The sequence below is a fragment of the Oncorhynchus nerka genome, linkage group LG23 (assembly GCF_034236695.1).
Source record: "Oncorhynchus nerka isolate Pitt River linkage group LG23, Oner_Uvic_2.0, whole genome shotgun sequence".
Lineage (NCBI taxonomy): Eukaryota > Metazoa > Chordata > Actinopteri > Salmoniformes > Salmonidae > Oncorhynchus > Oncorhynchus nerka.
In genome coordinates, this window is record NC_088418.1 from 36,294,769 (window position 1) to 36,354,315 (window position 59,547).

Below are 59,547 nucleotides of genomic sequence, written 5' to 3' on the forward strand. Positions count from 1 at the left end.
CAGTGTGCAGTGTGGTTGAGATTGCATCGTCTGTGGACCTATTTGGGCGGTAAGCAAATTGGAGTGGGTCTAGGGTGTCAGGTAGGGTGGAGGTGATATGGTCCTTGACTAGTCTCTCAAAGCACTTCATGATGACGGAAGTGAGTGCTACCGGGCAGTAGTCGTTTAGCTCAGTTAGCTTAGCTTTCTTGGGAACAGGAACAATGGTGGCCCTCTTGAAGCATGTGGGAACAACAGACTGGGATAGGGATTGATTGAATATGTCCGTAAACACACCAGCCAGCTGGTCTGCGCATGCTCTGAAGGCGCGGCTGGGGATGCCGTCTGGGCCTGCAGCCTTGCGAGGGTTGACACGTTTAAATGTTTTCCTCACGTCGGCTGCAGTGAAGGAGAGTCCGCATGTTTTAGTTGTCAGTGGCACTGTATTGTCCTCAAAGCGTGCAAAAAAGTTATTTAGTCTGCCTGGGAGCAAGACATCCTGGTCCGTGACGGGGCTGGTTTTCTTTTTGTAATCCGTGATTGACTGTAGACCCTGCCACATACCTCTTGTGCCTGAGCCGTTGAATTGAGATTCTGCTTTGTCTCTATACTGACGCTTAGCTTGTTTGATTGCCTTGCGGAGGGAATAGTTACACTGTTTGTATTCAGTCATGTTTCCGGTCACCTTGCCCTGATTAAAAGCAGTGGTTCGCGCTTTCAGTTTCACGCGAATGCTGCCATCAATCCACGCTTTCTGGTTTGGGAATGTTTTAATCGTTGCTATGGGAACGACATCTTCAATGCACGTTCTAATGAACAAATCAGCGTTTTCGTCAATGTTGTTGTCTGACGCAATACGAAACATATCCCAGTCCACGTGATGGAAGCAGTCTTGGAGTGTGGAATCAGATTGGTCGGACCAGCGTTGAACAGACCTCAGCGCGGGAGCTTCTTGTTTTAGTTTCTGTCTGTAGGCAGGGATCAACAAAATGGAGTCGTGGTCAGCTTTTCCGAAAGGAGAGCGGGGCAGGGCCTTATATGCGTCGCGGAAGTTAGAATAGCAATGATCCAAGGTTTTTCCAGCCCTGGTTGCGCAATCGATATGCTGATAAACGTCTTGTTTTCAGATTAGCCTTGTTAAAATCCCCAGCTACAATGAATGCAGCCTCCGGATATATGGATTCCAGTTTGCAAAGAGTCAAATAAAGTTAGTTCAGAGCCATCGATGTGTCTGCTTGGGGGGGAATATATACGGCTGTGATTATAATCGAAGAGAATTCCCTTGGTAGATAATGCGGTCGAAATTTGATTGTGAGGAATTCTAAATCAGGTGAACAGAAGGACTTGAGTTCCTGTATGTTGTTGTGGCCACACCACGTCACGATAACCATGAAGCATACGCCCCCGCCCCTCTTCTTACCAGAAAGGTGTTTGTTTCTGTCGGCGCGATGCGTGGAGAAACCAGCTGGCTGCACCGACTCCGATAGCGTCTCTCCAGTGAGCCATGTTTCCGTGAAGCAAAGAACGTTACAGTCTCTGATGTCCCTCTGGAATGATACCCTTGCTCGGATTTCATCAACCTTGTTGTCAAGAGACTGGACATTGGCGAGAAGAATGCTAGGGAGTGGTGCACGATGTGCCCGTCTCTAGAGTCTGACCAGAAGACCGCTTCGTTTCCCCCTTTTACGAAGGCGTTTTTTTGGGTCGCCGGCTGGGATCCATTCCGTTGTCCTGGGTGAAAGGCAGAACACAGGATCCGCTTCGCGAAAGTCATATTCTTGGTCGTACTGATGGTGAGTTGACGCTGCTCTTATGTTCAGTAGTTCTTCTCGACTGTATGTAATGAAACCTAAGATGACCTGGGGTACCAATGTAAGAAATAACACGTAAAAAAAACAAAAAACTGCATAGTTTCCTAGGAACGCGAAGTGAGGCGGCCATCTCTGTCGGCGCCGGTCCCAGTTCATGTCCAAAACCCGGTACCCAACATCATAATTTAAGTGACCGTCAACCGTCCAATTTACTAGTCTCTGTGAGCACCCAGCTCGAGTTTCATTTCTCTTTCCCTACTTCCCTCAAACTTTTCCCATCTTCTGCTGACAATCCAGTGCTTACAGTAAAAAGCAAAACCCCCTTCGTAGAGTTCATTCTCTGCCCCCAATCACATATCATTGGGAGGGCATGGGTCTCAAACACTGCAATGTAGGCAGCCTTATTTGATCTTTCAGTTGGCTTTATCCCTGCTCTGAAATGCGTTTGTTCCCGGCCTGGCTCCCCTATCAAGTACAGAGTCACCACCCGAAGTACTAGAAACAGCATGCCCATGCTCCCGTGGAAACAGTATTTACACTTTGGTGGATGACCCCACTTTAGGAGAGATTCGTTGTCTGAGAATGGGAGTCTAAAGAAGAACAAACACTTCGTGGAAGGCTCCCCAGCATGCCCAGCTCTTCCTCCTTCTCCATCCTCATTACTCATCCTTTTCACAGGTTCTTTGCTTGAGTCCTTTTGTTTACCCTTACTACCGCTTACTTTAGGTGATTTCAGTTTCGTCTTTCTGACACAGCAAATCCTGGTGCTATCTGCATACAGAGTGAAAAAACACCTTTGCATGATACCACCACGCCTTAATAGTTATTTCAAAAATTGTCCGGCTGCCCCCCGTCCTATTCCCTGAGATCATCAAGCGACCCTGAATTGCGTTAGTCCCCCTCCTAGCTCCAATGGTCACCCTTTTTCTCTAGTACTTCCAGCCATTTTCACACTTAAACAGCCGGGCACCATCCCACTTACAGGTACAGTCAGTGGGCATCGTTACTTCATCACCCTCATTTTCCCACTCAACAACTATCTTCAGCCTAGGGAGTAGGTTAACTCAGCAATGGTAACAAAACAATATATCCCCCACTTTAACTGGTCCTGCTGTTATTCAATCTAATCTTATCAGGACATCGTTCCCGCCCGGTATCCTTCTTGGCCTTTCCGTCCCAGGACCCTTCCAGACTACTGGCAATGGTGTCCCAGGTAAGGTGGCACACTCGCCGCCAATAGCTTGGCACCACCTCAGACCTTCAGATATCGTGCTAGTTATGCCGTCCTTCCCTAGCTGTAGTAGTGATTAGGCCCTTCCTGACCATATGTAACTATGTCCCCTTCTTACTAATCCCTTCAAATTCACAACCTCTGCCCCCAGAGGTAATGGTAATTGGGATTTAGGTTTGGTCATAGGGTCTGCCTTGAAGTGCTGATTTAGCCTGCTTTTCCTATTCTAGGTATTTACTTAATCACATAATAAAATGACACTAAAAGGTGCAGTTTTGTCACATAACACAAGAGCACTCTCAAGTTTTGAGGGGGCGTGCAAATGGCATGCTGACTGCAGGAATGTCCACTGGAGCTGTTGCCAGAGAATTGAATGTTAATTTCTCTACCAGAAGCCACCTCCAACCGCAGACCATGTGTAACCACGCCAGTCCAGGACCTCCACATCCGGCTCCTTCACCTGCGGGATCATCTGAGACCAGCCATCCGAAAAGCTGATGAAACTGAAGAGTATTTCTGACTGTAAAAACTGGCTGGGTCTGGTTCCCCAGTGGGTTGGCCTGGCTCCTAACTGTGTGGGCCTATGCCCACCCATGGCTACGCCCCTAACCAGTCATGTCAAATCTATAGATTGGGGTCTAATGAATTTATTCCAATTTACTGATTTCCTTATATGAACTGCAACTCAGTAAAATGGTTGAAATTGTTGCATGTTGTGTTTATAATTTTGTTCAGTATACAGTTGACGTCACACAGTTTTTCAGTTTTGAATACCTTTTACTCTGTATCCCATTGCTTTCAGCTTTTCCCTAGTTCATTTTATCCCTTGGTTTTCTAAACCCATATGAACACCAGAGATCAGCTCTCCCTTAGCCTCCTCAGGGACCTCTCCCTTCAGGAGTTGTTTTCCACCGTTCCCCCTTCCACTATTATACTCCTCATCTAAGGAATAGCATCTACTTCCTCATTACCCTGCCAGTTATCTCCTTCTTTCAAAGTGCTTTCTTGTGTATTATTTAATGTTGCAAATCCATTAGCAACTTAGCTATTTAAGCCTGTACATCTTCATTGGCAATCTTCTTTCCTTTAGCTCCTTCATAACCATTTCATTCACAGATCCCTAAGTCTTACCTAAGTCTCATTTTAAGGCTATATGGCAGTAGCCACTATTGGTTATTATTCTCTGTTTCATGTGTGTATCTTTAGTTTTTAACAGGCCTTCAAGTACCCACAATAATTGGGCCTCCTCAGAGAAGCCATACGTGTCTAGTAAATGTTTAACTCTAGACAGGTAGTTTATATATTTTTCAACTGTCTCTTTTAGGCAACACTTCCTATAATATTTTCAGTTCTTGCAACACATCAGACAGAAGCAAGGTTGTCATGGGTAACGCTTGTGGTTGCGGTAACCCAGCTTCTGTAGCGATTTGCCAGAGCTTTGATCTAAACTGCCAGCACTTCCTGTGGAGGAAGAACTGAGGCCCCGGGTGCTGTTACTATTTAACATGTCAGAGCTAGAGTCATCTCCCTCTGAAATTCTAACTCTGCTCCTTGTTTTAGTGTCTGCTTTCAGCTCCTTTATAATCTTTCTCATAATCTCCTGTAACATGTGCCACTTAAATTATGGACATTTTAAGGGGGAGAGTGAGGCCCTGAGCTGACAATAAATGCTTTGAGGAGGAGTGATTGGCAAAATTCACATAATCCCCATAAGTGAATTGTGTTTCACAAGTTCCCTCATCCATCTTATCCACCCAAGATCTGAGTCTATTCTGTTGTAGGGACATAGTATTCCCTACCATCCGGCCCAATCACCGTCCCCCAATAGGTATTAATTGCATGCTTTCTAGTAGCTCTTTTGGGTTTTTGCTTTTTATACTTGTGTTGCCTTTGTAGCAACCCTAATGATGGAGCAGCAATCACCAACGTACACCCCAGATTTCCTCATCGGTCCTCCTCTCCATCCTCATCATTCTGGTCTCACTGCATGTATCACATATTTCCTAACCTCTCCGGGGGGTGCTTTGGGTCAGGTTGCTCCAGTAATGATTACAATTTTTTAACCTTTACTGGTCCTTTACTGCTACCCGGGCTTGTCCTTCTACCTCTAATCAAGGTACCGCCCAATAGCTATATTCCTGCACTAAACCCCCTGGATGATTCAGGTGACCATTGGCGGCATTGGTAATGGCCTGAGTGTGTGCCCCGCAGATGAGTGATCCTTATTTGGGGTTGTCAGGGAAACACTATGCTTCCCTTTATTTCCAGGGGTACATTGGTGGGATTTTGCTTAGGGGCTGAGCCATCTCTTTTTGCCTCTCTGTCCATTTTGCTATTTTCCCCGCCTGACCCTGGCCCACTCTGGTCTCGACCTCTTGCGGGTGTGCACCCCTTCTCATTTCCATTTCCCCCCTGGGTTCTGTAATCATAGAGGCAAAATATTCAACCATCTTCCTCCAGGTTGCCCCAGATGAGGTTCTAGGCACTACTACTGGCTTGTGTATTCTTGAACACTCCGCGGTTAGAGGTCCCTACTACTTCGCTATCACCAGTACGTTCAATCGGGGACCCATACCATGGCAGGGTCCTCCCCGGACCGGAGTCTAGCTTTTTGTGTGTTTCTTCCCCTTCCGACTCCACATCCACTCATTCACCTATACTCATCTGACCCAGAAACATACTCCACACCCTCGGTGCAAGACCCCCCTTTAATTCCTAAAGGGATCCGTCAAACCTTGGGGTGTTTGTTCCGTAACTCTGGGCGGGTCCACTTTCTTCCTTCCGAGTCCCATGTATCCCTACTTATTTTGGAGGGGGAACCGAAGGGTGTCCGTGAGTAACCGATTTTTGGTAAGAGGGAGGTGAAGGTATATATGGAGGAGCCAACCTTGCCGGGTCTAGGTACTCTGGCCCTGAACCTCTCCATCCAGGTATCTGGTCCTGTCTGTCCCACTTCTCATGCACTTCCACATTGCTCCGCCAGGACCCCTCATTTACCGTTCCTACACTGTATGACCTTCTTAAATTACTATACCCATACAGTGCACTACACACTCCCCTCTCATAGTCTGCTACTGGGGGTGTGACTTCCATTACATTTTCTGGATCCACATACTCAGATGTCTGAACAATCAAGGTGGGGTTGTACTTACCAAGCGCCACCAACCATCTGTCCATTTTTGGGTACTAATTATTCTCTCTCAATTTCCCTCCCTTCTTCTTACATTTTTTTGCCTGGCCACCCAGTTCTCCAATGTTGCTTCTGCCACTACACTCGGAGAGAGGGGCTCCGGTCAGTATCAGCCTATGCTGCCATGTAAACGGATTCCAGGAGAATTTCCCTCCTTTTAACTCCACCATCAACTTAACCCATTTGTCACAGTTCATTTCTCAATTAATTAACTGGCACAATATCCCACACTTCTAGGACCGGTACTGGGTCACTGGTATTGCTGAGCCTTCGTTTGACCCATGTGCCATTTTGATTACTTTACTATATTGTATCTAAGCCTAAGACGCCTTTTCTCACAACTATTTACTTTAACTAGCCTTTTGAAGCAATTCAGGATGACAGAAGTGAGTGCTACGGGGCACTAATAATTTAGTTAAGTTTTCTTTGCTTTCTTGTGCACAGGAACAATAGTGGACTTCTTGAAGCAGGTGGGGACGGCAAATTGGGATCGGGAGAGATTGAATATGTTCGTAAACACTCCAACCAGCTGGTCTGTGCATGCTCTGAGGGTGCAGCTAGGGATGCCGTCAGGGCCGGCAGCCTTACAAAGGTTAACATGCTTAACTTACTCACGTCGGCCACGGAGAAGGAGAGCCCATAGTCCTTGGTAGGTAGCAGGCTCAGTGGCTCTGTGTTATCCTCAAGGCGGGCGAAGAAGCTGTTTAGATCGTCTGGAAGCAAGACGTCGATGTCTGAGACATGGCTGGTTTTCCCTTTTAAGTCCGTGATTGTCTGTAGACCCTGTCACATATGTCTCCTGTCTGAGCCGTTGAATTGCGACTCCACTTTGTCTTTATACTGACATTTTGCCTGTTTGATTGCCTTACGGAGATAATAACTACACTGTTTGTATTCAGTCATATTCCCAGTCACCTTGCCATGGTTAAATTCGGTGGTTCGCGCTTTCAGTCCAAATGCTGCCATCTATCCATGGTTTCTGGTTAGGGTAGGTTTTAATAGTCACAGTATCCGTGTATTCGTTAATGTTATTCTCAGAGGCTATCCGGAACATATCCCAGTCCACGTGATCAGAACAATCTTGAAGCGTGATTTCTGGTTGGTCAGACCAGCAGTGGGTCTTAGCATGGGTACTTTCTGCCTGTATGAAGGGAGGATCAGATTTGCCGAAGGGGGGTGGGGGAGGACCCGGTAGGCATTATGAAAAGTTGAGTAGCAGTGGTCTAAAGTCTTCTCAGAGCGAGTGCCACAGTCAATGTGTTGGTATAACTTCAACTGTATTTTTCTCAAATTTGCTTTGTTAAAATCCCCAGCTACAATAAATGCGGCCTCGGGATATGTGGTTTTCAGTTTGCATAAAGTCCAGTGAAGTTCTTTGAGGGCCATCGTGGTATCGGCTTGCGGGGCAATATATACGGCTGTGACTATAACAGAAGATAATTCTCTTGGGAGGCATTTGATTGTGAGGTATTCTAGGTCGGGTGAACAAAATGACTTGAGTTTCTGTACGTTATCAAACCATTAGTGGTTAATCATGAACCCAGAGAGTTCTTTATTCCTGTCTGCACGATATACTGAGAACCTAGCTGGCTGTATGGACAAAGACAGTATATCCCGAGAAAGCTATGTTTCCGTGAAACAGAGTATGTTACAGTCCCTGATGTCTCTCTGGAAGGAGATTCTCACCCTGAGCTTGTCTACTTTATTATCCATAGACTGAACATTAGCGAGTAATATACTCGGAAGCTGTGGATGGTGTGTGCTCCTCCTGAGTTGGACTAGAAGTCCACTCCGAATACCTCGTCTCCGCCGGCAATGTTTTGGATTAGCCTCTGGAATCAGTGCAATTGTCCCTGGGGGGTATGACCAAAGAATCCTATTCGGGAAAGTCATATTCCCGATCGTAATGCTGGTGAGTTACCTCCGCTCTGATAACCAAAAGTTATTTCCGGCTGTATGTAATAACACAAAAAATGTCCTGGGCTAATAATGTATGAAATAACAAACGAAATACTGCAAAGTTGCTTAGGAGCTAGAAGCAGATCTATCCTATCTGTCGGCGCCATCTTATTCTTGGAAGACTTTGCATTTGTTTTGGTTTTTTTGTTTGTCAATTAGGGTGTGCAGGGTGAATAAGGGGACTGTCGTATGGTAATTTGTTAAAAAGCCAATTTGACATTTGCTCGGAACATTGTTTCACTGAGGAAATATATGAGCCTGCTGTTAATGATAATGCAGGGGATTTTCCCAAAGTTGCTGTTGACGCATATCCCACGTAGTTATTGGGGTCAGATTTGCCTCCACTTTTGTAGATTGTAGATCAGTCCTTGGTTCCAAATATTGGAGAAGATGCCAGAACTAAGGATGATGTTAAAGAGTTTAAGTACAGCTAATTGGAATTTGTGGTCTGTATTAGAGGTCGGCCGATTAATTAGGGCCGATTTCAAGTTTTCATAACAATCGGAAATCGGCATTTTTTGTTTTGTTTGTTTTTTTGTTTTTGTTTATACCTTTATTTAACTAGGCAAGTGAGTTAAGAACACATTCTTATTTTCAATGACGGCCTAGGAACGGTGGGTTAACTGCCTTGTTCAGGGGCAGAAATACAGATTTTCACCTTGTCAGCTCGGGGGATCCAATCTTGCAACCTTACAGTTAACTAGTCCAACGCAATAACGACCTGCCTCTCTCTCATTGCACTCCACAAGTAGACTGCCTGTTACGCGAATGCAGTAAGCCTAGGTAAGTTGCTAGCTAGCATTAAACTTATCTCATAAAAAACAATCAATCATAATCACTAGTTAACTACACATGGTTGATGATATTACTAGATATTATCTAGCGTGTCCTGCATTGCATATAATCTGACTGAGCATACAAGTATCTAAGTATCTGACTGAGCGGTGGTAGGCAGAAGCAGGCACGTAAACATGAATTCAAACAGCACTTTCGTGCATTTTGCCAGCAGCTCTTCGTTGTGCGTCAAGCATTGTGCTGTTTATGACTTCAAGCCTATCAACTCCCAAGATGAGGCTGGTGTAACCGAAGTGAGATGGCTAGCTAGTTAGCGCGCGCTAATAGCGTTTCAAACGTCACTCGCTCTGAGCCTTCTAGTAGTTGTTCCCCTTGCTCTGCATGGGTAACTGCTTCGATGGTGGCTGTTGTCGTTGTGTTGCTGGTTCGAGCCCAGGGAGGAGCGAGGAGAGGGACGGAAACTATACTGTTACGCTGGCAATACTAAAGTGCCTATAAGAACATCCAATAGTCAAAGGTTAATGAAATACAAATGGTATAGAGGGAAATAGTCCTATAATTCCTATAATATCTACAACCTAAAACTTTTTACCTGGGAATATTGAAGACTCATGTTAAAAGGAACCACCAGCTTTCATATGTTCTCATGTACTGAGCAAGGAACTAGCTTTCTTACATGGCACATATTGCACATTTAGTTTCTTCTCAAACTTTGTTTTTGCATTATTTAAACCAAATTGAACATGTTTCATTATTTACTTGAGAATAAATTGAATTTATTGATGTATTATATTAAGTTAAAATAATTGTTCATTCAGTATTGTTGTAATTGTCATTATTACAAATAAATTAAATAAAAAAATCGTCCGATTAATCGGTATCGGCTTTTTTTGGTCCTCAAATAATCGGTATCGGTATCGGCGTTGAAAAAGCATAATCGGTAGAACTCTAGTCTGTATATTTTATCATTTAATTTAGGATACCATCAACACCATAGGCCTTTTTGGGTTGGAGGGTTTGTATTTTGTCCTGAAGTTAATTTAATGTAATTGGAGTACCAGTGGGTTCTGGTAGTCATTAATAGTTAATTCTAAGATTTGTATTTGATCATGTACATGTTTTTGCTGTTTGTTCTTTGTTATATGTGTGAGGACAGATGCTGGAGATGAGAAGCAGGTACAGGGAGTGAGCATTTAATAACCAAAGGACAGGAACAGAATACAGTGTCTGGACAGGGGACACTTAAACAACAATAATGCTGACATGGGGAACCAATGGAGGAACAGACAGATATACAGTGCCTTGCGAAAGTATTCGGCCCCCTTGAACTTTGCGACCTTTTGCCACATTTCAGGCTTCAAACATAAAGATATAAAACTGTATTTTTTTGTGAAGAATCAACAACAAGTGGGACACAATCATGAAGTGGAACGACATTTATTGGATATTTCAAACTTTTTTAACAAATCAAAAACTGAAAAATTGGGCGTGCAAAATTATTCAGCCCCCTTAAGTTAATAATTTGTAACGCCACCTTTTGCTGCGATTTCAGCTGTAAGTCGCTTGGGTATGTCTCTATCAGTTTTGCACATCGAGAGACTGAAATTTTTCCCCATTCCTCCTTGTTGGTCGTTCTGTGACTGTCGCAAATACCTGCAGGAACTATCTCTCTCTCTCCCACTCTGCAGAAATGGAAGTTATAAATCCTTTGTTACAACAGAGAGAGATTTTGCAGTACTGTGACATCCAAGATTGGATAATGTTGTGGAATTTATAGGATTAAATGTTAAAATATTTGTGAGAAGATGAAATATGATGTTAGCCTTCTAAATGAGAATTGTTTTTCATATAAAAGTTATACCCTGTCAGTGACCACACCCATGTGAGCATTATGTTGGCGTCATGGAATGCCCCCTTTTGCCAGAGTGCATAAAACCCCTCCTAACGAAATTTACATTAGACCAAGCAGGCGGACGGGTGTTGAACCGGACGTCACGAATGTTCAGACTCTATGAGACCAGAAAAACGTGGACCATGGCTGCACGTTGAAATGGTTAGAAACTCTGAAACTCTCTCTCTCGAAGAAGAAGAAGAAGACTACACAGGAACATCCAGTCTGCAGCTGTTTAAGTACTTTAGTCTAGTAAACTCAACCGAGAACCACCGGGGTGATACTTTGAAAGATCTAACGAACACTTCCTCTGGAAGATCCGTTCTTACAGACACTCCGAAACCAGGAAGCTACGACTACGAAAGACATTGCGATCTCTGGGGACAAACCAGAGACTTCTGTCGAACTACTCTCCCCAGACGGACCGGCGATTTCAACAGAGAGACAACAAAGACATACAATCCTAAATATGTACATTGCATTTCTAAATCCGAATGAGCGCATGTTGGGGTGCTAAATATAAATTTTTACGATGAGCGTATTATTCAACGGTATGTCTCTTCTTCCACGCCCCTCCATTTTAATTTTTGTAACAAGCCATCATATCAGGTTAGTCCACTAGGGACTTTTCATTGCATTGTGTAGTAATTAATGTGTAAGCTATCCTGTTTGTGTGTTTATGTAATTCTGTGTGATTATTTAGTTAGTTATTAAAAAATAATTAAGCCAATTTGTATATCGCTGATTCATAATTTATGCTAGGATTTGTACAGATTTTCAAGTGTTTTGCGACATTAAGAATGAGACTGAAGGTAAATAAGAATTAATGAATTCACTGTGACTGATGTAAGAGATATCTTTAGAGTTTAGTTGTTTTATAGTAACTCATTAAATACATTTTCCCGTGGTGCCCCAGATTACTACTTAATTAATTGTTATATGATTAATTTAATTGCGTAATAATTGAACGCGGTATGTAATTATTTTATAAAATACATTAACGACATATTGATGCCCCCGTGCGAGGAATCTAAGATAGAATGAGGTCTTCATGTTGAATTCAGCCTATGAAATTGAAAAGCAGATTACATTATGGACCCAGATTATATTATGAGAGTTGTAGACCGGAATTGCTGATTGTTTGTTGAACAATTTTTCCATTTGAACAATACATAGAGGTTGCCTCTGTGTTGTTTCTCTGACATAGTCAGTGTAGTGTCGATTACCGAATGCTATGAGCCAGACCATACATATGGGCCGGTCAGTTTAGCTATTCTGAGAAATAAAGCATTGGGCCAAACGTGCTATTTCTGTCACTTGCGCCTCAGGAGCGAGTAGACTCGGTCAGTATTCATTTCTTGAGCCAGACATAATGGGCTGGCAATTAGAGAAGTTTTAGTAGCTATATTAGCTTAACTTCTCTGGGATATGTGGGACGGTAGCGTGCCACCTCGCTAACAGCCAGTGAAATTGCATGGCGCCAAATAAAAAAAAACAGAAATCCCATAATTAACCTGTTAGGGCTACTAGTTCCCCTTTGGGAACTCACCCCACCCCCCCTGAGCTGTAATGTGGCGCAGGGAACGCAAGAAATAATCCTAAAAATATTTAACCTCCACAGAATCGCTTGAAAAATGGCTCAAATGAAAGATAAAGAAGTTATTTATCTACCCAGCAAGTCAGATTTCTAAAATGTTTTACGGCGAAAACATAGCACATATTTATGTCCAACCACCACTGCATACATACTTCATTAGCTTAGCCAAGTAGGAAAAAATATGCAATCAACAAACGCAGGATTAAAAGAAAAATAATTTCACTAACCTTTTGAAATCTTCATCAGATGACAGTAATATAACATGTTACACAGTACATTCATTTTTTTTCAATAATATGCAATATATATCCATAAATCTCTGTTTACAATTATGCATCGTTCAAAAAATGCTACTCCAATGTCAGGAGAAATAAATAGCTCCGGCAGATAACGTCAGCAAACAAGGAATACACATCATAAACTTTGACTAAATATGCATGTTTTACATATGTATGGCAAGATAAACTTCTTCTAAATGCAATTGCTATGTTACAATTATTTTTAACGTTACATTTGGCGTTTACTAGGCTATAATAGAGAGTCGGCGCTCTCAGTTAGCATGCTGACTCCTCTATCATGGAGTCGGCAGAAACCCAAAATGAAGACGTAAATATTCCCTTACCATGGCTGTTCTTGCTTCAGAAGACGTGGAAGGGTTAATACTCACCAAGTTAGCGTTCAGTTTGCAAGTCTGTGTCTTTCCGTTCTCAAACTAGACACTTTTCGGTCGAAATGTATGCAAATTTCAAGTGGCTGCGCACCAAAACGTCGAAAGTATACATTATATTTCGAGTAAACTTATCAAACTATGTTTATAATTAAGCCTTAGCATGTTATAAAGGTCTACAGCAATCGTGAGGGCGAACAGATTAGCACACGTTGTTCAGTCTGTCCTGGGAGAAAGAGAGAGAAATCTTCAATCTCCCATTGGTGAATTTTTTTTTGTGCGTCACCGGGACGTTTGGTCACGCTGAACGTCTCGTGAGCACGTGATTCTCGCAGTTATCGAAAGCAGGCTTCACGCTGAAGACATAGAACGTGTTTCCATGGTTATAGCTCTTTGGGAAGTGTGTAAACAATGACGTCAAAGTGAGGGCAACTTTTCCCATTACAAGAGAGACTTTGGGAGAATGCATGCCCTGAGAGTTCTGCTTTAGCTAGAGACAAAATTTAAACGGTTTTATAAGCTTTAGAGTGTTTCCTATTCGATAACAATTTTTAATTGCATATATTAGCAACTTTTGACAAAAATTTATCATGGTTTATATGGGTGCCGAATTCCTCCAGAAGGGGCAGTATTCAGGGCTAGCCCTAACTTCAATTCCTCAAACAAGTATTTTACACCATTTTAAAGATAAACTGGTTGTAAATCCAGCCACAGTGTCCGATTTCAAAAAGGCTTTACTGCGAAAGCACACCAAACGATTATGTTAGGTCACCGCCTAGTCACAGAAAAGCGCAGACATTTTTCCAGCCAAAGAGAGGAGTCACATAAACCAGAAATAGAGATAAAATTAATCACGAACCTTTGATGATCTTCATCAGATGACCCTCATAGGACTTCATGTTACACAATACATGTATGTTTTGTTCGATAAAGTTCATATTTATATCCAAAAATCTCAGTTTACATTGGCAAGTTATTTTCAGTAGTTCCAAAACATCCGGCGATTTTGCAGAGAGCCAAATCAATTTACAGAAATACTCATAATAAACATTGATAAAAGATACAACTATTATGCATGGAATTATAGATACACTTCTCCTTAATGCAACCACTGCGTCAGATTTAAAAAAAACACACCATGCAATAATCTGAGTACAGCACTCAGACACAAAAACAAGCCATACAGATATCCGCCATGTTGTGGAGTCAACAGAATTAAAAAATAGCATTATAAATATTCACTTACCTTTGATGATCTTCATCAGAATGCACTCCCGGGAATCCCAGTTCCACAATAAATGTTTGTTTTGTTCGATAATGTCCATCATTTATTTCCAAATACCTCATTTTTGTTTGCGCGTTTAGTACACAATCCGAACTCACGAGGCGCAGGCAAGTCCAGGCGAAAGTTCAGACGAAAAGTCATATTACAGTTCGTAGAAACATGTCAAACGAAGTATAGAATCAATCTTTAGGATGTTTTAATCGTAAATCTTCAATAATGTTTAAACCGGAGAATTCCTTTGTCTGTAGAATTGCAGTGGAACGCAGGTCACTCTCACGTGAGCGTGCTTGATCAGCTCATGGCACTCTGCCAGAGCCCTGACTCATTCAGCTCCCATTCCCCCCTCCTTCACAGTAAAGACTGTAGACATCAAATGGAAGCCTTAGGAAGGGCAATATGACCCCATAGACACTGTATATTTGATAGGCAATGAGTTGAAAAACTACAAACCTCAGATTTCCCACTTCCTGGTTGGATTTTTTCTCAGGTTTTTGCCTGCCATATGAGTTATGAAGTTCGTGAAAAGGAGGAGCAGCGTATGATGGAGCAGACAGCATGGACATGGGACGAAATACTGGACGGTAAAGGATCCTGGACGTGGGAGGAGATAGTGGCAGGAGAGGATCGCCTACCATGGAGGCATGTGGATATGGAATGGGAGGAACGGCGACGATATGTGGGTACACGACTAGCACGAAAGCCCGAGAGGCAGCCCCAAGATCTTTTGGGGGGCACACGAGGAGATTGGCTGAGTCAGGTAGGAGACCTGAGCCAACTCCTCGTACTTACCGTGGGGAGCGTGTAACTGGTCAGGCACCGTGTTATGCAGAGATGCGCACGATGTCTCCAGTGCACTATTCTAGCCCGGTGCATTCTATACCAGCTCCTCGCATTGGCCGGGCTAGAATGGGCGTCCAGCCAGGAAGGAGGGTGCCGGCTCAGCGCTCCTGGTCTCCAGTATACCTCCTTGGACCAGGATATCCATGCCGGCTCTGCGTACTGTGTCTCCGGTGAGTCTGCACAGCCGTCCTGTGCCAGTGCCCTGCATTTGCAGGGCGAAAATAAACATCCAGCCAGGACGGGTTGTGTCATCTCTACACTCCAGACCTCCAGTACTCCTCCACAGTCCAGTACGTCCTGTGCCTCATCCCCGCACTCTCCCTGAGGTGCGTGTCCCCAGCCCGGTACCACCAGTGCCGGCACCATGCACCAGGCCTACAGTGCACCTCGCCAGTCCAGAGTGTCCGGCAACAGTACCCAGTCCAGAGCGTCCGGCGACAGTACCCAGTCCAGAGCGTCCGGCGACAGTACCCAGTCCAGAGCTTCCGGCGACAGTTCACAGACCGGAACCTCCAACGACGGGCCACAGACCGGAACCTACAACGACGGGCCACAGTCCGGAACCTCAAACGACGGGCCACAGTCCGGAACCTCAAACGACGGGCCACAGTCCGGAATCTCCAGCGACGGTCCCCAGCCCGGGGTCTCCAGCGATGGTCCCCAGCCCGATACCACCAGTTCCTGGCACCACGCACCAGGCCTCCTGTGCACCTCCAGGGTCCAGTACTCCCTGTTCCTGCTCCTCGCACTCGCCCTGAGGTACGTGTACCAGACCGGTACCACCAGTGCCGGGACCACGCACCAGGCCTACAGTGCACCTCACCAGTCCAGAGCGTCCGGCGACAGTACCCAGTCCAGAGCGTCCAGCGACAGTACCCAGTCCAGAGCTTCCGTCGACAGTTCACAGACCGGAACCTCCAACGACAGGCCACAGTCCGCAACCTCAAATGATGGGCCACAGTCCGGAATCTCCAGCGACAGTCCCCAGCCCGGTGTCTCCAGCGACGGTCCCCAGCCCGGGGTCTCCAGCGATGATCCGCAGTAATGAGCCTCCAGCGAAGATCCACAGGTCAGTGCTACAAGGGCGGAGGGTTCAATGTAACGAAGGGGGGCGGCGTCCGGAGCCAGCCCGCCACCAAAGTTAGATGCCCACCCAGACCCTGGTTAGGTCAAGGTGTGACGAGGGTGATATGTGTTTTTGACATGTCTAGGGATTTTGTACGTTTATGGGATATACCATTCTAGGTGTTTATATGTCTATGGTTGCCTAGATTGGTTCTCAATCAGAGGCAGCTGTTTATCGTTGTCTCTGATTGGGGACCATATTTAGGTAGCCATATTCCTTGGGTATTTCGTTGGTTATTGTCTATGTGTAGTTGCCTGTGACAGCATTCGGTTTATATAGCGTCACATTCGTTTTGTTATTTTGTATGTTTGTTTAGTGTTTCTTAGTTTATTAAAGAGTATGTATTCGTATCACGCTGCGCCTTGGTCTCCTCCTTACGACGAATGTGACAACGATTCAGTGTCGGTTCATAACATTCATAACATATTACATACATACATACCGTAGAATGATAAATCATGCAATTGTTATTCTCAAGCTAACCAAAAGCATTCAGCTACGAATGCCTGTTCTCGCTATTTTAAGTTGAATTAATCTAATTTTCTTTCATGGCAACTCATAAGCAGACCATGTCATATTTGTTTCATAGTCGATATATTATCATATTTCATGACAGTGTGATGGTTAGCTTTTTTTTACAGAAGGATGAAAGAACACAATATGTCTGTCACAAATTGTTAGGGAGTCTTTGCAGTGTGTAAATGGTGCAGGTAACGTTATCATTGCATATTTCCCATCACCTAATGAACAACCACAATACCAGTCTGGTGTTAAGCTTTCTGTGCTGTATTGACGCATCCTGAAAATGACATCTGCTGCTTCAGACTGAACAGTCATATCTCAGTTATTGTTTCAATATCTAGAAAAAATAAGCTATTTGCTTTTTCTGTCAGAGAGCGAGCTGATCAAGGGGTCAAATGTTCAGATTTACATCAGTTAAACACAGCCATTTTTACTGGACTATCTGTTGTTGTCAAGTCATGATATCACTGGGGCTCAGCCTTGCAATAACCAAGTAGTGAGACACATAGCCCTCTAAATGCTTTAGCTAGCTAGATTCTTTACATCCATTGTTTCACAAGATGACAGCCTGGTTTGCTGGTTTTCTCAGGAGTCCCTAAAACATAAATAGCGGTTTTCGTAAATGAACTTTATGACAAAAAAATATGCACAAACGTTTGTCTCTACATTAACTAACATATCCTCTCAATTGTATATTTGTTGTATATTTGTTGCTTGACTCGTTATGATGTTATAACTACTTACATTTGGTTCCACCGTAATGTTTTGTCAGCCATCTTCAGCCAGGGACGGGTGACTCGCATCAAATTCGTCATTGGACGTCATTGGTCATATAAAAACCTTGGGACCCAAATGCATAATGAGGGCTCTAACTCCCCTTGTGGTGGTCTGGAGCAATGAAGCCATGACGCTGGGTACCTCTAAGTAACGCGGTGGAAGTACAACCATAACTTAGTGCCACAACGCTGCTCATTTGGGAAGAAATGTAATTATGTATTCTGTGAGTGTGTGTGTGTTGTTGTTAACACCTGCCTAAGTTACTGCCTAGGTCCACCAGCCTGGACGACCAGACGACGTGTCCGTAACAACGATCCCAATCCGGACATCCGCTGCCCATCCTGGTGGTGGACTGCTCCATTGGCAGAAGGCCTACCAGATAAAACCACCAGAGGGGGACCGCAACAGCGATCACCAACCAGGACATCCCTGGCCATTCTTGTGATGGTTTGCAGCTGTAAGAAAGCCTTCCAGGGTAAACCGCCAGGGGGAGTACTGCTATGCTGATCCACAAACCAGGACGGACATCCAAGGTTCATTCTTATGGTGGGTTGCAACTTGCAGGATCCTTCCAAGTTAAATCCACCAGAGTGGGACTGTCATGACTCCTGTGAAGATCTGAAGAATCAGGTTACAGTGGGTCTGCTCTACAGCGCCCTCTCTCTCCCGCAGAAGAGGAGAGGGGTAAAGTTGGCCATTTTAAGATGGTCATAAATACTTGTAGAAACTCTTTCTCCCACTCTGCAGAATTGGTAGTGCTGTGAATTTGTAGTGCTGTGACATCCAATATTGGATAATGAAACAATGAAACAACAGTTGGAATGGTCCATGGGTACTTAAAGGACAATTATGTCAGATCAGTTGTTGTTTTGGGATCTCATTAAGGACGGAATAACAACGTTATTTTATTGACTGAATGTTTATGAATCAATTTAACAATTAGGATTTGTTATCTGTAATGGTTATGATAAATTAGTCATTTTTGCTCACTGTTGGCATAAAGATAAATGTGCACATGTTTTTTTCCACTTTCAGCCACCCTTGCTCTAATCATGCTGTACAGTCAAAAAAGGTAAAATACACATCCCTATCCATGACAGATTGCTCTATACATTAATAGTTTGAGGCAGATCTTCCCCCCATTAAATGCAATGTATTAACTTAGACTCATCTATTGTGAATACATTTTAGTAAAAACCGTAGCAGATTGACTCCTACCTGCTGATACAAGGCTGAAACCGCAACTAAAATTGAGAAATACCCATAGACTGCAGTCACTGCTCAATACAAGAAAAAACGCCTATATTGGAGATTTCGCAACTTGGGTTTTCCGTGGAGGGAGGAGTTGAACTTTACGGTACAAGATTCACTTCCTTCTTCATGGCAATAAGCAGAGCACTAAGAAAAATCTAAAATTATTGAATTATTTATTTCCTTAAATGTAAATATGTTGTCGTAGCACTTAGCCTGTAACTATAAACCAATAACGCAGTTTATGTTGAAATCTATAAGAAAGAATGGTGTCTGAGTTATCCAATAGCTTATTGAAATATTAACTTTGTTTGAGCCTTTATCTATTCCTAAATCCAGCAACAAAAATGCGAGTGTCATTTAAAGTAAATTACAAGTGGCACCTGGGACATCGAACGGGGGCTCACTGAGATTTGCATATCACAGAACCTCTAAGTAGTTTACGACGGCTGGCAGTCATTCGTCATAGGGACAGGTAGGCTACGTTTTATGTGTAATATACTTTAGCCTACTACTGAGCCGCATCTCGAGGGTGCTCGACTGTGTCGCTTTGATTGGAAGGATTCCCAAGACCGTGTGGTTGTCGTTTGTCATATGATTTATGGTCCAGTGGTGAATGGTACTGTAAAACAAACCCGGTACTGGCGCGGCCGCCGTGTTCCTCTCTGATCGTTAGTTAGCCGGCTGCAGCTGAGTCAGACAGTCTCCTCACCCTGCGACAGCCACTCTGCCCTGCCCGGGGTGTCAGCGTTCCCGTTGCCGTCTTCAGCGCTAGAGTGAACCGGTGGACTTGTGGAGATGTAAGTATCACCTCAACCTATTCATTCGTTTATTACGCATTGTGCACTGTTGCAGTACTAGTTGCATGCAGCCTTATAGCTTGCTTTTGATCCACATTTAGCCTATAATCCAAACAATTCAAGCAATAATGATTTTCCCATACACTGCAAGCAGAGAAATCTCTGTACATCTATTGTAATCATTTATGCATTTTCATACAGTTTGTCAGTTTTGACAGAAAGACCGTCCTCTTCTCCATCAGATTCCGATCGGACCTGCTTAAACATTGGCGCATGTCTCGTTGTTTTCCGAGTTTGCCAGAGGACTCAGGAAGAGCGTGATATCGATCATAGCGGATAATGAGATTTTCTTTCAAACACATAATGAGTGCTCTTTTGTGGAAGCAGAATCAATTAATGTATGCAAACTGAATTAGTCTAGAATGTCCCCTTTTAAGTAATTTCGTGACTCATTAGAAAACTTCTCCCTTTCGATTTCATGGTTGAATGATTATGATAAATTCTAGGCCAATTCAGGCAGCATTGGCAATGTTTCCAGAAAATTGGATACTAAAGCAATCATTTGTGACACTCAGATAAGCAGAAGAGAGTGGTTTTGAGTTAAATTAGCCTAAGTAGCCTAGCCTAAAATTAAAATGCTGTTGTGTCCAAAATTGTATTGTACATCAAATGAAGTAACCTAACATTATTTTACACAAGTCAGCATATGTTGCTTTTGAGAATGAACTGAAATGAGTATAAAGGGATAGTTGAAAGTGATGGTTCACCCAAATTTCACAATTAGGCCTATATATTGGTTTCCTTACCTTGTCCATAGACTGCTTACATGGGTAAGAAAACCAATATGTAATCTAGTAATAAGATTAACATCTGTTTTCAGATTACACATCTGTGTGAGTTTAATGTTCTTTAAAAAATAATAATAATGTTACATTCAGTGTATCTGTGTTTATATTTGACCATGTTTTGTGCCATGGTCATAGAGACCTCTCATCTTTATCTGTGTTTCTAAAATTCCTCTTCCACGTGCCACTGTGTCTGTCTGGAATTCAATCAAAACCACCTCCACAGTTTCTTTAACTACAAACTAATGCTCATGCATGCACACGTTTTCTTCTGACAACTGTATCTATACAGTGTGTGGGTAGTCTACCTGGTTGTTGTTGTACAATTTACTGTACTCTTTTAGAAAAAAAAAATGTTGCAAAAGGGTACTTCGGCTGTCCCCAGAGGAGAACCCTTTTTGGTTCCTGGTAGAATCCTTTTGAGTTTCAGGTAGAACCCTCTATGGAAAGAGTTGAACATGGAACCCAAAGGGGTTCTTCCTGGAACCAAAAAGGTTTTTCCTATGGGGACAGTCAACGAACACTTTTAGGTTCTAGATAGGACTTTGTTTTTTAAGAGTATAGAAAAATCTGTGATTTTATGTCACCATGGGAATCAAGAGCTATGCTCTAAATACTGCAAAGTGGGTTTGATTGAATTACGCCCTAAGTGTCTCAATGTCTCAATTTAATTCAGCATCTGTTCAGGGCCAATATATCTGGATAGGCAGACCAAGCCAAGGCCATGTCAATTTCTCTTTAGTGCCTCAGTCCGTGATAGTGTGGCACATAGACTTTGGGCAGAAGGCAGCCTCTTGTTTATCTCCCTCTGTGCTGTTGCAGTAAAAAGCGGTGATCAATGTGGAGGTGGAGGAACCCATATGTGCTTCCGGGGAGCCACCACATGTCATTACCTACCTCAGTCCTTTCATGCGTGGCAGATCACCATCATTTGATATCCCTCTTCTCTCCTTTGTGCCTCTTCTCTCTTTACTCTCTCCTTCCCTCCACTTATTTCTTCCTTTCTCTCTCACAATCCTGATCTAGTCTCCTTCCCTGCATCTCTGTGTCTCTTTCTGTCTCCTTCCATGTCTCTCCTCTCTCTCTCTTTCCCGTCAACTCCTCTCTCTCTCCCTCATCTGCCTTTACTATGACCTTGTCCCATCATTTTGTCTCTTTCCCTCAACCCCCTCCAAAGTTTGACAGAACTGACTGAGTGCAAAATCAATATTTGTATAATTAATAGCTGAGTTATTGGAGAGATCGAGGCAGACATATATGGTAATGATTTCCCTCACCCTCCCCAGGGCTCTCTTCATCACAGCTCTCCTATCTATCTCAGTTGCCATGGTGGGAGTAGGTGGGACTACTGCAGCCACCACTCCATCCAGTGTCCACTCAGGTGAGTGATAGATCCGACAAGGAGGTTTTGATTGGTCAGTATTATGCTACATTCAGAATATGAACCCTAGTACCCTCCGTAGGCAATTCATGTAGATTATAAAATATTGGATATGAATATATGAATAGCTCCACTTTGCTCAATGGAGTTCACACCATATTTATTACACCTATCCAGTCCTTCCCAAACGATCCCACAATTATGGGTGTAGGGGGTAGAGTCCTGCACAGGTCAGTTTTTTGGAGCCGCACCCACCTCATGCCGGCCACATCAGTTCGGAACCCCACCCATCAGGGCAGATTGTTCTCCGCAACCCAACCCACTCGCATAGGATTGTTTTCGAGAGCTGGTCCTTTACCTGCCATATGACATCATTTTAATTAATTGTATTTGTGACTTCACAGTAGTAGGATTTATTATAATGAATACTATTAGGCTATTATTACTATTCCCCTTCCCTGCATGAATTAATGTCTATTCAACATTTGGATAAAAGGAAACCATGCCATGAATTAAGAACTATATATTTTTATTTTCACAATGTGATGCGCCACTGAAATCACAAAAATTGCCTTTTTACCAAGTACGATTCTGAGTATGCAAATGATTCTGATTTTAATTAGCCTTCTTACCTAATGAAAGCCTATAGCCAACCTAACAAAACAATATCTTTACATTCAATATGGTTTAGATTATAAAATAGTTTAGGCCTAATTACAACTTAAACAAACTATTCCCAGACTCAAATATAGGCTGTAAAAATAAGCTACATTTATTTTGTAGGCTACTCAAATTACTACCCGCACCGGTTTACACTTTGTATGGCCTGCAGATGCCTGAATTAATGTAATAATTAACTGAATTATGGAAAACAAATAGGCCTATCTGCTTGCACTTTGTGTAGGCTGTGTATCCATCTTCCTCTTTGTTGACCTTCCAAACTGGGAATTTCACTCGTGCAGCACCTGTTTCCCTTATCATAATATCCTTTTCTTTTTATTTATCCGGTTTTCTACGATAGCCATTTTCGCGTGAGCTAGGCTATCCAGGAAAAGTGAACTTGGCAACGTGTCAGACTCACGGATTGAAATAATGTTTTCATTCCATCCGCCAGCTGATTCACCCCGGGGGAACCATGGGTATCCAACTCGATGCAGGACTAGCTTGAGGTTGACTTGACATTGGGAATTCGAGAATAGGTTCACAGGCCCGTTCTGTTTCTGGTTGAATGAGCACATTCTCTGGCTGAATCTCAAACCGAACACTTGGCCTCTAAGCCCTTTATTGAGTGTCCACTCACTGTTGTGTTCGATAGTGAGCACTTGAGTTTGCAAGTGTTTTGGCCAAAATAATAATTTAGACAATTAAAAAAAAAAAGTTTTAATTTATTTTATTTAACCTTCATTTAAACAGGGACTCACATTGAGATTAAAAATATATTTTAAAAGAGAGCCCTGTACCATTACAATAAAAACAGAATATTAAAACATACACATTGTCGTGTCTTTGGCTATGCCGGATTAAGTGATATGACATGCTATTCTATAAAATCCTTTCTCTGTAATTAATATTACCTGATTGAGCGAATCATGTAAATGTAATTAACTAGAAAGTCGGGGCACCACGAACGAATATTTATTGAGCTTTTATCTTCAGAATAAACTCTTAAAGGCCTAGTAATATTTTACATCAATAGCAGTCAATATTAATCGTCACCTTATTTCAGTCTCATCTGAAAGTTGTAAATTCTTGGTTTATCTTCACGAACCCTGGCTAACAAAATTTGGTTTAATTATTTATTTACTAAATACCTAACTAATCACACAGAATTACATATACACAGAATGAATCATACCTTGATTACAAATTATATCATGAAGGAATACGTCCCTAGCGGGCGGAACAGATATGACAGCTGGTTACACAAAGAAAAGGGTCTGGGTTTGAGTGAAAGAGCGGGAAGACTGAGGAACAAAGGGAGAAGCGATGTCCCTATCGTAAATACAGTATCTGATGCATTCTAAATTACCACTCATTTGGAAAAGGAAAATGCAATAAATATTTACTCTGAGCTGCTCTTCGGTAGGTTGGTGATAGATGGAAGGCCGTGTTGCCCAACCGAGTCCTTTGTCTTTTGAAGAATGTCTCTGGTGGTAAATTGGATACGTTATAGTAACGTCGTTGTGTGGTAGACGGGATACTCTGTCTGTTCTTTCCTAGTCCAAGTTTGCAGCTGCTGTTGCTAACTCAACGGCTAGGAGGTGTCACTTCTGTAGTGAATAAGAGTTCAAAGTTCATACCATTCACAACCAAAGCTCACGCTGAGGTTGGCTTAGTTCTGTAGTTGACATGTTAGTCCTTTTAACGTATGGACCATCGTCCTCACATCCTCGGAACAGGAGGTTACATTTTCGTCAAGGCTTTATATAGTGGAGCGAGAAGGGTGTGTTTGAAAAGTTTTATAACCCATGTCTCTTCACAGGGGCGGGCCACTGATTGAGCAGAGCCCTAACCTTACGAAAACCCAAATCTCTCATTTGGAAGATAAAATTAAATTTAATCTCTTCACCAATAATTTTATATTCAAACATTTAAATTGAACAACAATTCCATGTGAATCCGATAACTACAATGTGCAGACTTTATGTCATCCTATCATTGATGAGAATGTCTCAGATGACAACCGAACTGACATCATATTCATTAAGTACCACCGCATATGTTCAATTGGTCGGATTACCAGAATATAGTTCATTTCCCCCCACCTTCTGATGTTCCCAGAATCTCTATGTTGACCAAAGGATTTTCAAATGTCACATCAGTAGGGTAGAGAGAGGAAAAAGGGGGAGAGGTATTTATGACTGTCATAAACATACCCCCAGGCCAACGTCATGACAGTCCCCCCATGTTGGGTTCAATCTTGCGATAAACCTGCATGTTGCAAACCAACATAAAAATGACCGTGGGTTGTCCTGGTTGTAGACCATCGTTGTGGTCCCCATCTAGTGGTCGACCCGGGTAGGGTTTCTGAGAGTGAAGTCCGCTCCATGGCTGGACAGCAGATGTCCAGTTGGTGATCGCTGTTGCAGTCCCCCCTCTGGTGTGGTCGACCCAGGTAGGGTATCTGCACTTGAAGAAGTCCGTGCGTTTCTGCTTACGCAAGAGCACATGTCAAGGGAAGGAAACCAAGTATCCTGGCAGATTACAACTTTTTCAGAATTAATCTGACGTAGTCAGGTAATTTCCAGGTCAATGCCTGGAGGTCAGTCAGAATTGATGTCGAGGGAGTCTGTAGTGGTTTTACTACCAGTCACTGTATTCCACTATTGTAGTGGCGGTAGGTATGAAGAAGTCTACTTCATAGCTATGTTATCCACGGAGGAGCTAACCTCATGACGGAAGTACTCTTTAAGTATTAGACCAGTCGTACGTGGTGTGATCGTGGTTTATGACTTCTAATAACTTTTCTCCTGAACGGAGGGTTCTATTTATTAGTGGCATGTGTTAACCATTGGAAGAGTCCAATGGAGATTCCCTTCCCCCGTGTTGCACTCTGAGTGACTCCTATGTTGCTATTATCAATAGCAATTTAACTTGTGAGGTTACTAATCCTCTTACTGAGTGTTGCTGGACTGACTGTGGTATTGGTAGGGGCAAAAAAACTAAACATGGACGTTCCATGATCTCGCCATCACGGTTGACAACTCCATTGTGTCCTCCTCCCAGAGCGCTAAGAACCTTGGCGTGATCCTGGACAACACCCTGTCGTTCTCAACTAACATCAAGGCGGTGGCCCGTTCTTGTAGGTTCATGCTCTACAACATCCGCAGAGTACGACCCTGCCTCACACAGGAAGCAGCGCAGGTCCTAATCCAGGCACTTGTCATCTCCCGTCTGGATTACTGCAACTCGCTGTTGGCTGGGCTCCCTGCCTGTGCCATTAAACCCCTACAACTCATCCAGAACACCGCAGCCCATCTGGTGTTCAACCTTCCCAAGTTCTCTCACGTCACCCCGCTCCTCCGCTCTCTCCACTGGCTTCCAGTTGAAGCTCGCATCCGCTACAAGACCATGGTGCTTGCCTACGGAGCTGTGAGGGAACGGCACCTCAGTACCTCCAGGCTCTGATCAGGCCCTACACCCAAACAAGGGCACTGCGTTCATCCACCTCTGGCCTGCTCGCCTCCCTACCACTGAGGAAGTACAGTTCCCGCGCAGCCCAGTCAAAACTGTTCGCTGCTCTGGCCCCCCAATGGTGGAACAAACTCCCTCACGACGCCAGGACAGCGGAGTCAATCACCACCTTCCGGAGACACCTGAAACCCCACCTCTTTCAGGAATACCTAGGATAGGATAAAGTAATCCTTCTCACCCCCTTAAAAGATTTAGATGCACTATTGTAAAGTGGCTGTTCCACTGGATGTCTTAAGGTGAACGCACCAATTTGTAAGTCGCTCTGGATAAGAGCGTCTGCTAAATGACTTAAATGTAAAATGTAAATGTTCCTAAATCTGTGGCGACTAAAGGGATTTCTAGTGTTATCCATTCTTATGAACAGGTTTGGTAACTTATTATTCTTATCTTAATTAAAGAAGTTACATATGGAGGGAGTTTCTGTCAGGTTGCTTTTTAAATAAATAAAAGAGAATGCAGCTCTCTTCTTACAGACAGAGGTCCATCCCACATTTTTATACAGACTACAATGATCAGTCCTAAAATTGTCCCCTGTGATAAAACGTATTGCTGAATGGTAGACTGTGTCCAAGGGTTTTAAAACCGAGGTTGCTGCATGCATGTAAACAATTTCACCAAAATCCAATACAGGGAGAAGTGTTGCTTGAACAATCTTTCTCCTATTTTTAATACTAAGGCATGATTTATTTAGATATAAAAACTATCTTGGATCTTAGCTTCTTAGTCATATTTGTTATATGCGTTACGAAGGATAACTTGTCATCAATCCAGACACCCAGGTACTTATATTGAGAAACAAGCTCCATTTAAAGTGTGTATATGCAGGTCCTCAGGGTCAACACTTCGTGACACTCGATGTCCCAACTGCCACTTATCAATTTTCTAAATCCATTCGCGAACATTGTCTCCTGCGACCTGTCTTCTTGAAGCATGACTCACTTGCTACTGTATGAAACAGGGGCACTGGTGACCAGGGGCAAACACAGACGCATACTCCAATAGACAGTGAGAAAGTAGTAAAAATAAACCCACATCTCTCTCTCTCTCTACTTCTGGCTGAGACCGAGGCTCTCTCTGCCAGACCACTCACTCAGAGCTATTATGAGCCCCTCCTTTATAGTAGAATCCTCAAACCAGTTTCAAAAGACAGTGACATCTAGTGGAAGCCCTAGGAAGTGCATCCTCATTGATATCTCACTAGGATTTCAATAGGCACTGTTTTCGATTTCTCACTTCCTGTTTGGAATCTTTCTCAGGTTTTTGCCTGCAATATGAGTTATGTTATACTCACAGACATCATTCAAACAGTTTTAGAAACTTCAGTGTTTTCTATCCAATACTATATATAATAATATGCATATATTAGCATCTGGGACAGGGTAGGAGGCAGTTCAGCACGCTATTTATCCAAAAGTGAAAATGCTGCCCCCTATCCCAAAAAGGTTAAACAGCTTGGAAAATTCCAGAAACTGATGTCATGGCTTTAGAAGCATCTGGCTAATTGACATAATTTGAGTCAATTGTAGGTGTACCTGTGGATGTATTTCAAGGCCTACCTTCAAACTCAGTGCCTCTTTCCTTGACATCATGGGAAAATCAAAAGAAATCAGCCAAGACCCTCAGCAAAAAAATTGTAGATCTCCACAAGTCTGGTTCATCTGTACAAACAATAGTACGCAAGTATAAACACCATGTGACCACGCAGCCTTCATAGCCCTCAGGAAGGAGGTACAAAAGTATCTATATCCACAGTAAAACGAGTCCCATACTGACATAATCTGAAAGGGCGCACAGCAAGGAAGAAGCCACTGCTCCAAAACCGCCATATAAAAGCCAGTCTACGGTTTGCATCTGCACATGGGGACAAAGATTGTGCTTTTTGGAGAAATGTCCTCTGGTCTGATGAAACAAAAATAGAACTGTTTGGCCATAATGACCATCGTTATGTTTGGTGGAAAAAGGGGGATACTTGCAAGCCAAAGAAAACCATCCCAACCGTGAAGCACGGGGGTGGCAGCATCATGTTGTGGGGGTGCTTTGCTGCAGGAGGGACTGGTGCACTTCACAAAATAGATGGCATCATGAGGGAGGACAACTATGTGGATATATTGAAGCAACATCTCAAGACATCAGTCAGGAAGTTAAAGCTTGGTCGCAAATGGGGCTTCCAAATGGACATTGACCCCAAGCATACTTCCAAAGTTGTGGCAAAATGGCTTAAGGACAAGAAAGTCAAGGCAATCGAGTGGCCATCACAAAGCCCTGACCTCAATCCTACAGAACATTTGTGGGCAGAACTGAAAAAGCGTGTGCGAGCAAGGAGGCCTACAAACCAGACTCAGTTACACCATCTCTGTCAGGAGGAATGGGCCAAAATTCATCCAACTTATTGTGGGAAGCTTGTGGAAGGCTACCTGAAACATTTGACCCAAGTTAAACAATTTAAAGGCAATGCTATCAAATACTAATTGACTGTATGTAAACTTCTGACCCACTGGGAATGTGATGAAAGAAATTAAAGCTGAAAGAAATCATTCTCTCTACTATTATTCTGACATTTCACATTCTTAAAATAAAGTGGCGATCCTAACTGACCTAAAACAGGGAATTTGTCTTGGATTAAATGTCAAGAATTGTGAAAAACTGAGTTTAATGTATTTGGCTAAGGTGTATGTAAACTTCCGACTTCAACTGTTTATAGACCTTTTCTCGCATCTCTGGTAGATAACGTTTTTTTCGAGGCCTTGCTCACAATACATTCTGTGACAGCACAATGATCAAACGATATACTGTATGTGAGGTTCTTGATCATATCTTTGATCATGACACTGGTGAGGAGGAGAGAGTCCTTGTTAAACTTCGACACAAAGTAGTCTGTGACAAATAGTACAATCTGAGTATTTGTTATAGTCAAAATTGTCCATACATTATGATTTTTTTAAACTCAAAAACAAGTTGTATGAGCTCAGGTCAATGAGGCCTACAGGCCATAAATAGCAAATAGAAGTTAAAAACTTGTAATGTTCACACGAAATTAAGTTAATAAAAAGATCTAATACAACATTAGGTGATAGTATATGTATTATTATGGGTTTATAATAAGCTATAATGGGGAGGTCATTTTGGACCGGGAACACAGAATTAATTAAAATGAGATGGACACAAAAGAAGGGTCAATTACTTTTTTCATTGGCAAGATTAACAAACTTAGGATTGACATGCCAGCAACAAATGCTGACACTACACATCCAAGTGTATCTGACAAAATTATGAAAGACGAGAATTGTACTTTTTAATTCCGCAATGTCAGTGTGGAAGGGTTGAACAAATTACTGTTGTCTATCAACAATGACAAGCCACCAGGGTCTGACAATTTGGATGGAAAATTATGAGGACAATAGCGGATTATATTGCTACTCCTATTTGCCATATCTTCAATTTAAGCCTACTAGAAAGTGTGTGCGCTCTGGTCTGGAGGGAAGCTAAAGTATTTCCGCCACCCAAGAATAGTAAAGCCCCGCTTACTGGCTCAAATAGCCAACCAATCAGCCTGTTACCAACCCTTAGTAAACTTCTGGAAAAAATAGTGTTTGACCAGATACAATGCTATTTCACAACACGTTCAGCATGCATATAGGGAAGGACACTCAACAAGCATGGCACTTACACAAATGACTGATGATTGGCTGAGAGAAATAGATGACAAAATTATTATAGGGGCTGTCCTGTTAGACTTCAGTGCAGCTTTTGACATTATCGATCATAGTCTGCTGCTGGGAAAACATATGTGTTATGGCTTTACACCCCCTGCTATAATGTGGATAAAGAGTTACTTGTCTAACAGAACACAGAGGGTGTTCTTTAATGGAAGCCTCTCAAACATAATCCAGTTAGAAGCAGGAATTCCCCAGGGTAGCTGTTTAGGCCCCTTGCTTTTTTCAATTTTTACTAACGACGGCGTTGAGCAAGACCTATGTGTCTATGTATGCGGATGATTCAACACTATACATGTCAGCTACTACAGCAATGGAAATGACTGCAGAACGTTTGTTTCAGAATGGGTAGCAAGGAAGAAATTAGTCCTAAATATTTGTGAAACTTAAAACATTGTATTTGGGACAAATCATTCACTAAACCCTAAACCTCAACTACATCTCATAAAGAATAATGTGGAAATTGAGCAAGTTGAGGTGACTAAACTGCTTTGGGTAACCGTGGATTGTAAAACTGATACAACAATAGCTAGGATAGGGAGAAGTCTATCCATAATAAAGCGCTGCTCTGCCTTCTTAACAACACTATCAACAAGGCAGGTCCTACAGGCCCTGGTTTTGTCACAACTGGACTACTGTTCAGTCGTGTGGTCAGGTGCCAAAAGTGGGACTTGGGAAAATTGCAGTTGGCTGGCCCTTAAAAGTACACGGAGAGCTAACATTAATGACATGCATGTCAATCTCTCATGGCTCACAGTGTAAGAGAAATTGACTTCCTCATTACTTGTTTTTGTAAGAGGTGTTGACAAGATGTAGGTACCGAGCTGTCTGTTTAAAATACTAGCACCCAGCTCGGACACCCATGCACCCCACAAGACATGCCATCAGAGGTCTCTTCACAGTCCCCAAGTCCAGAATATGCAATGGGAGGCGCACAGTACTACATACAGCCATGTCTACGTGGAACTCTATTTCACATCAGGTAATTGAGCTATGGAAGATACCGTTCCAAAAAGAATAGCAAATGATAATGGAATAATTATGATCAAATTAAAGTAAAGACAGGAGGATGTTTGGACACTGACTGACAGAACATTTAAATATTACTCCAATAACTTCCTTCCACCAAAGAGTACACAAGCAGTAAAATTTAGTTAAAAAACTGATAAAAATACACCTTATGGAACAGCGGGGACTGTGAAGCAGCACAAACATAGCCACAGACACACGCATACACACACACGATAACATACGCACTATACACTCACGTACATAGGAATTTTGTACTGTAGATATGTGGTGGAGTAGGGGCCTGAGGGCACATCTGTGAATGTATTGTAATGTTTTTTAAATTTTATAAACTGCCTTAATTTTGCTGGACCCCAGGAAGAGTAGCTGCTGCCTTGGAACAAATACAAATACAGCTGTAATCGCTGCCAAAGGTTATTCTAACATGTATTAACTCAGGGGTTTTTATTTAGTTTTTGAATATTTCTTCCACTTTTGACATTACAAAGTGTTTTGTGTAGATCGCTGACCAAAAAATTACAATTACAGCAGTTTTAATCCCACTTTGTAAGGCAACAAAATGTGGAAAATGTCAAGGGGTGTGAATACTTTCTGAAGGCACTGTATGTGAATTGTGAATAATGTAAAAGCATGATGTCAAAAACCTCACGAGCAGACCATTCTTTTAGAATTGTTTTATGGATAGGCTCCTTGGCTAATTGATGCATAGGATGAGAAATCCACCCGACACATTGCTGTTCAAAACAAATCAAAGTTTATTTGTCACTTGCGCCGAATACAACAGGTGTAGGTAAACCTTACAGTTAAATGCTTTCTTTCAGGCTCTAACCAATAGTGCAAAAAAGGTATTAGGTGAACAATAGGTAGGTAAGGTAATAAAACAACAGTAAAAAGACAGGCTATATACAGTAGCGAGGCTACATACAGACACCAGTTAGTCAGGCTGATTGAGGTAGCATGTACATGTAGATATGGTTAAAGTGACTATGCATATATGATGAACAGAGAGGAGGAGTTGGTGGGTGGGACACAATGCAGATAGCCCGGTTAGCCAACGTGCGGGAGCACTGGTTGGTCGGCCCAATTGAGTTAGTTTGTACATGAATATATAGTTAAAGTGACTGCATATATGATAAACAGAGAGTAGCAGCAGCGTAAAAATAGGGTTAGGGGGACACAATGCAAATAGCCCGGGTAGCCATTTGCTTACCTGTTCAGGAGTCTTATGGCTTGGGGGTAAAACTGTTGAGAAGCCTTTTTGTCCTAGACTTGGCACTCCGGTACCGCTTGCCATGTGGTAGTAGAGAGAAAAGTCTATGACTGGGGTAGCTGGGGTCTTTAACCATTTTTAGGACCTTTCCCTGACACCGCCTGGTGTCAGTGATGTACTGGGCCGTACGCACTACCTTCTGCAGTGCGTTGCGGTCAGAGGCCGAGTAATTGCCGTTCCAGGCAGTGATGCTCTCGATGTTGCAGCTGTAGAACCTTTTGAGGATCTCAGGACCCATGCCAAATCTTTTTAGTTTCTTGAGGGGGAATAGGCTTTGTCGTGCCCTCTTCACGACTGTCTTGGTGTGTTTGGACCATTCTAGTTTGTTGTTGATGTGGACACCAAGGAACTTGAAGCTCTCAACCTGCTTCACTACAGCCTCGTCGATGAGAATGGGTGCGTGCTCGGTCCTCCTTTTCCTGTAGTCCACAATCATCTCCTTTAGTCTTGGTTGAAACAGCTTTTGTTATAGTAGGCCTAGGTTTAGTGTGAGGGTAGCCTACTGAGGGCTTTTTTTTAATCACATGAAACTGAAAACAAGCAACTTCAATGTTTCTAAATAGGGCATAAGCTTATCTCTCGTTTCATGATGGGCATATGGACATATAGCCTATATGAGGGGTTTTATGCTCATCCAAAATAACAACAGGAGCTGGCTAAAATAATGTACAGATAAAAAGGGATTTTTGCTGATCCCAAACATTTATATTTTAATCTAGACTACTTGGTGAATGCCTTGGGCAGGATAAACAAAACAGACTTTATTTAAAGGAGGGGCGGCTATGTTTGTTTTTTAATCAAATTAAACTAAATGGGGAAAAAACATTTGTTTTCTATGTTTCTAAATATGAGGTTTAGGGGCACAAAAAGCACATCTCTCTTGTTCCATGCACAGTGATACTGGTCCAGGTCCATGTTGACTCCATGTGCCAAGTTTGCTGGATGTTCTTTGGTAGGTGGACCATTCTTGATACACACAGGAAACTGTTGAGTGTGAAAATCCCAGCAGCATTGCAGTTCTTGACACACTCAAACCAGTGCATCTACTACCATACCCCGTTCAAAGGCACTTAAATATTTTGTCTTGCCCATTCACCCTCTGAATGGCACACATGCACAGTCCATGTCTCAATTGTCTCAAGGCTTTAAAATCCTCCCCTTCATCTACACAGTGGAATTAACAAGTGACATCAATAAGACCATTGCTTTCACCTGGAATCACCTGGTCAGGCTATGTCATGGAAATAGCAGGTGTTCCTAATGTTTTGTACACTCGGTGTATATTATTTTGTCATTTAAGATGAAACATTTGAATGAAGTATAGGGTTTTTATAATAAGTATTTTACATTTATCAGCCTTACAGTATTCAATGCTCCTGATAAGTCGTTATTTCATTGGGGGCGGGAATAGAGAATCAAGACAACAAACGTTGCCACTGTCAAGTTTCAAGTTTTTTTAGTGGTATGTATGTGATACACATGGTATACACTACTGGTCAAAAGTTTTAGAACACCTACTCATTCAGTTTTTCTTAATTTTTTGACTATTTTCTACATTGTGGAATAATAGTGAAGACATCAAAACTACGAAATATCACATATGGAATCATGTAGTAACCAAAAAAGGGTTTAACAAATCAAAATATATTTTATATTTGAGATTCTTCAAATAGCCACTCTTTGCCTTGATGACAGCTTGTAACAACATTGGCTGAAATGCATTAAGAAGGAAAGAAATTCAACAAATTAACGTTTAACAAAACACCTGTTAATTTAAATGCATTCCAGGTGACTACCTCATGAAGTTGGTGGAGATAATGCCAAGAGTGTTTAAAGCTGTCATCAAGGCAAAGTATAAAATATATTTAGATTTGTTTAACACTTTTTTGTTTACTACATGACTCCATATATGTTATTTCATAGTTTTGATGTCTTCACTACTATTTTACATTGTAGAAAATAGTAACAAAAAATAAACACCCTTGAATGAGTAGGTGTTTTAAAACTTTTGACCTGTATTGTACACCGTCCAATGAAATGCTAACTTGCAGGTTCCTTCTCGACAATGCAACAACAACAAGAAATAATAAAAGATTAGAATACGAACATAAAGTAAATGGCTCAGCAGAATAGTATAATACAGGAAGGCACAATTGATATAGTCCAATATTTACACGTGTTTTGGGGAAGGGGGGATTCGTAGGCAAGAGTTTAAATTGTGCAGTATTTAGCAATAACAGTAAGAGTCTGGTAGCAGCAGTTGTGATATGTTTCTAGCACGAATGTATATGTATGTGTTTGGGGGTGTGTGGATGTGTTTATGTCTGTATGGGTGTTTGGGGCTGTGGCAGTCATGAGATTTTGTCAGCCGGTGATTGTCAAGCAAACAACTGCCGGTCTCACGGTAATTGACCGTTAATTAACATAAACATGTTTCGCATCTCTTGGCTTTCACAAGCCAATGATGCAGACCTTTGGATATCTACATTTTAAAAAGTCTAATACATCAATTTAATATGGCCTACACCATCACACTAAATCCATTATTTACTTTAGACGAGTCTAAAAAAAAACATGATATGAAGAAAATGTAGTCTATTTCAGAATAACAGAATAGCATACTCTGAGTTGTCCTTATGTTAGGCCCTGATATGGCTGTGGGCTAAACTAGTTAATTTAGCAGACAAGATTTGCTTATAATTCCATGACATTATTTTTATTATTTCACAGTTTGAAGAATACAATTGAACATAGCTTAATAAAATAGAAAGGATATTTTCTCCAAACGATTTCAAAGGAAATGCGCACATGCTGCTATTCCGTGTTAAGCGTTTAACAAAGAAACTGGTCCTCCTATATGCTTAATTTATAGTTATTTATTCAACTTCAGTTGTGAAACAAACGTTGGGCTATGTATTTGATTTTTAACACATTCTAAGGCTGAGTGATGGACTCTAATGATGATTTTTTAAAGTCCCAAGCTGCACACACTTCATCAGTCTCTCATTTCCAATTTGACAAGCACTTGATAATATTCTCACCAGGCCTCGAATTTCCCAGCGGAGTCCCCCTTGTGTGGCCATAATGCTCCCTTTAAAAAATCCATCCATTTTGCGGCCAAAGTGGCCGTTGTGCCCTTGGGCTGAATATAATATTTACAATTCCCTTCTTCCAGCTGCCGTGCTCTAAAGCACCTCTCACTCACATGGCTCTCTAAGATGTAGCCAATGCCCTTAGCATTTCAGCTAAGAAATAGGCTACAAGTGAATGAAGACAGACACATCAGGGAAGTAACTGTGTGCGTCCCTCTTAACAAATTCCGAGGTGCATATTGAAGATGTTAGAACTGTCCACATATAGCCTACTTTTCCTCAGCCAACAAGATGACTAGGCCTAACGAACAGCAAAAGCACTAGCCTATGTCTATCTAAACTCAGCAAAAAACATCCTTTCACTGTCAACTGCATTTATTTTCTGCAAACTTAACATGTGTAAATATTTGTATGAACATAACAAGATTCAACAACTGGGACATAAACTGAACAAGTTCCACAGACATGTGACTAACAGAAATGTAATAATGTGTCCCTGAACAAAGGGGGGGGTCAAAATCAAAAGTAACAGTCAGTATCTGGTGTGGCCACCAGTTGCATTAAGTACTGCAGTGCATCTCCACCTCATGGACTGCACCAGATTTGCCATTTCTTGCTGTGAGATGTTACCCCAGTCTTCCACCAAGGCACCTGCAAGTTCCCAGACATTTCTGGAGGAATGGCCCTAGCCCTCCCCCTCCGATTCAACAGGTCCCAGACGTTCTCAATGTGATTGAGATCCGGGCGCTTCACTGGCAATGGCAAAACACGCACAGAACGATCAGTATGGCTGGTGGCATTGTCATACTGGAGGGTCATGTTAGGTTGGGCCTGCAGGAAGAGTAGCACATGAGGGAGAAGGATGTCTTACGTGTAACGCACAGCGTTGAGATTGCCTGCAATGACAACAAGCTCAGTCCGATGATGCTGTGACACACCGCTCCAGACCATGACGGACCCTCCACCTCCAAGTCGATCCCACTCCAGAGTACAGGCCTCGGTGTAACGCTCATTCCTTCGACGATAAACGCAAATCTGACCATCACCCCTGGTAAGACAAAACCGCGACTCGTCAGTGAAGAGCACTTTTTGCCAGTCCTGTCTGGTCCCAGCAATGGTGGGTTTGTGCCCATAGGCGACGTTTTTGCCGGTGATGTCTGGTGAGGACCTACGTTACAACAGTCCTACAAGCCCCAAGTCCAGCCTCTCAGCCTATTGAGGACAGTCTGAGCACTGATGGAGGGATTGTGCATTCCTGGTGTAACTCGGGCAATTGTTGTTGCCATCCTGTACCTGTCCCGCAGGTGTGATGTTCGGATGTACTGATCCTGTGCAGGTGTTGTTACATGTGGTCTGCCACTGCGAGGACGATCAGCCGTCCGTCCTGTCTCCTTGTAGCGCTGTCTTAGGCGTCTCATCGTGCGAACATTGCAATTTATTTCCCTGGCCACATCTGCAGTCCTCATGCTTCCTTGTAGCATGCCTAAGACATTTTCACACAGATGAGCAGGGACCCAGGGCATCTTTCTTTTTCAGAGTCAGTAGAAAGGCCTCTTTAGTGTCCTAAGTTTTCATAACTGTGACCTTAATTGCCTACCATCTGTAAGCTGTTAGTGTCTTAATGACCGTTCCACAGGTGCATGTTCATTAATTGTTTATGGTTCATTGAACAAGCATGGGCAACATTGTTTAAACCCTTTACAATGAAGATCTGTGAAGTTATTTTGATTTCTACGAATGATCTTTGAAAGACAGGGTCCTGAAAAAGGTCTGTTTCATTTTTTGCTGAGTTGACTATCCCCCATAGTACAAAAGTTGACCTATGCTACTGGTCAACTTGTCCTTCCGTGTAAGAAAAAAAACATGTTCCAAAATGCAATCAATTAGCGGGAAAACACTGTTCTCGAAAGTGAAGACAAATGCGATTATGCATGTAATGCTTTATTAAAAATCTGCATTTTATGGTGAAAATGTATCTTCCCCAATTGTGAAACTCACGTGCAGCCTATGTTTGCCTGTTAGGCTCTACACCAGTTATAAAGCGGATTAATGTGCTTAGATTTCAGGAATTATTTGGTCACTTTAGTTGTGATTACAACCCGTATCAAAACATATGAGCTAGGCTACATGAGGTGTGCGACTATGATTTGAAAAAGTCACACAAAAAAGGCTTGCGCTGTTCCTTGCCCTACTGCACAAGCTGGGCATTATTCACGAGGAGCAATCCCGTATCCGGGAGCGTAATCATAGCCTCAAGCTCATTACCATAACGCAACGTTAACTATTCATGAAAATCGCAAATGAAATGAAATAAATATATTCACTCACATGCTTAGCCTTTTATTGACAACACTGTCATCTCAGATTTTCAAAATATGCTTTTCAACCATAGCTACACAAGCATTTGTGTAAGAGTATTGATAGCTAACATAGCATTAAGCCTAGCATTCAGCAGGCAACATTTTCACAAAAACAAGAAAAGCATTCAAATAAAATCATTTACCTTTGAAGAACTTCGGATGTTTTCAATGAGGAGACTCTCAGTTAGATAGCAAATGTTTATTTTTTCCAAAAATATTATTTGTGTAGGAGAAATCACTCCGTTTTGTTCATCACGTTTGGCTAAGAAAACCCCCCGAAAATTCAGTCATTACAACGCCAAACTTTTTACCAAATTAACTCCATAATATCGACAGAAACATGGCAAACGTTGTTTAGAATCAATCCTCAAGGTGTTTTTCACATATCTATTCGATGATAAATCATTCGTGGCAGTTGGGTTTCTCCTCGGAAGCAAACGGAAAAATACACGCAGCTGGAGATTACGCAATAATTGTGACGGAGGACACCAAGCGAGCACCTGGTAGATGTAGTGTAAAATGGTCAATCTTCCAATGATATGCCTACAAATACGTCACAATGCTGCAGACACCTTGGGGAAACGACAGAAAGTGTAAGCTCATTCCTGGCCCATTCACAGCCATATAAGGAGACATTTGAACACAGCGCCTTCAAAATCTGGGCCACTTCCTGTTTGAAATGTCATCTTGGTTTCGCCTGTAGCATCACTTCTGTGGCACTCACAGACAATATCTTTGCAGTTTTGGAAACGTCAGTGTTTTCTTTCCAAAACTGTCAATTATTTGCATAGTCGAGCATCTTTTCGTGACAAAATATCTTGTTTAAAACGGGAACTTTTTTCATCCAAAAATTAAAAGAGCGCCCCCCTATATCCAAGAAGATAAAACATAATCCACAAGTGATAAATAATATTGTCATCCATCAGACTATTGTTAATTTAATATTGTCTTTACATTTACTAAATAATATATGTGTGAAATTTTTGATTTTGAATGGACCATTATCATGCACCTGTCTTGGAACCTGGGGCATGGGAAAAAACATGTCGTCTATGCACTTAAATAGCAAATGGAGGACGCTTTTCCCGTGGTTCATTTTCATGCCAGCCAGGAAGGCTATACTCCTGTTGTAAAGCGAAGCAATGTGCTTAATATTATGAGAATTGATAAGTAGTAAGTCTAGCCTATATAGAAAGCTGATGAGATCCTCCTCTTTCTAATAGAATCCATAAAATCTCTGTTTTCTCGCACAATTGCATAGCCTATAGAAATGTTGCGCAACATGAGCTCATGGGCTCTCATGAAGCGTTTGATTAGATTTCCGATCACATTTCCATTGCTCAGAGTGATTAGAGGGACAATAGAGTGCTGAGTACCAGGCAGTTTGGTAGACAACTAATAACCATCAGCAACATCAGAGCTTGGAGAAGCCTAATTATCATGACTAAACGGTCACACGGAATTTGACTGCCATCATGACTCGTGACCGCCGGTGTGACATTAAATACGGTCACCATAAGTGTCACAGTCACCATACGGTCACCATAGGTGTGTGTGTGTTAAGGTGAGGATTAAAGGGAAGCACAACCGCAAGCTGCCCTGTGACACCAGCCTACCAGATGAGCTAAATAACTTCTATGTTCGCTTCGAAAGCAAGCAACACTGAAGCATGCACGACAGCATCAGCTGTTCTGGACGACTGTGTGATAACGCTCTCCGTAGCTGATGTGAGTAAGACCTTTAAACATGTCAACATTCACAATGCCGCAGGGCCTGACAGTTACCAGGACTTGTACTCCAAGCATGCGCTGACCAACTGGCAAGTGTCTTCACTGACATTTTCAACCTGTCCCTGTGCCCAAGAACACTAAGGTAACATGCCTAAATATCTACCGACCCGTAGCACTCCTGTAGCCATGAAGTGCTTTGAAAGGCTGGTCATGGCTCACATCAACACCATTTTCCCAGAAACCCTAGACCCACTCAAATTTGCATACCGCCCCAACAGATCCACAGATGATGCAATCTCTATTGCAGTCCACACTGCCCTTTCCCACCTGGACAAAAGGAACACCTATGTGAGAATGCTGGACAGAGCAATTCCTTTACCAGGCCGTGATCTGACTGGTCAGGAAGCTCTTGATGGTGCAGCAGTAGTTTTTGGAGAGGACCTGGGGTGGCGTTCTGAATTTCTTCAGCAGCCTTAGGAAGTAGAGATGTGTGCCCTCTTGACAAGAGTGGTGTTGTTGGTCCATGACAAGTCCTCAGTGATGTGGACGCCAAGGAACATAAAACTGCTGACTCTCTACTGCAGTCCATTTGATGTGGATCCTCCTCAATGAACAATACTGGCTTAAGGGAGAGGTTGTTGTCCTGGCACCACAATGCCAGTTCACTTACCTCCTCTCTACAATGCCAGTTCACTTACCTCCTCTCTATAGGCTGCCTCATCGTTGTTGGTTATCAGGCCTACAACCCTGGTGTCGTCAGCAAACTTGATGATGGAGTTTGTGTCGTGCAAAGATACACAGTTGTGGGTGAACAGGAAGTATAGCAAAGGGCTGATTACACAACCTTGGGGGACCTCTGTGTTAAGTGTCATTGTGGAGGAGGTGTTGCCAATCCTCACAGCCTGTGGTCTGCCCTTCATGATGTTAAGGATCCAGTTGCAGAGGGTGTGGTCCAGACCCAGGGCTCTGAGCTTGGTGTCAAACTTGGAGGAATTACACAATAGTGTTGAATGCTAAACTGTAGTCAATGAAGAGCATTCTCACGTAGATGTTCCTCTTGTGCAGATGTGTTACAGCCGTGTGAATATGAATATGTGTGAATATGAATATGAAAATGGCATCTTCCATGGATCTGTTGGAGCATCTGATATCAATGTAATATCAGCTAAATCACTGGTTTATTCTTGTGGGACAAGCTTATTTTAGCTCGCAGGTGCATGTCTTCTCCCGTTAGTATCGTTTAAGAAGGTGCGTATAGACCTCTGCAAACGGAAACTTGCCGGTGTTTTTTTAATAGTCAGATTAATACTCTGTGTGAATCTGACAGGGGAATTACCGTCAAACTGTCGTGTAGCCCAGCATAGCCCCCCTACCTCCACCCCTTTACAGAAACATACGATGAGGACTACAGTAGTACAGGCCCCCCAATATCAGCAGAGTGCCCCACATCTCACTCCTTCTCCCTATTCCACTTCTCCAAGCCCAATGTTCCTAAATACAACATGTGAAGTGGGGTACAATGTAAGAGAGAGAGAGAGAGGTGTGGTTTTGTCTGTCTAGAGTAATTCCTCTATCCCTCTCAGTGATCCAGTGCCATGACTGGGGCGAGTCAGACGATGGAGCCGTGAGGGTGATGGAGGGGGAGGCATGCTGGCTTCTCTGCCCTCTCTTCTCCCACCCCACTGTCTACAACTATAGCTCGGCCCAGGCAGCAGGCCTCAACCTGGTGTGGTACCACGTGAGTGCAGGTCAGGACCTGGAACAACCCATCGACTTCCACCACCCCGACCAGAGGCTCAGCAAGGAGAGGGAGAGGCTGTGGCTGCAGCCTACCACCACGCAGGACGCGGGCCAGTACATCTGCATGCTGAGGTAGGATGGAGACTGGGCTCGGTAGTGCCAAGAAAACCTGTCTATGAGCAGATGTTTGTATAAAAAATGTGTCACTCTTTTAATCTTTTGAACCCATCATCATTATCTGCCAGACGGTTAGAAAGTGCGTCATATCCTGAGCCAAAACCTCCTGACCAACAGTATATATTTTTTGTTTTAAATGACAAAGTCACAGTTTGTCTGATTTAACATGGTGTGTGTGTGTGTGTGTGTGTGTGTGTGTGTGTGTGTGTGCTTTCCCCTCTCAGAAACAGGACATCGTGTGCCAAGATTGCCATGCGTCTGGAGGTGTTGCCAAGTGGACAGGACCCCAACTGTGAGGTGAAGGCTGCTGTACCTCCCACCCCAGTCATCGCGCCCATACAAGATGGCAGGACCCTAACCTGCCCTGACCTGGAGCACATCAAGCTGCCTAACACTAGCCACTCTGTCACCTGGTACCATGTAAGGTGACCCTCGGTCTGTCTGTGTACAATTAATTTAATTTACCATATGGGAGAATGGCTAGTACTGTTACTTGGATGCTGTACATAATATAAATAGCAGCTAAGAAAGTGTATTACTTGATACAATTTAAAAAATAGATTCCTTATTAAAAAGCAGTGCGATCATCAGTATGTATACCCCAGGGGTCAAAACATTGTTGTCAGATTGTATACTAGGTTGTAAACATGTTTTTGGTTATAATTTGGGCCTGGCACCACAATTACATCTACCTATCAGTTTTGAGAGTTGTTAGTGTTTTGGTCTATTAATATTAGTATTTTCAAGAAGTTTAAATAAAAGTCTCAAACTTGATGAAAATGTATATATTTTTTGGTTTAGCAAACTAGTGTCACCGAAATTTCATGATTTTTAACCACTTTAAAATGGACATGTATACAACATTTCAAAGCTCACTATTTTGAATTACACATAATTTAAAAGTCAATTTCATAGAGAATGTAACAAACTAGACTATATGTAGTAGCTTCCTTTGAAGAGGTGTTTGCTGTTTGGCAGTCTAAATTGTGGAATGTGCAAATATGCACATATTTGTATTTATTAGGGATCCCTACTAGCTACTCTTCCTGGGGCCCAGCAAAATTAAGGCAGTTATACAATTTTAAAAACATTACAATACACCAGAAAATCAGCACTGTAACAGATTGCTGTATTTTTCTTTCTACAGTAAATCATACAGTAATGTGCTGCTATATCAGTATACAATATGTTACTGTAGACCTCAAGGCATTCTGGTCTAGCAAATTACTGCATTTGTTAGCTGTAAAATGAACAACAAATATTCAGCTAAGATACCGAATAGTACAAGTTCCTTTATTTTCAAAATTGAAGCACATGTGCCATTTCAAGACTGATTTATAAAGTTTAACTGGTTTCATCACTGATTACAAAATTTGAGGACTCTCCAATGTTTTGGCCACAGTTTTTTGTTAAGTTTTAGAACCTTCTAAGGTAAAACCTTTGAATTTTCTGAACATATCTTATGTTTTGGCCATCACAGTTGTATTAAATCCGTCTAGAATGCGGTTTCAACCAATCATCATCCAGGATTAGACCCACACGTTGTATAAACAATTGCATTGTCTTTGTTTTATGTTGATTGTCAATTTGTACCCAGTGTAGAAACACACGACGGAATGTTCTGTAGAGTAATCAACTATAGAAAAGTTGACAATAAAATGACTGTAAAAGTGGAACACAACACGTTACAATACGACAGGATGCCAGTCTATCGCAGGGACTTACTCCCAACCCATCTCCTTAATGCTGAGTGCCAAGCAGGGCGGAAACTCTAACCACAAGGGCAAGGAGTTGGTCTCACAAATATAACCTCTAACAAAGTATGGCAGGACATACACTAGATGCCCAAAAGGTCAATGGACCTCTTTGGTTCCTCTCTTCTACTAAAGATGATCTACTACAATGGAGGCGGCTGAGGGGAGGACGGCTCATAATAATGGCCAGAACAGAGCACATGGAATGGCACAAACATATGGAAACCATGTGTTTGATACCATTTCACTAATTCCACTCTAGCCACTACCACGAGCCTGTCATCCCCAATTAAGGTGACACCAACTTCCTGTGATCTACTGTGCTCCAACCCCCCTCCTGTGTTGACCTTGAGCAGGGGTGCAATGCGTTCGGGAACTTCAACATCGATCGTGTGCTCAAAGGAGACAAGCTGGTCATCCATGTAATGTTGGAGCACTACCAAGGACTGTACCACTGTGTGGTCACTTATGAGACCAAAGGAAGAGCCATCAAATTCACCAGGGTGGTCAATGTAACCGCAGTGTGTAAGGCCTTTTTCACAACTATCTGAAAGTTTTGTAACTATGAACGTTGCACTGTACATCCTTTTGTTAATGTTTGAGACCATGAAAGCAATTCAGTGATATGTTTTTGAATATTTCCTATAGTTAAGGTTTTATGGATAAATATCTGATATGGCAATATGATAATGTCAAACTTTCAATAATCGTAATTTCTGCTTTGTGTTTCTCTCAGCTTCCAGTGGTTTACCCAAACAGCCAAATATACTCAACCCTGCCAAGGAGCAATTCTATCCTGTCAAACAAGGTAGGTAGAGATCGACTATGAGATACATCAGCATATCAATATATTGATCAAGATATACACAGTGTACAAAACATTAGGAACACTGCTCTTTCCATGACATAGACTGAGCAGGTGAATCCAGGTGAAGGCTATGATCCCTTATTGATGTCACTTCAATCAGTCTAGATGAAGGGGAGGAGACAGGTTAAAGAAAGATGTTTAATCATTGAGACAATTGGATTGTGTATGTGTGGCATTCAGAGGGTGAATGAGCAAGACAAAAGATTTAAGTGCCTTTGAACGCGTTATGGTACTAGGTGCCAGCCGCACCGGTTTGTGTCAAGAACTGCAATACTGCTGCGTTTTTCACTCTCAACAGTTTCCCGTGCGTATCAATAATGGTCCAACACCCAAAGGACATCCAGCCAACTTGACGCAGGAAGAGATAAAAGGAGAATTAACAGCAGTACAATGACAAAGCATGTGTGATAGAAATGGTGTACAAGCTAATGATGTGGAAATACTGAAAAGCATACATATATATATATATATATATATATATATATATATATATATATAAAAACTATTGGTTTAAGCAGACCAGTTAGCAACATGCCAATTAGGCATATATATATATTTACATTTACATTTAAGTCATTTAGCAGACGCTCTTATCCAGAGCGACTTACAAATTGGTGCATTCACCTTATGACATCCAGTGGAACAGTAGTGCATCTAAATCTTTTAAGGGGGGGGGGAGGAGAGGGATTACTTTATCCTAAAAGGGATTACTTTATCCTATTCCTTAAAGAGGTGGGGTTTCAGGTGTCTCCGGAAGATGGTGATTGACTCCGCTGTCCTGGCGTCGTATATATATATATATATATATACAGTTGAAGTCAGAAGTTTACATACACTTAGGTTGGTGTCATTAAAACTCATTTTTCAACCAATCCACAAATATCTTCTTAAACTATAGTTTTGACAAGTCGGTTAGGACATGTACTTTGTGCATGACACAAGTAATTTTTCCAACAATTGTTGAAAATTGTTCACTTCTAATTCACTGTATCACAATTCCAGTGGGTCAGAAGTTTACATTCACTTAGTTGACTGTGCCTTTAAACAGCTTGGAAAATTCCAGAAAATTATGTCATGGCTTTAGACGCTTCTGATAGGCTAATTGACATAATTTGAGTCAATTGGAGGTGTACATGTGGATGTATTTCAAGGCCTACCTTCAAACTCAGTGCCTCTTTGCTTGACATCATGAGAAAATCAAAATAAATCAGCCAAGACCTCTGAAAAAAAATTGTAGATCTCCACAAGTCTGTTTCATCCTTGGAAGCAATTTCCAAACGCCTGAAGGTACCACGTTCATCTGTACAAACAATAGTACGCAATTATAAACACCATGAGACCACGCAGCCATCATACCACTCACAATGACCCTAAGCATACTTCAAAAGTTGTGGCAAAATGGCTTAAGGACAAGAAAGTCAAGGTATTGGAGTGGCCATCACAAAGCCCTGACCTCAATCCTATAGAAAATGTGTGGTCAGAACTGAAAAAGCGGGTGTGAGCAAGGAGGCCTACACACCTGACTCAATTACACCAGCTCTGTCAGGAGGAATGGGTCAAACTCCACCCAAGTTATTGTGGGAAGCTTATAGAAGGCTACCTGAAACGTTTGACCCAAGTTAAACCAGTTAAATACCAAATACTAAATAAGTGTATGTAAACTTCTAACCCACTGTGAATGTGATGAAAGAAAGCAATGCTGAAAGAAATCATTCTCTCTACTATTATTCTGACATTTCACATATTTAAAATAAAGTGGTGACCTAAGACAGGGAATTTTTACTAGGATTAAATGTCAGAAATTGTGAAAAACTGAGCTTAAATGTATTTGGGTAAGGTGTATGTAAACTTCTGACTTCAACCTTATATATACAGTGGGGCAAAAAAGTATGTAGTCAGCCAACAATTGTGCAAGTTCTCCCACTTAAAAAGATGAGAGAGGCCTGTAATTTTCATCATAGATACACTTCAACTATGACAGCCAAAATGAGAAAAAAAATCCAGAAAATCACATTGTAGGATTTTTAATAAATTTATTAGCAAATTCTGGCTCTCACAGACCTGTAACTTCTTCTTTAAGAGGCTCGTCTGTCCTCCACTCGTTACCTGTAATGGCACCTGTTTGAACTTGTTATAAGTATAAAAGACACCTGTCCACAACCTCAAACAGTCACACTCCAAACTCCACTATGGCCAAGACCAAAGAGCTGTTATAGGACACCAGAAAAAAAATGTAGACTTGCACCAGGCTGGGAAGACTGAATCTGCAATAGGTAAGCAGCTTGGTTTGAAGAAATCAACTGTGGGAGCAATTATTAGGAAATGGAAGACATACAAGACCACTGATAATGTCCCTCCATCTGGGGCTCCACGCAAGATCTCACCCCATGGGGTCAAAATGATCACAAGAAAGGTGAGCAAAAATCACAGAACCACACGGGGGGACCTAGTGAATGACCTGCAGAGAGCTGGGACCAAAGTAACAAAGCCTACCATCAGTAACACACTATGCCGCCAGGGACTCAAATCCTGCAGTGCCAGACATGTCCCCCTGTTTAAGCCAGTACATGTCCAGGCCTGTCTGAAGTTTGCTAGATAACATTTGGATGATCCAGAAGAAGATTGGGAGAATGTCATATGGTCCGATGAAACCAAAATAGAACTTTTTGGTAAAAATTCAACTCGTCATGTTTGGAGGACAAAGAATGCTGAGTTGCATCCAAAGAACACCATACCTACTGTGAAGCATGGAGGTGGAAACATCATGTTTTGGGGCTGTTTTTCTGCAAAGGGACCAGGGCGACTGATCCGTGTAAAGGAAAGAATGAATGGGGCCATGTATTGTGAGATTTTGAGTGAAAATCTCCTTCCATCAGCTAGGGCATTGAAGATGAAACGTGGCTTGGTCTTTCAGCATGACAATGATCCCAAACACACCGCCCAGATCTCAACCCCATAGACAATCTTTGGAGGGAGTTGAAAGTCCGTGTTGCCCAGCAACAACCCCAAAACATCACTGCTCTAGAGGAGATCTGCATGGAGGAATGGGCCAAAATACCAGCAACAGTGTGTGAAAACCTTGTGAAGACTTACAGAAAACATTTGACCTCTGTCATTGCCAACAAAGGGTATATAACAAAGTATTGAGATAAACTTTTGTTATTGACCAAATACTTATTTTCCAATATAATTTGCAAATAAATTCATTAAAAATCCTACAATGTGATTTTCTGGATTTTTTTCTCATTTTGTCTGTCATCGTTGAAGTGTACCTATGATGAAAATTACAGGCCTATCTCATCTTTTTAAGTGGGAGAACTTGCACAATTGGTGGCTGACTAAATACTAAATACTTTTAAATACTTATATATATACACTGCTCAAAAAAAGGGAACACTAAAATAACAAATCCTAGATCTGAATGAATGAAATATTCTTACTAAATACTTTTTTCTTTACATAGTTGAATGTGCTGACAACAAAATCACACAAAAATTATCAATGGAAATCAAATTTATCAACCCATGGAGGTCTGGATTTGGAGTCACACTGAAAATGAAAGTGGAAAACCACACTACTGTAATGTCCTTAAAACAAGTCAAAATGAGGTTCAGTAGTGTGTGTAGCCTCCACGTGCCTGTATGATCTCCCTACAACGCCTGGACATGCTCCTGATGAGGTGGCGGATGGTCTCCTGAGGGATCTCCTCCCAGACTTGGACTAAAGCATCCGCCAACTCCTGGACAGTCTGTAGTGCAAGTGGCGTTGGTGGATGGGAGTGAGACATGATGTCCCAGATGTGCTCAATTGGATTCAGGTCTGGGGAACGGGCGGGCCAGTCCATAGCATCAATGCCTTCCTCTTGCAGGAACTGCTGACACACTCCAGCCACATGAGGTCTAGCATTGTCTTGCATTAGGAAGAACCCACGGCCAACCACACCAGCATATGGTCTCACAAGGGGTCTGAGGATCTCATCTCGGTACCTAATGGCAGTCAGGCTACCTCTGGCGAGCACATGGAGGGCTGTGCGGCCCCCCAAAGAAATGCCACCCCACACCATGACTGACCCACCACCAAACCGGTCATGCTGGAGGATGTTGCAGGCAGCAGAACGTTCTCCACGGCGTCTCCAGACTCTGTCACATCTGTCAAGAGCACAGGGCGCCAGTGGCGAATTTGCCAATCTTGGTGTTCTCTGGCAAATCCCCACCTGTGGATGTCGGGCCCTCATACCACCCTCATGGAGTCTGTTTCTGACCGTTTGAGCAGACACATGCACATTTGTGGCCTGCTGGAGGTCATTTTTGCAGGGCTCTGGCAGTGCTCCTCCTGCTCCTCCTTGCACAAAGGCGGAGGTAGCGGTCCTGCTGCTGGGTTGTTGCCCTCCTACGGCCTCCTCCACGTCTCCTGATGTACTGGCCTGTCTCCTGGTAGCGCATCCATGCTCTGGACACTACGCTGACAGACACAGCAAACCTTCTTGCCACAGCTTGCATTGATGTGCCATCCTGGATGAGCTGCACTACCTGAGCCACTTGTGTGGGTTGTAGACTCCGTCTCATGCTACCACTAGAGTGAAAGCACCGCCAGCATTCAAAAGTGACCAAAGCATCAGCCAGGAAGCATAGGAACTGAGAAGTGGTCTGTGGTCACCACCTGCAGAACCACTCCTTTATTGGGGGTGTCTTGCTAATTGCCTATAATTTCCACCTGTTGTCTATTCCATTTGCACAACAGCATGTGAAATTTATCGTCAATCAGTGTTGCTTCCTAAGTGGACAGTTTGATTTGACAGAAGTGTGATTGACTTGGAGTTACATTGTGTTGTTTAAGTGTTCCCTTTATTTTTTTGAGCAGTGTATATATACACATTTACAAATTTGCTTTTCTTTCAAAAACAAGGAAGTTTCTAAGTGACTCCAAACTTTTGAACGGTTGCGTGCGTGTGCGTGTGTGTGTGTGTGTGTGTGTACGTACATATATATACACACACACACACGACAGACTGACCAGGTGAATCCAGGTGACAGCTATCAGTGGTGTTCAATCAGTGTAGATGGGGAGAAGACAGGTAAAATAAAGATTTTTAAGCCTTGAAACAATTGGATTGTGTAGGGGCAAGACAAAAGGTTTAAGTCCCTTTGAACGGGGTAAGGTGCCAGGTGCACCGGTTTGCGTCAAGAACTGTAATGCTGTGCAGTTTTTCACGCTCAACAGTCCACCATCCAAAGGACATCCAGCCCACTTGACGCAACTGTAGGAAGCATTGGAGTCAACATGGGCCAGCATCCCTGTGGAACGCTTTCAACACCTTGTAGAGTCAATGCCCTGACAAATTTGGGCTGTTCTGAGGGCAAAAGGGGGTTCTTCTCAATATTAGGAAGGTGTTCCTAATTATTTGTACACTCAGTGCATATTACGATAAATCAAGTTAAACTTATTCAACTCAGATTCAATCCTTTCCCCATAACAAGTCATACAATTCAGTTGAAGATCAGACCATCACTTCCCACTTTTCGCTGTTGTGATCATCGAATTAGAATTAATACTAAGCATATGGTTGTGACAGAGTTTTCTCAATATATAGAAAAAATAATCATACTAAACATTGACACATTGAATCATCAACATCAGAGTTTTGGCTATTCCTTTTGAATTTTATTCAAATGTTTAATGTGACAACGTTGTAGTCATGGCTGTAGCTGTGATATTGTTCCCATGGTAATGCAGCAGTATTGATAGCCTTGGGGACTGTTGCAAGGTCAGAGGTGAATCTCACATTGAGGCCTCTCCATCTCCAACATTTTAATAACTGACTTGAGATCAGTTTTAGAACTTAGTGGTTACTGTAACTAAGTTTTATAAACTTATCTTATGTGTTGGCTGTCACTAATTTGAAAGTTGAGATGGGCAATGATTATCGAGTGCGTTTGGGGAGATGCATATGTGATAACAGAAAGCCGGATACTTTGATTTGTTTTCTAACAGCAAGGCTCGACTTAACAACTCAACATGCAATGTAAACGTTTGACAAAATATTACACTGCATTGTGTGAAAATTGTCAGATGTGAGGAAAGAATATCTTTATTTCAAATGTTAGAATAATATCACCACATAGAATACAGTACATTTCCAACTTATTGACCAATTGTAGGTGCATGGTATTGTGACTTCTGGGCCTCATTTAACATATTTCCCAGTGTGTTTTGTTGTAGGTTATATTTGTTGCACCAGTTAGTGTAGAGTGTTGTACCAGTTTAGCTGTTTTTTGGTGTGCCAATAATAATATTTCCCATCACAGGGTGCAGACCAAAGTGACAGTTCCACATTCATTTGATTCCTGGCAATCGGGTACAATCAATATCATTTCACAGAATGTTACTTGCATTTTTTTGTGAGTTGTTGAGATTGGGTGATATTGTCATGGTGACACAGCACAGTAGACATTGTTCCCATGGTAATGCAGCAGTATTGATCGCCGTGGTGACTGTTGCAGGGTCAGAGGTGAATCTCACATGCAGGGTGTCATTGCCCTACCTGGAAGGACCCAGGGAGACCTGGTGGACCATCGATGGGAAGACTGTAGATCAGCTAGCTGATCCCCGCATCTCATTCACTTCTAGGTAAGTCTCATCCTCTTCTGTCTTTTCTTGTCTCTTCTGTTACTTTACTCTTCTGAGTCAATCACCACCTTCCGGAGACACCTGAAACCCCACCTCTTTAAGGAATACCTAGGATAGGATAAAGTAATCCTTCTTCCCCCCCCCCCCTTAAAAGACCTAGATGCACTATTGTAAAGTGGCTGTTCCACTGGATGTCATAAGGTGAAAGCACCAATTTGTAAGTCGCTCTGGATAAGAGCGTCTGCTAAATGACTTAAATGTAAATGTAAATGTATCTTCTCATCTCTATTCTTCTCTATTCTTTTATACTGTTATTTTTGTTGGTTTCTATCCTCTCCTCTCATTCTTCTGTTACGTCTGTCCAATTTTTTCCTTCCCTTCATCTCCTCTCTCCTCCCCACATCTCTCTATCCTACAGGGTGGTGTTGGATTATTTTGGGGACAGGACAGTTGAGAATGTGCTCCGCATCCAGGACTTCAGCTCAGAGGACCTGACCAGAGAATACAACTGCTCCGGACGCAACGGCCGAGATGTAGCCACCCGCAGGGCAGTGCTAGAAGAGGAGGGTGAGGAATGATTTAAAACACGACAGAGCATAGCATGACACAATAGGACATTTGTTGATCATTTGTGTGGAAATGTGCTGAATATTGTATTAGTCAACATGGGAAAGTGGTGTGTAGCTAGTGGTTGATCTTGTGGACTGTTGTGTGATCTGTGAGGACATTTTCTGTTAAACCTTACTAATACTTTTGTACTAAAATATAAGTATTTAAGCCTAGGCATTGGGCTTGAGTTAGTTTCTTTAACAAACTCATATAGATAGAAAAGTGTGTGTGCGCGCCTTAACCTCTCTGGAATATGTGGGACGCTAGCGTCACTGGCCAAAAACCAGGGAAAATGCAGAGTGACAAATTCAAAAAATTACTATAAAAATCTAACTTTCATTAAATCACACATGCAAAATAGCAAATTAAAGCTACACTTGTTGTGAATCCAGCCAACATGTCAGATTTCAAAAAGGCTTTTCGGCAAAAGCAAACTATGCTATTATCTGAGGATAGCACCTCCGTAAACAAAGAGAGAGAAGCATATTTCAACCCTGCAGGCGCGACACAAAACGCAGAAATACAAATATAATTCATGCCTTACCTTTGACGAGCTTCTTTTGTTGGCACTCCAATATGTCCCATAAACATCACAAATGGTCCTTTTGTTCGATTAATTCCGTCAATATATATCCAAAATGTCCATTTATTTGCCACGTTTGATCCAGAAAAACACTGGTTCCAACTTGCGCAACGTGACTACAAAATATCTCAAAAAACTTTTGTAATACAACTGTAAGTATTTTTTACTTTGCAAAAACATTTCAAACTACTTTTGTAATACAACTGTAGGTATTTTTTAACATAAATAATCGATAAAATTGAAGACGTGGTGATCTGTGTTCAATTCAGGAGGAAAACAAACTGTAGCTAGCTTTCTGGTCACGCACCTCTATCTAACAGTACACTTCAAGTTACCCTCGTTCAATATGGCAGTACTTCTTCATTACACAAAGGAAAAATCTCAACCAATTTCTAAAGACTGGTGACATCCAGGAAGCAGTAGGAACTGCAAGAAGGTCCCTTAGAAATCTGGATTCCCAATGATTCGGAATGGTTTGTCCTCGGGGTTTCGCCTGCTAAATAAGTTCTGTTATACTCACAGACATGATTCAAACAGTGTTAGAAACTTCAGAGTGTTTTCTATCCAAATCTAATAATAATATGCATATCTTATCTTCTGGGGATGAGTAGCAGGCAGTTGACATTTGGCATGCATTTCATCCGGACCTGAAAATACTTCCCCCTGTCACCAATAAGTTAATAGTGGCCTGTTCTCTGTGTTCTGTGTAGAACGACCCCATGATGTGTGTGTAGAATGACCCCATGATGTCTGGGCACTCAGCCAAGAAACTAACTGTTTCCTCTTAAGTTAACTGGAGACTGAGTAAAGGTTATATCCTGCACAGCAATGATAAAGCTATTGTTCTGTTTGGAGCCTGTTTCTGGGCGAAAGTTTCATGTTTTGTGTGTGTGTGACCAGTACGACCATACATCATCTGGTCCGATAGTCAAAGGTACTTGCTTGCCCAACTTGGGGGAACCTTTGAGTGGTTGTTAGAGGAATTATGTATGGAGTGACTTCCTGTCATTCTGGCCCCTATTGTTCTCACTCAGTTGCGACAGACTGAGGCAAACTTGCATGGGGTAGTTTGACTATATAAATGCTCCTGTACTTTTTGTACAGGGGGCTCTCACTCTATTTCACCTGCATGGGTGGTGCGACCAGCTTCCTTATTATAATACGTTTTTAATAAAAGTAATACATTGATTGATTATTGGCTTTGCCTCTCCTCATTATTTGAATTTCCACCACCGATCATTTCCATGATAGAATATATATATATATATTTTTTTACCTCTGCAGAGGGTAAGTAGCAGAGGTTTGGACTGTTTAGTGTATATTCTTTAAAAAAAACTATATTCTTATTATTTCGATTTTTTTTTTAACAAGTTTGCCTTTTTATTCTGTTTTAACGCTTTTACATTTGATACATTCTCTTTGTTTCCTTTATTAGTATTATTTTTCTACCATTGTTTTATATCTTGCTTATCTTGTTTTATTTTTACATGCTACATTCTTTAGTGTACGACTATGTTTTATTATTTCAAGCAATAACTTGTGAAGCACATTGGGCTGCAATGACTCCTGTGAAAGGTGCTTAACCCCCTAGCACCGGTGCATCAATCTAAGTTACATAATAAGAAAAATCCCATTAAAATCCGTCAGTTTAAGCTACAGATATCTGAAGTTGGTAGTCGGCACCATCTATTTTCCAACTTCTGTTTAGTAGCGTCCGAACCATTTGGGCTACAAATGAATGGGACTGCACTGTGGAAAGCTGAGATTGTGTCATGGGACTCGTCTGTGTAACGGATTTCCTCCTCTTCGTCTGAGGAGTAAGGATCGGACCAAAACGCAGCGTGGTAAGTGTCCATATAGATTTATTCAAAAACACAACTGAACACTGGAACAAAATAATAAACGTGAAATATACAAAACCGAAACAGTACGGTGTCGCCTAAACACTCACACGGAAACAAACACCCACAAACCAAAAGTGAAACCCAGGCTACCTAACTATGATTCTCAATCAGGGACAACAATTGACAGCTGCCTCTGATTGAGAACCATACTAGGTCGAACTCAAAACCCAACATAGAAAAACAAACAGACTGCCCACCCCAACTCATGCCCTGACCAACTAAAACAAAGACAAAAACAAAGGAACTAAGGTCAGAACGTGACAGTCTGAAGGTAACCAGTACCTGTAATATGGAATTATGAAGGTAGTTTTGTGTAGATTTTTTAAATTAATTTTTGAAATAAAAACAAACAAGCTAAATAATCCATAGTATGACCATCTTAAAACAATTCCATATGTCAGCATAGCACCCCCCCTTTCCCCCAACCTCTTAGGCTCTAAAGAATTAACAAACAAAGTACAGTATATTATCATTATCAATAGTATTTCCAGTGAGTGTAGGTCACACCAATTCTGTAGGCTAGAAGAGTTGGCTATATCACACAGGCCTTTCCTATTTTATTATTTTTTGGGGGGGATAAGCAGGCGTAACAGTGAGGGAGAGCAGGATGAGACATACAGGTAGGAGGGTTTGAATTTGATTTAAGGCTACCACAGACTGAGGGCAACATTTTCATAGTGCAAAATAATTGTGCAAAGTGCTAAAATTACAATAAACCTCATTGTAATCAGTGTGATTACATTTTTTACTTTTTCTTCAACAATGTGCTTTATAAAGAGGAAACTATAGATGTATTGCTCAGTTTACAAAATTCGTGTTAAATCATACTGCTACTTTGGCCTCAATGGGAATCACCTGCCTAAGTATACAGTAAGTGAAATAAAACATTTGGTTTATGCTATTTTTTGCACTTTGCACAATTCTTTTGCACTGTGAAAATGTCGCCTTGAATAGTGGTAAAGTATATGCTGCAGGTGATGGTGTTACCAACTAGGCCAGCCCGAGGCACCCAATTCTCTAATTTCATTTTCAGTATACCTGCCATCCGTGGAGCTGGGCTGTGGCCTGGGCGTGACTCTGTTCTTGATGCTGGTGCTGTTCGTGGTCTACCACATCTTCTGGCTGGAGCTGCTGCTGCTCTATCGCTCCTGGTTTGGAACCGACGAACGCTGTACAGGTGGGACACCTACTGTACAGACAGACCTTGCTAAGAATAACCAACTAGGGCCATTAGTTTTTCCTGACCACTTGACCTGGCCAAGAAAGTGTAGCTCCAACATATTAAACCTGACCTGGAAAAACTAATGTGGTCAGGAAACTCCTGACCCTAATAATGACATCTCTGAAATACATTTTTTCCTTCTTACTGTGTTTCTGCTTCCTCCATCATTCAGACGACAAGGAGTATGACATCTACATCTCGTACGCGAGAAATAGCGAGGAGGAGCAATTTGTCCTCTTGACACTCCGCAGGGTCCTGGAGAATGAGCTGGGCTATACCGTCTGCATCTTCGACAGGGACAGCCTTCCTGGAGGGAGTGAGTATGGTCTAGCTTAGACAGAATAGTATGGTCTATCTTCAGGCCCTGATATCAGTATGGAACAGTCCAACAGCGGGATGAGGAGTGTATGAGAGAAAGGGGAACAGTGTGTAAGAATGAACCAGTGGGTAGAAATGTGTAGGAATTGTGAGGGAGATGATTACAGACCGGAGAGTTTCCTGACTACAACCTGACCAGGAAAAACTCTCTAAAAGCCTACAACCAGGGCCTGGTATTTTCCCTGGTCATGTCACATGGTCAGCAAACCTCCCCTGGCCCTAAAAATGACACATGCTATTACCATTAGAGGATTCAGAGGATTGGCCTGAATGAAGGCGCTGTGCAAATAAACAAATAATCTTGCATCCCAAATGACTCCTCATTATGTGATCAAGATTAGTGAATCTGCATAGAGCCTTGCTCAGTCTGACCCCCTCGGAAGCGCTGTGTTACTGAGTGAGAATGGTGTGATCCCCTTCCCAGCCATCACTGACGAGACGCTGACCTTTGTGGGCCGCAGTCGCCGCGTCCTGGTGGTGCTCAGCCCAGGATATGGCCTCCAGGGGACCCAGGCCCTACTGGAGCTCAAGGCAGGGCTAGACAGCATGGCGTGGGGTGGACATCTGCGGGTCATCCTGGTCCAGTATAAGCCATTGAGGCGGGGCGGCTGGGTGCGCGAGCTGAGGCGAGCGAGAGTAGCCCTGGCGTTGGTCCGATGGCAAGGGGACAAATCCAGCGATCTGTCCTCTACGTTCTGGAAGCGACTCCGAGTGGAGCTACCTGTCAGAAGGATTAAAGACTAGCTACAGAGCCAAGATAGTAACGCTATACCACTGCAGAATATAGCTATAGACACACAGCGAGCATAATAACATTGTGGAGACGCAACTTGCACTTAGAATACAGAATGACATAGCATATATGTGACATACACACGCACGCCCACACACATACATACACACACACCATTATTACACTGTCATTTTGTTTCCTTTTTGTGAGTGAGAAACCATTCATCAATTTGTTTAGCATTTTGTTAAATGCTTATTTGAAAGAGTCTCACATTGTCTCATTTTGTATACTTTCATATTATGTAAATGTTTGTTATCCGAATAAATGCATTTTTTTCATATCTCAATATCCATTTCATCCATGTAATTTAATTTCATCACATTTTCATTGTTTGTCATATTATGCATTATCTTTCACATGACTGTGTGTTTGGAGTTGCTGGTTGAAATATATTTCTGGAAGGTGATATCTGATAGCTATGAGTATGTGAATTTGTCATTGTTTTTGATAATGGAAAATATACAGGCTGAAATTCAGTCGAACATGCCATAGCAATGTTTAATTTGTGTCTTTAATCAGTGTGATTAATGTGCACAGTTTTGAGGGGAGTCCACTTGTTAGTGATTAGTAAGTTTTCACACTACATTCCTTTAAAGTACATCAAAACTATTCTGTAATTTTATTTGACCGTTGGAAAAAAATCTAGCTTTGCAGAATATCAAATCAAATTGTATTAGTCACATGCGCCGAACACAACTGGTGTAGACCTTACAATGGAAATGCTTCCTTACAAGCCCCTAACCAACAATGCAGTTTAAAAATAAGAATAAGAATAAGAAATAAAAGTAACAAGTAGTTAAAGAGCAGCAGTAAAATAATAATAGTGAGACTATATACAGTGGGTACCGGTACAGAGTCAATGTGCAGGGGCACCAGTTAGTTGAGGTAATTGAGGTAATAAGTACAGTGGGGCAAAAAAGTATTTAGTCAGCCACCAATTGTGCAATTTCTCGCACTTAAAAAGATGAGAGAGGCCTGTAATTTTCATCATAGGTACACTTCAACTATGACAGACAAAATTAGGGGGGAAAATCACATTGTAGGATTTTTTTATGAATTTATTATAGTGGAAAATAAGTATTTGGTCAATAACAAAAGTTTTTCTCAATACTTTGTTATATACCCTTTGTTGGCAATGACAGAGGTCAAACATTTTCTGTAAGTCTTCATAAGGTTTTCACACACTGTTGCTGGTATTTTGTCCCATTCCTCCATGCAGATCTCCTCTAGAGCAGTGATGTTTTGGGGCTGTTGCTGGGCAACACAGACTTTCAACTCCCTCCAAAGATTTTCTATGGGGTTGAGATCTGGAGACTGGCTAGGCCACTCCAGGACCTTGAAATGCTTCTTACGAAGCCACTCCTTCGTTGCCCGGGCGGTGTGTTTGGGATCATTGTCATGCTGAAAGACCCAGTCACGTTTCATCTTCAATGCCCTTGCTGATGGAAGGAGGTTTTCACTCAAAATCTCACAATACATGGCCCCATTCATTCCTGGTGCAGGTCTACAATTTTGTTTCTGGTGTCCTTTGACAGCTCTTTGGTCTTGGCCATAGTGGAGATTGGAGTGTGACTGTTTGAGGTTGTGGACAGGTGTCTTTTATACTGATAACAAGTTCAAACAGGTGCCATTAATACAGGTAACGAGTGGAGGACAGAGCGGCCTGTTAAAGAAGAAGTTACAGGTCTGTGAGAGCCAGAAATCTTGCTTTAATGTAGGTGACCAAATACTTATTTTCCACCATAATTTGAAAATAAATTCATTAAAAATCCTACAATGTGATTTTCTGGATTTTTTTCTCATTTTGTCTGTCATTGTCGAAGTGTACCTATTACAGGCCTCTCTCATCTTTTTAAGTGGGAGAACTTGCACAATTGGTGGCTGACTAAATCATTTTTTGCCCCACTGTATATGTAGGTAGAGTTATTAAAGTGACTATGCATTGAAAATAACAGAGAGTAGCAGTGGTGTAAAATGAGGGGGGGGGGCAATGCAAATAGCCATTTGATTAGATGTTGGGTAGCCATTTGATTAGATGTTCAGGAGTCTTATTGCTTGGGGGTAGAAGTTGTTAGAATCCTCTTGGGCCTAGACTTGCCGTGCGGTAGCCGAGAGAACGGTCTATGACAAGGGTGGCTGGAGTCAATTTTTAGGGCCTTCCTCTGAAACTGCCTGGTATAGAGGTCCTGGATGGCAGGAAGTGATGTACTGGGCCGTACGCACTATCCTCTGTAGTGCCTTGCAGTTGGAGGCCGAGCAGTTGCCATACTAGGCAGTGATGCAACCAGTCAGGATGCTCTCGATGGTGCAGCTGTAGAACCTTTTGAGGATCTGAGGACCCATGCCAAATCTTTTCAGTCTCCTGAGGGGGAATAGGTTTTGTCACGCCCTCTTCACGACTGTCTTGGTGTGCTTGGACCATGTCAGTTTGTTGGTGATGTGGACACCAAGGAACTTGAAGCTCTGAACCTACTCCACTACAGCCCTGTTGCTGAGAATGGGGGTGTGTTCGGTCCTCCTTTTCCTGTAGTCTACAATCATCTCCTTTGTCTTGATCACGTTGAGGGAGAGGTTGTTGTCCTGGCACCACACGGCCAGGTCTCTGACATCCTCCCTACAGGCCGTCTCGTCGTTGTCGGTGATCAGGCCTACCACTGTTGTGTCATCGCAAAACTTTTATTCTTTCTCATTTACAACTGCGAACTGGCCAAGATAAAGCAAAACAGTGTGACACAAACAACAACAGGGAGTTACACATGAAGTAAACAAACAACAAACGCAGTAAATACAATAGAAAAAGTCTATATACAGTGTGTGCAAATGAGGTAGGATAAGGGAGGTAAGGCAATAAATAGGCCATAGTGGCGAAATAATTACAGTATAGCAATTAAACACTGGAGTGATAGATGTGTAGAAGATGAGTGTGCAAGTAGAGATACTGGGGTGCAAAGGAGCAAAATAAATGACAGTATGGTGATGAGGTAGTTGGATGGGCTATTTACAGATGAGCTATGTACAGGTGCAGTGATCTGTGAGCTGCTCTGACAGCTGGTGCTTAAAGCTAGCGAGGGAGATATGTGTCTCCAGCTTCAGTGATTTTTGCAGTTCGTTCCAGTCATTGGCAGCAGAGAACTGGAAGGAAAGACGGCCAAAAGATGAATTGGCTTTGGGGGTGACCAGTGAAATATACCTGCTGGAGCACGTGCTACGGGTGGGTGCTGCTATGGTGACCAGTGAGCTGAGAAAAGGCGGGGCTTTAGCTAGCAAAGACTTATAGGTGACCTGGAGCCAGTGGGTTTGGCGGCGAATATGAAGCAAGGGCCAGCCAACGAAAGTGTACAGGTCGCAGTGGTGGGTAGTATATGGGGCTTTGTTGACAAAACGGATGACACTGTGATAGACTGCATCCAATTTGCTGAGTAGATTGTTGGAGGCTATTTTGTAAATGACATCGCCGAAGTCAAGGATCGGTAGGTTAGTCAGTTTTACGAGGGTTTGTTTGGCAGCATGAGTGAAGGATGCTTTGTTGCGAAATAAGAAGCCAAATCTAGATTTAA

The 59,547-nt window shown here is 42.3% G+C and overlaps 1 protein-coding gene across 1 annotated transcript; it reads left to right on the forward strand.

Moving 5' to 3' along the window:
• Positions 1 to 19,017: 19,017 nt before the first annotated feature.
• Positions 19,018 to 56,276, forward strand: LOC115106766 (interleukin-1 receptor accessory protein-like). Its single transcript, XM_065008085.1, has 12 exons — positions 19,018 to 19,721; positions 19,964 to 20,119; positions 21,853 to 21,947; positions 40,919 to 41,207; positions 41,477 to 41,672; positions 43,363 to 43,531; positions 43,743 to 43,814; positions 50,375 to 50,501; positions 50,920 to 51,068; positions 54,631 to 54,774; positions 54,992 to 55,135; positions 55,622 to 56,276. The coding sequence occupies exons 2-12, from the start codon at positions 20,061 to 20,063 to the stop codon at positions 55,939 to 55,941; spliced, it is 1,764 nt and encodes a 587-aa protein (XP_064864157.1). The 5' UTR covers positions 19,018 to 19,721; positions 19,964 to 20,060; the 3' UTR covers positions 55,942 to 56,276.
• Positions 56,277 to 59,547: the final 3,271 nt, after the last annotated feature.

What these genes read in the sequence shown, in the direction of transcription:
- LOC115106766 (XM_065008085.1), top strand. Translation starts at nt 20,061, where the DNA reads ATGAGATTTTCTTTCAAACACATAATGAGTGCTCTTTTGTGGAAGCAG. An exon ending in ACTCTGTCACCTGGTACCAT is followed by an intron (nt 41,673 to 43,362) that starts GTAAGGTGACCC and finishes GACCTTGAGCAG; the next exon opens with GGGTGCAATGCGTTCGGGAA. An exon ending in ATTCTATCCTGTCAAACAAG is followed by an intron (nt 43,815 to 50,374) that starts GTAGGTAGAGAT and finishes TGACTGTTGCAG; the next exon opens with GGTCAGAGGTGAATCTCACA.